Source organism: Drosophila yakuba, chromosome 2L (genome assembly GCF_016746365.2).
Source record: "Drosophila yakuba strain Tai18E2 chromosome 2L, Prin_Dyak_Tai18E2_2.1, whole genome shotgun sequence".
Lineage (NCBI taxonomy): Eukaryota > Metazoa > Arthropoda > Insecta > Diptera > Drosophilidae > Drosophila > Drosophila yakuba.
In genome coordinates this window covers 1,516,839-1,586,578 of record NC_052527.2, presented here as the reverse complement: position 1 = coordinate 1,586,578, position 69,740 = coordinate 1,516,839, and the positions used below count along the sequence as shown (strand labels likewise).

At 42.7% G+C, this 69,740-nt stretch overlaps 9 protein-coding genes and 1 long non-coding RNA gene across 12 annotated transcripts; 5 read left to right on the top strand and 5 right to left on the bottom strand.

Moving 5' to 3' along the window:
- Positions 1–10,735: 10,735 nt before the first annotated feature.
- LOC26535259 lies at positions 10,736–11,588 on the top strand. 2 transcript variants are annotated; one of them, XR_001454302.2, is made up of 3 exons: positions 10,736–10,847; positions 10,906–11,006; positions 11,142–11,588. It is a non-coding gene; the product is annotated as an uncharacterized LOC26535259 (long non-coding RNA). The 2 variants fall into 2 exon arrangements; XR_005560432.2 differs by lacking the exon at positions 10,906–11,006 and having other exon boundaries at positions 10,736–10,842.
- An 18,924-nt stretch (positions 11,589–30,512) lies between these two features.
- Positions 30,513–31,979, bottom strand: LOC6526432 (odorant receptor 22a). Its single transcript, XM_002087515.3, has 4 exons — positions 31,848–31,979; positions 31,149–31,787; positions 30,728–31,085; positions 30,513–30,676 (listed from the first exon to the last, which is right to left on the bottom strand). Exons 1-4 carry the CDS (start codon positions 31,973–31,975, stop codon positions 30,608–30,610), a joined length of 1,194 nt encoding a protein of 397 aa, XP_002087551.1. The 5' UTR covers positions 31,976–31,979; the 3' UTR covers positions 30,513–30,607.
- A 2,649-nt stretch (positions 31,980–34,628) lies between these two features.
- LOC6526431 lies at positions 34,629–35,167 on the top strand. Its single transcript, XM_002087514.4, has one exon. The coding sequence runs from the start codon at positions 34,648–34,650 to the stop codon at positions 34,975–34,977; it is 330 nt and encodes a 109-aa protein (XP_002087550.1). The 5' UTR covers positions 34,629–34,647; the 3' UTR covers positions 34,978–35,167.
- LOC6526430 (thioredoxin domain-containing protein 5 homolog) lies at positions 35,077–35,873 on the top strand. Its single transcript, XM_002087513.4, has one exon. The coding sequence runs from the start codon at positions 35,265–35,267 to the stop codon at positions 35,841–35,843; it is 579 nt and encodes a 192-aa protein (XP_002087549.1). The 5' UTR covers positions 35,077–35,264; the 3' UTR covers positions 35,844–35,873.
- Positions 35,874–49,808: 13,935 nt separating this feature from the next.
- Positions 49,809–51,863, top strand: LOC6526429 (secretion-regulating guanine nucleotide exchange factor). The gene is made up of 4 exons (XM_002087512.4): positions 49,809–50,095; positions 50,513–50,764; positions 50,820–51,595; positions 51,657–51,863. Exons 1-4 carry the CDS (start codon positions 50,078–50,080, stop codon positions 51,745–51,747), a joined length of 1,137 nt encoding a protein of 378 aa, XP_002087548.1. The 5' UTR covers positions 49,809–50,077; the 3' UTR covers positions 51,748–51,863.
- Positions 51,864–52,191: 328 nt separating this feature from the next.
- Positions 52,192–54,229, top strand: LOC6526428 (putative mediator of RNA polymerase II transcription subunit 26). Of its 2 annotated transcripts, XM_039370609.2 has the most exons (4): positions 52,193–52,355; positions 52,416–52,511; positions 52,578–53,044; positions 53,184–54,229. In XM_039370609.2, the coding sequence occupies exons 2-4, from the start codon at positions 52,433–52,435 to the stop codon at positions 54,051–54,053; spliced, it is 1,416 nt and encodes a 471-aa protein (XP_039226543.1). In that variant the 5' UTR covers positions 52,193–52,355; positions 52,416–52,432; the 3' UTR covers positions 54,054–54,229. The 2 variants fall into 2 exon arrangements, with proteins under 2 accessions (XP_015053330.1, XP_039226543.1); XM_015197844.3 differs by having other exon boundaries at positions 52,192–52,511; positions 52,578–52,921.
- LOC6526427 (cyprosin) lies at positions 54,106–55,571 on the bottom strand. The gene has a single exon (XM_002087510.4). The coding sequence runs from the start codon at positions 55,468–55,470 to the stop codon at positions 54,289–54,291; it is 1,182 nt and encodes a 393-aa protein (XP_002087546.1). The 5' UTR covers positions 55,471–55,571; the 3' UTR covers positions 54,106–54,288.
- Positions 55,572–55,655: 84 nt separating this feature from the next.
- LOC6526426 (aspartic proteinase A2) lies at positions 55,656–57,052 on the bottom strand. Its single transcript, XM_002087509.3, has one exon. The coding sequence runs from the start codon at positions 57,023–57,025 to the stop codon at positions 55,793–55,795; it is 1,233 nt and encodes a 410-aa protein (XP_002087545.1). The 5' UTR covers positions 57,026–57,052; the 3' UTR covers positions 55,656–55,792.
- Positions 57,053–57,306: 254 nt separating this feature from the next.
- Positions 57,307–58,688, bottom strand: LOC6526425 (lysosomal aspartic protease). The gene has a single exon (XM_002087508.4). It carries the CDS (start codon positions 58,606–58,608, stop codon positions 57,394–57,396), a length of 1,215 nt encoding a protein of 404 aa, XP_002087544.1. The 5' UTR covers positions 58,609–58,688; the 3' UTR covers positions 57,307–57,393.
- Positions 58,689–59,015: 327 nt separating this feature from the next.
- On the bottom strand, positions 59,016–60,470 carry LOC6526424 (aspartic proteinase A1). The gene has a single exon (XM_002087507.3). The coding sequence runs from the start codon at positions 60,456–60,458 to the stop codon at positions 59,193–59,195; it is 1,266 nt and encodes a 421-aa protein (XP_002087543.1). The 5' UTR covers positions 60,459–60,470; the 3' UTR covers positions 59,016–59,192.
- Between the last annotated feature and the right edge of the window lie 9,270 nt (positions 60,471–69,740).

Below are 69,740 nucleotides of genomic sequence, written 5' to 3'. Positions count from 1 at the left end.
TTATTGTCTTTTTGGCCTTTGCTCGCTTTTCGGGCTCATCTTTGCTTTCCGCTCCCTCGCAGGTGACGTGGCCTATTAGCGGCGATAAAAGTCGGAGGCGCTCGACAACAAAAGGATATCCGCCTGAAGGAGCAGCGGCAGCAGGAAATGCCAACAGCACGTGTGTTGCCGTCTCAGTTGCTCGCAGTCGCTGCTTCTCTTTCGGAGAAATTATGGCTGAAAAATTAGCGCATTAAATATGTATGTAAACGACTGGGGCGATATCTTAATATGGTGAACGTGACGCAGACAGAAACACTCACTCCCAAAGACCTAAATAATTTCCCTAATCTGCCAACATTAAGCTGATTTCATATTTACATTTCATATTTAATTGCGCAAATTGTTTACTCGAAAATTTAAAGCCTGAAAGTCCGGCTTTCAGGCTACCATTAAAATTATCATCATACTTGCTATAATCAGGGAAATTTTCATATGTTAATTAGCCGGTGGATTATTTATTTAGCATCTAATCTAAAGCACAGGAGACAGGTTGATTTGATTTAGGTGCAAATGCTCGTATTTATTTAGTCGGCATTTTGTCGTTTTAAAGGTGAATAATTTGGATAATTGATAATCGGGTTTCAGCGTTGATTTAAATAATAAATATTTACAACAAGGTTGTTGGTTGGATAATTTGTTATTTGTTGGAAATGCCATACGAAATTCACAGCAATCCCCAGAAGACCCAAACGATATGCTATGATTTTTTAATTCTCATTAATTTGCAAGGTAAATGTGCCATTCTATTTTTCTCTCCTACGCTTTTGCGCTTAGTCCATTAGAATTAATTTGTTGACATGCTTCTGACTCATACTTTTAATTGTGACTTTTAATTTCGAATTGCACAGCCCAGCACAGCACAGAAAATAAAGTTGAAACGTAAGTTCTGCATTTCTTTTCTTGGTTACATTTTCACTTGCCCCTTTGGTTTGTTAGGATACCATTCTTGCCTCCTTTTCGTTTACGCTTTGGATCTAACAATTTTAGTTTGTTTTCCTTCGCTTTTTTCTATTCGGCTCTTTTCTGTTCATTGTCTATCTTAGCTCGATTTCATGTATCTTGTCCTGCAGTTTTTTGTTCTTCTCTACATTTTTGACTTATGGATGTCGTCAGTGGCATTTTCCACTTTTCACTCCTTTTTTCACCGTCCATCCATTTTAATTGGCATTTAACAAGTCTTACTTTCGTCCTTTGTTTCTAAAATCCTTCTACACTGTTCGGCTCTTGAGAAACTCTTGAGAACTATCTTTCCTTTGCAATTAACATTTTTCTGCTCATCTGGAATAAAATTCGAGCGCCACACCTATTAATGACAACTCATTAGGCCCTGCTATCCATAATCCCATCCCTTTATTTGCAAAAGGGCAATCCAACCATCAAATAAAAGTCGAAAGAAAGAACATTCAGAAACCAAGGCTCATTCCAGGTCTTTGGACACGTACCATCGCATAATTACAACTTAATCGCTTGACAAACAAAGCAGACGCCACGCCCCCGCCCACGCCTCCGCCCACGCCCCCATAAACAGCAATAACAACAATAGAGGAAAGTGGGGGGAAGGGGAAGATAATGCCTGTCCTAAGTTTTAAATGGCGACCCAAAGTGACTTTAAAGACTCCTCGGCTATTCAGCTATGGACATGGCGTATCCCCTTCATTGTCACGCCTTAAATAGTTAATGGGGAGTAATGCCAGCCAGAGGGGAGATTTAGAAGTTCCTGGTTTTCTGTCCTTTTGTTTTCGCCCGAGTTTCTTCCTTACCATTAAGCTTACAGTGGGAAAACAGGTTTTCAACGCGTTTGCAGTTCAGTAATGAAGTGAAACTTTATTTGTAAATTTCCATCGTGCAACGGTTTATGTATTATATATTATTATTGCTTACTTATAGGAAATACAAATGTATCCACCCCTTTTGCGAAAGAGGTTGACGTTTCTTGCAAAAACTATTTCAGTATTAGGGGACCGACCGCAACTCCCGCAAAATGAATATTTCATGACAATTAAATTGTTAACTCCGTCGAGCATAGGACCCAAATACCGTCGTGCACTTAACATGTTTTGAATTCCACCCAGCCACGCCCCCTTTCCCGCACACTCACACCGGTGACGCCCACAATAAGCTTACACTTACACCTGCTGAAGTCCTACATCCGAGTTCCCCACACCCCCTGCAACTGCCACCTGCCGCATGCAACACTCGGCCGAATAATGTTGCGGTCGATTTCATTATCCTGGACCATGTCCACAGCTACACTGTGAGAAATGCAACGAGTCTAATAAATGCTTTTTAATAAAGATCCTCTTTAATAAAGATCCACTAAAATTATCACAAAATAGCTTTGTCAAATGCTCGCTTTAAAGGGTAAACTTCCATTATATTTCACAAAAGTGTTTATATTTTTTAAATCCCATTTATTTGTTTTTTTATTTTTGTGACAGTGTGCTTGCTGTAACGAGCTTATTGGAATTACGCAAGATTGGCGGGGCTTGAAAGCAAAGCATACAAATATCCACGCGGCCTTAGATTGAGTTTTGGTCTGGCGACTGCATTGTAGGATTAGTGCCGAAAACAGGAGGATTGCCACTGAGATGCAAGGACGTGCATGCATCACTTCATTAGGCATATCGATGTCATGCGCCTCACAGCGAACTGAGTGGCATGCATCAAGGTCCTGCCGCTGTGTTGCAGGACGCACCAACGGATACTTGCATTTACAGGCATCATTTGTCAGCGGCCGCAAAGGAAAGACTCTGGAAATGAAAAACAGCCAGAGTCCTTCGGGAGCTTACCATTGAAAAGGACTCATTCGTTGTATGTGGTTATGTGGTTATGGGTAACAAACAAAAGCGAGCGATGATGATTATGATTGATGCAGAAAACCAAAACCATGGAATTCGCCGCATTCAAAGCACCCTCAACATTATAAATCTATTTGCCTTAACCAGCTTTATTTAATGTATTTTTCCCGGCTGTTTACTCCACTTTGTATTGTCACAGTTGAGAGCATAAAAATGTGAAACCATATTTGAACAGAGAACTTTTTAGCGCCATTTTCGCAGTAATTCTGATTTACCTCGCATTTTCCCCGGCCACACAGCAATTTGACATTTGCGTAGATGACGTCGGAAATTTTCCGTTGAAATGCAAATATAATTAAACAAACCGCAAAAATATTCACACAGTAGTTGGCCATTAAAATTACACATTTTGCCAATTATATTTAGAAAGTGGAAGGTAAATGGCTTAAAAAAAGTGCCACAAATCCTGTCCAATTATTTATTTAAATGCATATTTATTTAATGTGCAAGCACACGTGCCTGTTTGTGTTTGTGTTTATGTTTGCGTGTATATATAAATTATTTGAAGTGACTTATTTATTAATTTTTGCAAATGACACTGGACGATTTGATTTCAATTTTCTGCTTGTCAGCTGCAAGAAAATAAAACAGTGCGTTTCAAAACAATCTCACCTAAAGGTCCGAATTTTCTAGACTTTGTTTGCTTGTCATAGGAAATATAGATTTTAATCTTATAATAATTTTGACTGTCCTTTCAGATTTGTTCAATAAACTAGTCATTTTTGCCTTACTTCGCTGATATGCAGTGTACCACTCACATAAAATTTAATCGAGTTAAATGTTGGACACGCGATTTAAGTGACTTCGTTTTGCCTCATGTCAATTGAAATGAAAGCGAAACGCCTGTCGCAGGTAATGTATTTTATTTGTTGATAAATTATTGGTCCGCTTCTTTTTGTTCTCCGCTTTTCCTCGTCACATTTAATGCGAATATTATGAATAAACGGCAAGCCAACATGGCGTATACATAATTGAGCAATTGCGATGCAACATAAATGCATTATGCAAAGCAACTGTCCAGCTAAGTGGAGTGCGAGCCAATTTGAATTTCAAACTAAATTGTAATTTAATTAAGTAATATTTTTCAATCAATGCTAAGTGAAGAGAGAGAGCTGTAAATTAAATTGGCAAAAAGCGAGGCCAATTGTAGCCAACACAAAGTTACTTAAGTAAATGTTGAAGCAGACCAAATAGTCAGACAATATCTGACTGCTAAGTTGACTACACCTGAAATGAACTACATATCCTTACAGGTAGCCATAATTCAAACTGGCTAATGGCCGGCATACAATTTGCCAAACAAAAAACAATGTTTGGGTCATGAATAGTGGGGGGGTTCCCCATAAATGAAGGGGCCAAGAGCTTGAAACCCTTTGGCACACATGCCAAACAAAAGGTTGAACTAGAAATATAGGCTATTGTGAAGAAAGTTAGGAGTGGCAAACAAAAGGCATGAAAAGGAAAGCCTCATCCAAGCAACCATATGTGGGTGAAAAAATATTACAGTAAGTATGCAATTGGAAAGAAAAAAATGTAAAAATGAACATGTAGGTATATAAGTTAACCATAAAACATATCTAAATTGAAGCAATTGTAGCTACAAAAAATGAGCATCTTTAAACGTATAAATGAAGTTCTTGTTAGCTGAACTGTGCTGTATTTTCTAACACATTGTATCTCGGCGAACAATGAGCAACCGAATTTATCAAACGTTTTGTGGCTGCCATTGTTCTGCGAGTATTTAAACCGACGCCCCGCAATAAAAATCCGGCATACTCATGCCGGATTCCATTTGGCTCTATCTTTATAGCCCCCAAATGCAGCCCATCACTGTGCGTATCTATAATTGTCAACGAATGTTGCCCAATTCCGGAATTTGCATAGATTTTTACCGCAGTCATTATGGTATGATGAGCGGAATGATGATTGCTGTGGGCTGTTGTGTCTGTGTGCTGAGCTCCTCGATGATGATTTCCATGTGTCATGGAAGCTGACAGGCCCGGCTCAGATCCGCTTTTCGCTGAGCATCTGCTAATCGATTATGCAAAAGCAAAATGGAATTGAGTAAAACGCTGGCAAAGCACAAAGTACTAGAGGAATAAAAATAAAATCAAGGCAAAGTTTGAACAGCAGCATGTGGCGACTCATCGATGTATATTCGATATTCGACAAAGAAACCGTGTCGCCACTCATCTTCCCTCTCCGATGGTTTGGGGGAAAACCCCAAAGTCAATTAAAGGATTTCAAACCCATTCCCCCAGTCCCCCACTGCTCCAAACTTTATTGTCACACATCGGAAAATTTCTCCGAAGGGATTGAGTCCGGGCACCCAAAAGCAATTGGGTGAAACAATGGAAGGGCTAGACCACAAAACTGTATTGTAACCTGAAAAATTAAACCCCAATGGAGAGGGGGAATTGCGAGAAGTTGGCATTTCATGTTCCCTGGATATTGAGAGGGTCTCTAAAATCGGATTTCTATTTTATGAGCAGATTAAATAGTAGTTGAAAAGGAATATCTGACGAGAATGGTAATCTCTGTGCTCAACCTTATGCCTTTAAAGTGAAAGAAAGTTAGAAAAAACGCTCCACTTGCGACATAAATCTATAGCATTTTTATCCCATACAGAAAAGCTATATCCCTTTTACAGTGGACACTCGAAAAGCACAACGAAAGGCTGGCACACCAATGTGAAAAAGGGGAAGTGCAGGGAATAAAATCGAAGATGGACACAAGTGCTCGCATGGTTGGTAAAATGTTTTTCGTGTCTGTGGCTCGGGGGGAAATCGTTTGAATGACTGCGTATGAATGACTGACTGACGGAGTGAATGAAAGAATGAACAAATGAATGACTGCGATAGAGTGACTAACTGACAATCAGAGCTCTTTAAATTTTCGGTTGGTCAGGGAGGCTATTGTTGTGGCGTGAAATGTTTACCAGGTTTCAAGTCGTAAATTGATTTGATTTGATTTTGGTCATTTCGGCACTTTTGTTTGCTTGCAAAACTTTTGCTCTCGGCAAGTGGCAAAAATTTCAATCGAAACGACCAATTTGTATGTGTATTTACCAGTCATCCCCCTGTTCCCCCCGATGTGTGGGCGTGATTGATGGTGGGCGTGGCCGGAGTGGAGTCCTTGCCAGCCGATAATTCACGCTCAATTGAGCTCTGTTTGAACTGCTGATGTGTGCAATGCGTCTTGGATTTCCGTCCCTTTGTTTACGTCGATTTCCTTGCGGTTGCTCCTGGCCGACAATTTGTTTTGCCAGCTCTTGTTTTTGCTTCGATTTGCTTCCCTCACTGGACTCGGCCTCGAACTCGGACACTTTGACATTCGACATGTTAGTGGAAGTTTTAAGCACCGGAGCTGCAAAAAAGGCGAAATAGTTGTCAATTAAGCAAAAAGAGGACACCCCCGCCCCGAATTGTGCCCGATCCGAATAATGAATGATGTGGTTGCTGTGGCCAAAGTTCAGGGCTTACGACCGATGATAGATGGGCGATATAAATATATTTGGCGTTGGTATCGGAACTGGGAACTCGGAGCTGGGAACTGGGAACTGGGAACTGGGTGAAGAAGCCTGTCCTGAAGGACTCGTGAATGTTGTTTGTGGCTGCCGGTCATTCAAGGACTGTGAGCAAACTAATCACTGTGAGTGGATGCTTCAAAGTCTAGCTGTGATAAGGATTAAGTTTACATTTGGCATTTTCAAATTGACTTGAGTACATTAGAAGATTGTAAAGAAAAACAGTAATGATAGCTTACACACTGCAGCTGTAGGTTAATCTATAAAAGTATCATTTGAATTTATTATAAGCGTTGTAGTTGATTCTTCTTTAGAAGTCTGGTTAATGCGTTGTAAGGTTCGTTGTTTCTAGCGCATTCTCCTTATAAGAATATACAATCCCCAATTACCATATCCTGCTGTATAAGTCCCAGTCCATCGGTGTTTGTTCCGCTTTATCTACCCCAAACAGATGGTGGTGGCAGCCATAACTTGTATGTTAATAACCCCAATTATGCGCAGCAATATACCTTTCGGTGCCCATGAATTTTTATCTCCGACTTCCCTGGCTCACCTATCAAGTGTTTGTTTTGGTCTCGCCTTCAACTCCGACTCGTTATGGCCACTTTCGGATGGTGCGTTGCATTATCACGTTCTAGTTTTATGTGCTATTAAGTGCAATATGAGCTTGCGGCCCTCTAAAGTGTGCTATAATCTTGGCCACCAACACCCCAGCCCCCTCAATACCCCTCTTCACAAAGTAATGGCCAGTACTTTGGGGCTGCATTGTGCAGTGGATTTAGCGCCATAAACTGGCTTTTGCTCTCGGTTCGCTTTAAGCCAGACACACATGGTCAGCAAAGCAGTTAATGCCGAAGAATAACCACCATTTTTCAACAGCTGCAAGCATTACAACACTCTGAAAGCAAAATGTAATAATTTTATTACTCCTTGAAACTCTTTGCTATATTTGCTCGAAAGCCCATTTCCTCTGCAGTGTATTTTTGCTTGATGAAAAACCGGATGCACCGGGCTAAAAACCAATTTCATTTGTCAGTTTGTTGACTTTGAAGTTTCATTGTCTAACAATCTACAACAAATTCGATTTGCATAATAAATGACATTGCCATTGTTCGGTAAACTGAATAATTAATTTAATAATGTATTTAATTTGATTTTTAGCTGTGCGGAGTACATATTTAACAATGGCTCGTCGTTTGTGTGATACAAAATAGAAAATGAAATGGAGAAAAGCAATTTTTATAAAGGCAGATAAATGTCAGTATAGACAATAATTGGAAGTTTATTGCATTTGCTATCGTTAGTGGATTATTATAAATTATAGAAATTAAGTTCATTAAGCTTCCCATACATTTACTTTAAAGGCGTTAGGTTTTATAGGATTAAGTTCTTTGTGAACTTATCCCACAACTGGACTGGCTCTCAAACTTTTAATACCAGTTCCGTTTTGGCCCGTGGCTAGGATATGTATATTTATTTACTATATGTTGTTTCAGCCGAGTTTGTGGCACCTTTCAATTCATTAGCAACTTTATATGGCACAACTTGGACTGGCCAACAAAATTTACGCACTCTTGCCAAACTAGAGACACCAGGAGCAAGAAAAACAAGGAAGCGAAATATGTGCTGCATCGAATAAAATAAACTAAACTTAACTTGACTCTTGGATGGTGGAAGGGGGAAAAGGGGGGATGGGGGGACACATGGCAAAATGGAGTCGAAAGTAAAAAGCGAGTCAATGTATGCTTCTGTTTTTCTTACTAATATAAAACTTGGCATTAAACGCCAGCGAGACGGGGAAAGTAGTCTGAACTTGAGAAGTCGAAAACTCCCAAAGAGGACTTATGCGAAATGTAGAAGGGCGGGAGGAGGGGGCGGGTACTGCAGGGGCATCCTTGCTTGTTTTGAGCGCAAACTTTGGCGCTGTATCTCCCCTTTTGCCGCCCCACAGCCCCACTTCCCCCTGACCTCTCGCCCGATAAAGTTTAACTAGCGCCCTACACAAACACAATACACGCCCGCGCATAAAGTGGTAAGAAGCTGATGGAATGCACGCCACGAGTGCGAGGATGCCAATTTGGCTAGCAAGTATTTAATACTACACATTACTATAACATATATAAAATATTTTGTAAAATTAAAAAAAACATCTATAGTGTTATAAAAACTATAGAAATAGTTAAGTCAGCTTTTATTACTTACATTTTTATTTAATGATTTAAATACCTCTTAAGGGTAGCTGACAGCACTTTCGACTTGCGGCAGCACCATAAATTGGTAGTGAGAAGCGGTTGCATGGAAACGGTATGTGAAAAGTTTGTTCTTGGCTGTTGTGTGTGTGTTTACTTGGAAGCCGTTAAGTTTCATTTCCGTTTCATTTCATTTCGTTTTATTACTTTGGTCAGTTTGATGATTTTTCCCCTTCCTTCAGCTGCTTGGCTACTTCCACCCCTTTTTATCCTTGTTAGTTTTGAGTTCGAATTCGGGATTTTCTTTCGTTTTCTGCTTCCAGCTGCACTCGAGTTAATTGAAAGCTTAACCTTTACATGCACTTACACTGCTGTTGGGGGCAGGCTGCCACGCCCCCTTGTAATGCCCATGTCAGCGCAATCAGTGCCACGCCCCCCGACAATGATTCGAGTCATTCAGTCTATCCCAGTCTTCATTCTTCTGTCTTCAGACTTCACTCTTCACTCTTCTGTCGCCCTCGTCATCGTCATCGTTTTCAGTTTCGTTTTTGCCGCCTTCTAATTGCCGCTGACTTCTTCATCTTCTTGGCCCTGTTCTCTTACTTTTTTGGGTCTCATTACTTAAGCACGCGCAGTAAGCGATTGCCACGCCCCCTTAACCTCCCGCCCCTCCAAAGGTCAGATAAGAAGCTTTTTGGAGGCCCATTCTGGTGCACTAAGAACCCAGCTGGGTGTTTTCAAAAATCAAAGCTAATACCACATATTTCTATAGCACTTATTTTTTATTGAAACAATTTTCAAGTTTCATAAAAAACTTCCTTTTCTAGTTTACGCGGTCAAAGTCGCTTTGCATTTTTTCCGGTGTGCAACTACATAAGCCGCATTGACTACTTTGTCTGGCTTTTTGTTTTCTTAGCCAGGCGTCATCATTACCGTCAAGAGCCAGCCAGCAAACGTCTTGGCCCAGACCGCAATTTGCCTGCTAACTGCCAACTGACAGCCGGCAGTTTAAGCCAGAGACGGAATGTCGCCCACAAGGGGGAAAACGTTCCGAAAATAAAAGTTGCTGAGTTTCTTTATGCAACTCGGTGGGAGAGTGATTTCCAGATGGATGTGGTGCATTGGTTTACTGGGGAAAACGATAGAATATTTCTCTGAGTCAAAAAACCTCGAAAAATATTTCCAATATTTTGCTACAATTTACAAATCACTTTCCCAAACTAAACACTAGTTTGTGTTGAACATTTTATTGCACAAACATTTGAATCTAACTCTAGCTTATACTTTTCCGCTTGTTTTATGACAAAAACGATTTACTTAAAGTAATTTAATTTTTAGCTGGATTGCCCAAAGCTGAAGTCTGGCTAAAGTTTATTTCGTGTCAGAGATCGCAGCAATTAGTGCGAGCTATTAGCTGTCAAAGTCATAAAACTCGAAATGGTCTCTGGGGCAACTTCAGTTTTGACAAATCGCAGAGCAGGCCTACCATGGAACTCGGCATGAATTTCTAAACTTCCAGAACCAGAGAACCAGAGAACCAGAGAGGTCGGCTCTTTGGTATGCAAAATTCTTCAAGGCTAGAGCTTTAATTAATTCGCACGCCAACAAAGAGGAGCAGCCGTCGTTTCTGCGCGGCAATTGTATAATTAGTGTTGGCCCATCTCCCTCTTCATCTCCATCTCCATCTTCATCTCCATCTTCATCAGTATCTATCTGCATCTATATCTCAATGTGGAACCCACACTTTCGGGGCACTCCTCCACTCGCGAAGGTGTTCAATTACACAAATGAATGCAGAGGGTACGTCGAAAGCAAAACAAATGTATATAGTATAATGTATATATTTTCCACGCACAGCCTCAGTAAACTTAAGTGTGCCATGGCAAAAGGGGCGTGGCTGACCAAAGAGCCCACTAAATTATTTCATTGATGAGTCTGCGTTGGGTGAGCACTTGAATTCCCTTTTTGGCAGCTCGTTGTCTTCCTCCGGACAAATCTTCCGATGGGTTGGGCAGCTGACTCGACTTCAGTTGCCATCTGCTCAACGATGATGCCTACATAAATAAATAAATAAATATTTCCTCAGTGAAATCTATTTGAAATGCAAAGCCCGCACTGGATAATATGTCAACTTGGGAAGCGGAAATTTCACAAATTAAATACGATAATATTTGATTTAAATGCTTTAAACGTACTCAAAATTGCAAGTTAATAGCAAGTAGGAAAAGTAAAGTAATACATTTTTGAGTGGGTTTTCAATTAAATTTGTAATTAACTTTTTTGTTTATAGATTCTTTCAATTGAGTTCCCATAAAGTTTCAACTTGAATTAAAATTTCAAATGATAAACCTTAATCAGATATGTGTGCAGCAATTATATTTAATCATTCTGGTGATTCTCCCTTTAATATCTGCATAATTTAGCTCACACGCATCTCGATTGCGAAATCAGGCATTCAACAGAAATTGCAGCATAAACGAATAAAAATGGTAATATTTCCTTTGTCTTTTTCTTTTTTTTTTGCAGCCACCACCTTCAAAAAGTACAAACTGGGAAAAAGAGATGTTGGTGTGATTGTTATTGCCGTTGGTATGGCAACTTATGGCAACTTATCACAGCTTCTTGCAACACAAGGCGCAATTTGCAACGGCCAACCCAGCGGGCCATATACTCGTAAACTCAAATTTGGACTCCGCATAAGACTTTATAGAATTGGCATTAAACATAGTATTTAAAATATATTCACCCAAAGCAATCATACTTATAAAAATACGTATGCCTTTGCGGTTCCTTTTAAGTACTATAAATTTTACTACTTTTCATAAAAATGTTTTTACAATAGTGCGAATAGGGTACTCAAACATTCGGTACTCCGCAGCCGCGTGCGATGCAAATGATAATAATAGAGGTAAAAAGTAAATAAAAAAGCAGTACAAATAAATTACAAGCGCCGCGCGCCACTTGTACATCTCACCTTTATACTTTTATGATTTAATATGGGAAAATGCTTGTAAAATGGCCAAAAAAAAAAAGGCAGGTGGGCAAAATGAAAACAGATGCAGAGACACCCAAAATGGGGGGCACATTTTTGTGGCGGCGGCAGGGCGGATTTGGCAACACGTGAACAATATAATCGCAAAATTGTTTTTTCACCTCTCTTTTTCGGTGTTGACTTTGCCACTTACCTGTGTTCCGAGCCTGGGTTTCTGCTTTTTGCCGGTGTGTGCTGCTGTGTGTGTGTGGGGCATCATGATGGGGCAACAAGTGTTGCTGTTGCAGCAACTTGTTTATTGCTTTTATGATTTTTAGCCGACAGACGTAATAGACAGCTCTACTGATGGCCAAACAGGAAACTTCTGGACTCGTGGGTGTGTGAAAGTAGCATTACTAATTCATTGCTGGCTAAACACTGTAATGTATACAAATTTTTCGGGAAATTTATTGGAAACTAAACAACCAAATTTGGTGTGACCTACAGAGTGGATAAAACTTTTTCAAATATAATTCCCCAAATGAAGAACAAACCCTTTTCCGTTTTCCCTTGAAAAGACTAGCACTGAAATCAGCAGGAAAGCCGTTTGGGTTTTCAGTTCCCAATCCCACAAAAGCAATTTTCCCTGCCCGCCAAAGCATTTGAAAGACAAAGTGGGGAAAATAAAAGACCTGCCCAAAAGTTCGCGTCACTTTCAGCCTTTAAACGCCGCCACTTGCCGGCAGACAAAACTAAGACCCACAGAGAAAACCCGAAAAAAAACTAATCAAGCCCCGCGGCTTTTGGCCGCAACTCCCCCATTAAGTTGGCCAAATTCGGGGCCCACATAAAAATTTTCGGGGCGGGTCACGTGCCTCGGCTGACAGGCGTTTTGCGAAATCTCATCAATCAAAATCTTAGTGTGATAATAACGAGCGGGAGAAATCACAAAGCATTTCTTTCCACTGGAGGAGTTCCACTAACCCACAATTCGGCTGAGGAGGATAATGGCGAATGGCGAACTAGATGGGGATTTCCCTGGATGCTGATAATGACGGAGTGGTGGAGACTCTCGCTGACGTAATGACTCGGTTTCGGTTGAGGGCTTTTTTGGCCCTTTATCCTTCTCTTAGACGGAAACGAAGACGTCGCGCATTTTCTCGGGGCCTCCGGCTAGCCGCAGACAACAAATCGAAACTTCCGCCTCATGTCGGCCCGTTTTTGGCCCTAATTTGAAAGTTAAGCGTTATAAACACGTTCATTTAACGCCAGCACCCGGCTCATCCCCCGCGGCCATATATCTGGGCTCCAAAGCTAATGTTGCGCGATTTCGAAACACAAATTGCTGTCATTAAAATCATTTCAATGCGAATAAAAGTTGCGGAAAAACCCAGCAACGAACCCAGCAAATAAGAAGGAAAATCAAATGGAAATTTTTGCGAGCGACCACAAAGAAGTAACGTAAATTGGAAGTGGCAGCCAGAGACTTTTGTCCAGTAAATTGAAATTGTAATGAAATGGAAAGCAGTGGAAATCTGGGTCGTGCAATTAGACTCGTGCTTCTTAGTCAAGTGAATTTAAATTATAATAATGAGAGGTTCATAAATATCTCATGAAAGCGAAATTTGCATTGGGACTCGAACATATTTTTTTTTGAATTTATTGCCGGTTCTTTTGCTGTCTTCATTTATTAATGGCCAGCTTTTGGTTGCCCTGTGATTAAAGTTGTTAAAGTTACTAATAGGCGCGTCATGTACATCGACCAACTATTCTTTTAAACGATTTGAGTCGTGGCATTTGCTCGAGTTGATCCTGAAAGTCCTTGCAGCCCACACAACTTCCACGAAGCTGATTGTGTTGACCGGTGGTACGCCTCAATTTAAATTGCATTTGTTGGCAACTTCAGCTGCAGCCGGCAGCGTGTCATAAATGTCGGCAGACACACGAAATGAACTGGGACACGTCCTCATCCCTGGAATCCTTAAGCCCGATCCTAATCCGCCCTTCACTCCTGCCCAGCGACTTTGCCCGGAAAATTGGAAACGCCAGACGCACACAAACACAAACACAAACGTCGAGCAAGTGGAAAACCCACAGACACACTTGACATCATAGTTGCGTTTGACAAGAAAACTGATTTGTCATTGCCGTAATGAGCTCGGGGCCTTGGCTCTTTCGCATCTCTGATATATATAGTATCTGTATCTCTATCTGTGTCTGCAACTGTATCTGTAGCTGCTGCCCTTACCTCGGTGAGAAAGCAAAAGTAAAGCGCAGAATGCAATGAGCATTTGGCATTAAAACAAGTGTGGGAGTTACATTCCGCAGAACTGGGGAAAAAAGTGTGGGCACCGTCGGATCGGTGGAGCAGAATCGAGAGTTCTCGGTGGCAGTGCTAGAAGTAGAAAAAAACTGGAACTGAAATTAAATGGAAATAAATAAAAAAGGAAAACAAACAAACTATAATTACCATTAGGATTTAGTTTGAAATTTATATCCCAGTACCACAAATCAAATTTTAGCATAAAAGTGCTAAAGTTTGCCTACCAAATTCTGCATTATTTTAAAAGTTTAGATACATGTTCAGTACTTTAATTGCATTTTACCAGTGTAATTTAACCTGTGTGGTTCATGTAGCGCCTCCAACCCTCAAGTCAGTTGCAGTTTTCTCATTACTTGCCCAAATCCAAGTAAAACTTCCCGCAGAGAGTTTCCAGCATAAATGGAACTTTTAGAAACATGTGAGCACTTGTGGCCAATTCAGTCAAAGGTTACATTAGAATAAAAGCATTTTGAAAGAAAAGTTTATCTCAGCTGCTGATTATTGCACATATCTGTTTAATACTTTGGTCAAACCTGGCTATTTAGTATTTTAATGGGCGGCATTCATGTTTTATAATCATAATTCATCCACGCAAGCACATTGTTAAATAAGCTTTTATTTGTCCTGCCAAACCACTAACAAAATGCATTTAGCTACGACAACCGGTTGTTAAATTAAATTATAAACTTTATCAATTCAAAGTGTGTAATCAAATCTAGCTTAAACGATACAAGTTATGTCTTTTATTGCTGCAGCCATACAGTTTATTAGTTTGCAAAGGAATTCAGCAAATGTTTAGCAGAAATTGGATTTTCGTTATCGTATTATAACGCGATCTGGAGTGGAATTGTTATTGAATTCCCCATCGGCACTTGCTTCTCACCTGGGGTGGTGACATGATTACCTGTTAGTGTAACTAACTTTGCTTTGCCCCCAACCCACACCCCCCAACCCCCTCTCAGCCAGCCAGCAGATGATGGCAACTGGAATCGAGTTGGTCGGATGATGTTGAGCCAGCAGCTATGTGTACCTATACTCGTATATATGCCAACCACATACTGGCAAGGTCAACAGGGTCGCAGTGCATTTAAGCGTTTTGTGTGTGTGTGTGGGTGGGTGCTTGTGGCAGCTAACTAACTAACTAACTAACTAAAAGTGAAGAGGGGGGCGCAGGAGGAGAGCGACTGGCTTACACAAATAGAACGGGCGGTCTAGTAAATTCAGCTCATGAGCGGCAGAACACGCGCGGTAAAAGCGCAACCCACTCGCAATTACCAAGTGGTAAATGCTGAGTGGTAAGTGCTCGGCAACTTTTCCCTGCACGCATTAAAATTAACATTAAAAGTGCAGCTAGAACTCAAAACCCATCTCGATTCTCTTGCAAGCGAGAATTGACACAGTTCTCTCGTACGTATCAAGTTGAGCCCATTTCAACCGAAAGCAAACTCCTGCAGAACTCGAAACACGTTTCGCATATTGCAATGTGGTCGGGTGACAATAATTCCCAGCCCCATCATCCGGTTCTGATCGGTCGGTTCCAATCCCAATCCCGTTCCCGTTCCCATTCGCAATGCTCCTCCATCGCAGCCAGTTGATGGCTCGAGCGGGCATTCTGGCATCTCGATTCTGGTCTGGTTTCTGGTCAACTGGTCATCTGGCCGGGCCGGGCCCATTCACTGGCATCGTCTGGCCATGTCAGCAATTAGATTACACCGACTGTGTTTGCGACTGTCTGGGCGTGCTGATGGCTGGTGAGCTGGTGTGCGATTGTGCGTGATTTGTGGGCCCAGGGATGGCATGAAAACTCCTCAAATGTACAACAATTTTGGGTTCTTGATTCATGTAAATCCAAAAGATTAAACCAAAATAACATTGTTACTCTTCGGAATAAGAGTATGCAATTTTCAATTATTTTTGAGTAGTTGACAGCTTGTTTTTTCTTATTGTGCAAGTAAGTCTTTGACATTTTCACATCTTAGAATCCTACATTGCAGCCCTGTTCAATTTGGTCCACACTCTAATGCCATTTGCTCGCTGACCGGGTCTTGTTTAGTTTACTGCAACGGTGCTGTATTGCGCTGTTATTTTTGCTTTGGACCACGCCGCGTGGCAACTGTCGCAGTTGCAGAGCTGCAGGCTGCATCTGTCGCATCTGCCACCGTTACACATACGCCGCGTTGCACGCACGTCGCTCATACGCCCCCTCGACCAGATAGCAAACATGCAGCGCCCACTAGCCACTCTTGTTTGCGCACACGGCAACGTGTTGAATGCAAATGAATTTCTTCGGTGGCGGCTGTCATTGTTGCCTGTTGTTGGCTATCGCTTTCAGTGCTTTTGGCCGTGATTTATGTGGCCAGACGACTGCGATTGTCGCCGCCTTCTGGTTTCGCATGATTTCAGCGAATTTTATGCATTGAACCCAGTTCCGTACTGAGATTGAAATGTTGTTTACCCGCAATGTGTTCGTAAACAACTGCCAATTAAGCTCCGGCCATGGTGAAATAGGTCCACAAAGAGGCTTTAATTTAATAAATTATGATTAATAATTTTTTGTTGGCCATGCGTTAGGTAAACAATTATGATTTAATCCCAACGGATGCCACTGTTGTGTGCACAATTAAAATAGTTATTTTCCTTGAACTTATAGATTTAATACCTATTGAAAATTGTTATTTGCCAGAAAGTTGTATGCAATAATATCCTCTGAATAAAGATAACAAAATGGCTTTACCATAAGTTTTTCTAAATTGATGGATAATTAAGAAGTTTAATCTTCCAACTTTTATATTTATATATTTTGCTCTTGTTTAATGCCTGCCAAGAGCCAATTAAACCCGGAATAAATACCCCATAAAATAAACTGAAATTTGCTCACAAACTACGCATAAGAGTTCAGAAACCAATAGAAAATTGAATCCATAAATGCTTATCGGCCAAAAATTTGTGGTTTTCTTCTCATCTTTTCCACTACACTATTTCAGCCAAAGTCGAGTATCTTTCATAAACCATAAGTTTGTGATTAGCAAACGCAAATTAAATGGTTTGTAATTAGGAATGGCATTTAGCTGTGGGCCATTTTGAGCAATGCCATTCGGTTGTCATTTCGAGTGCTACGCAAATAATCATAAATATTTAACCAATTACTCCGCACACTTTTTAAACTTAATTAAAAATTTAAATGCGCAAAACTGACTTAGAGCAAGCCACACATGGACCGGCCAGCAATCATTGGCAAAATGCTGAGAGGGTGGCCAAACAAACTGGCAAAAACGAAGTAGTGGGTGTAAAGCGACGGGAGAATTTAAATAAAGCGTATAAAACACAAGAAGCGTGCACTTTATGACTCCCCCCAGGACCTCATCCTCCTGTGCGTCCTCCCAACCTGAATACGGAATGCGGTGTACGCGTATATACGAGTATACGGCCATCAAAATGCGCTCCGGAGCGAGCGAGCGCTCACAGCGCCAATTACACGGGGCCCGGCCATAAAAATAAAGCGCAAATAAATACACTTAAAGTGAGAGGGAAGCGCCGACCCCGACCCGCCATGCCACGCCCCCTTTTTGCCCACGAAGCGGACAAAGTTCGGTGGCAAAAGCCGAAAATGAGGGACCGCTGCTGGGTCAGGACACGCACAGTGGTGCATTGATGCGCAGATTGGCAACCACATTATTGCCAGTGCAAAAAACAAGGGATATGAAAATAGTGAGATACCCTGTAAAACTGTTTGAAATCAAATAAAATATTTAAATAATTAAATAAATTAAATATAAGTAATAATAGCAGCTTGGAGTGATGCTGATACCTATTTTATATTCATCGCAGCACTCCAGAGATTTTAAGCAGTAAATTGGCAGCGACACCCACTGTACCCTGGCTGCTTTGCCGTTCTGCAGCTCGACGCTGGCATAAATCAAGCTATTTAAATGGACATTTCGCGCAATGAAAAGCGAGGTCCGAGTCACTTTGCGCTGCCTGTTGGTTGTTGCTTGTTGTATGTTGAATGTTGTTTGTTGGCTGGATGCTTGGATGGTTGGATGCTTGGATGGTTGGATGGTTGGATGGCTGGACGGTTGGTGCGTGGAGTAATTACAATTACACCTGCACCACAGAGGGCGTAAAAGATGAGGCTGAAGTGAAGTTGGAGTGTGGGGGATGTGGGAGAAATGCGGAGCAGGAGTCGGCGCGTGCCATTGCAGTAAATTATAATTACGCCGAGTCAAAAGTTGACTTTTATTAAATTTTATTTATAATGCTTAAAATATCATTAGCCAACTGGAGCCGGGTTAATTGCAACCGAGTTAATGGAAGGTCATGGCAAAAGCCTATCGTTGTCCTTACAAAAAAGCAAGCCATTTGCTCAGAAAACTATCAGCAGAAACAAAAAGATCTGTAAGCCATTAAATGTTTCCCCAGTCATTACAATGATTTGTAATAAATGCGGGCCCAAAAAAATCGGAAGCATAAGCCAAAATCAAACAGTGACTGACGTTTATCACGAAGCTGGCCATTGGGGCACGATTTGTCAAGATCCCAGTCGAAAAACACAGCGAAATTGTCTTTTTATGTGGCTACGTGGCAAAAACACGATTCAATTCTGTAAGCCCGATGCGAATTTGAGTTAACCATGCCGCACTTCCACACACAGAAATCAAAGTGCCCATAAATAATCAATCAGCGAAGAGTCAACCGAAGTATTCACATTTTCGAGGCTTGATGATAATGGTGATGGTAATGTTTGGGAGTCGTTTTTCAGCTGAGGCAGATTAGCGGAATCTGGCGGCATCTGCTTGGGCGGTTTATTTTTAGTTTCCACTTCTTAAGCAACATCAAGTCAGCACAGTGATTTAAATATATGTAATCGGTGCAACTGCAAAAGAATACACTTAGACATAAAATATTATTTATATTCCTTAGGCATAGTAAAACAAGTAGAAATTAAATGCATATAATCAGTTTTTATATAAATATCAAGTCCGAATATTTCCTATGGGGGCACTGTTTCAGAGAAAACTATGCCAAAAGTCAATGTGTCGAATAGCTGACCCAGTCGAAAACTGGAAGCAGATGTAAAACTTGTTGTTTGCATTGCCTATGATGTGCAAACAAGTTTTTTCTTGGACAGGCAAAAACATAAATAAATATGAAAATACAATTAAATAGGGAATACAAATTTAATGAATATTTGGCAATGCCCGTAAAAATAGAGACCATTAATTGAAAGTGTGCTGTGGTGTAACAAGCAAAAAATATGGCTTTAATATAAAATATAAATGCATTATAGCAATTAAACTTTCCGTTGCTGTCTGGGTAATAAATTAGGCCACAAAAGTACAAATAACTGCTATGAACTTGTATACTAACTTAAAGTCAGTTAAAATTTCTCCATATTTGCCGCACAATTTTCCCGCGAATATAAGCAACTGTCGAACTTCAGTCTCTGTTAACAATAACAATAAAACTGGCACAAATACAATACAAATAAGAAAAAAAGCAAATCCCCTTTGGGGGAATAAAATTGTCGTAGGATTCAGTGCTCGAATGTTGTGACTTCCAGTGATTTTCAGCTGCGACTCCAGCCCGAGCTAAATGTTTCGGAAACGGCAGTGCAAGTTCCGGACACCCGGATGCATTTTGTGTGCGCAACACACACTGAACGCGAGCATTACACATACGCCGTGTGGTACGCAGCTGGCTGCGCTGCCAGCTCGCGCTCATCTCATCAGCAGCCAATGCCTTCGACTGCAATTTGGCTCCATGGCTAAGACAGGCGGTGGTAGAGAGGAGGGCTGCCGATGGAGGAAGGTGCAGTGGGATTCTGGGAAGTGAGTGAGATTCAGTGCACAGTTCACTGCACTTCATATTGCCCCAAGCTGCGTGTTTCTGCAGTGCTCTGCTGTATTAATACCCTTTAAGCATGCTTACTGAGTCCATATTTAGTGGTGGTATGTTTCGTTCCCACTCCTTTGTTGAATAAATACACTCGACTAAGGTTACAGACGATTACTTATTATTATTAGAGAAAATTATTTGAAAAAATGTACGTGAATCAATGATTTATAATGTACGAAAGGCTATTGATATGTTTTAAACAGATAATCAGATGAAAGATGTTCTATATTATAGAGGGTATTATTAAGTCTGTATTGATTGTTCCTTTGAAGTAAATTTTTCAATTTTTTCAATCACAACTGTTTCTATAATGTAACGACGACAATGTTTTTGCCACGCTTATTGAAATAGAACGCAAAGAAATCAAACCTTAATATTATTTGATTTTCTTCTAACTAACTCTAAAGACTTTGCATTTACTGTTCAATTTTCAAAATTTAATTAAGCTGATATACAAATAGCCATTTTTGAATTGAACAAATTGTGAAGAGCAACTAAAGCAAATTGTGAAGAAAGAACTATTAAACGTTTATTATTCAAGTACACACCATATTTGATTTTATTGAAATTGCTCTTCTGCTATAGAAAACTATAGAACTAACAGCATCATATAAATACGTTGTTCAAGTCAACACGTTTCTATAGTTTCTTTCCATTTACCCCTCATTCAAAAACTTATTCTCTCGTGCCACGAAATTGGCTTTTATTACGCATACGCAACGTTGACTGCACTTGAAAACTTCTTTAGCTTTTCGTGCCTGGGAATATTTATGCGATTCCAGAGCACAGGAAAAGAAGAGAGCGAAGTAGTGGGGCTAGAAAAAGAAAACTGTCAAGATGCAAGACACAAATAAATAAATGCCAAAATATATTTTGCAGCAAGTTGTCAGCAGAAAACCTAAGCAGGAAGGAAATTATGAAACCCAGTCGAAACGCCAACAAAAACAAAAAACTTAAGAGACAGCAGCAAAAACTTTTATAAAATGTGAGCTCCACTGCCTTCCTTTCATGGTCCCCGTTTTTCTTCTACTTTTTTCGGTGGCCATGAGTGTGCAAATTCCTTTTGGCTTTTGTCTAGCTCAACTCGCATTTTATAATGTGCATATTTTATAACATGTTTATGTGTTTCCCCAGAAACCCAAAACCACTAACACAAAAAGTGTGTGGCAACGACAACTGCACAAAAAACATGCAACAAGTCAGGTCGTGAATCTTACTTTGTATTAGGTAAAAAAAGATCCGAAACCGAAAATTTGAAAAATGTCATAGCAATGAAAACGTCAAGTGTAAAACAATTATTACTTATGTTGGACACAGGCTAATCTACGAAGTTATCAGCCGTTTTATTGTGGTTATATAAGTATTTATTATACCACAGATAAACAACTTAAAATATTTTGTTTTTAGAGGATTAGCCATTGTATTATATTATGTTTTTTGTGTGTTCTATTCCAAATGCTTTTCTTGCCACAAAAGTCAACAATAAGTGCTGGAATAAGTCATTCTGCTGGCACAAAAATTGCAGCATAAAAAACAGAAACAATGAAAAAACAGCAATCTGCAATCCGAGTGGCAAAAGGGCTTTACCACTCGCCGGAGTGTCTGAAGGAATTTGCATATTTTATTAGCATGACGGGTAACAAATTTAGACGGTCCTTGGCTTGCATTTTCTTTCCACTTCCTGTCTAAGTCATTTGCGGGCGGAAGAGGGATTTTATTAACTAATCTGTCGCTTCCTCTGGACGAATCGCATTGCCATTGCGATTGACGTCACCAGGTCTGCAATTTGCCGATGTAAATGTAGTTGTAGATGTGGATGTGGATCCTTTTTGCTCCCAAGTCCTTGCTACTTGCTGCTTGCCGCACGCAAAGTGCAATTTCCGGCGGAAATGTGAGAAGGATTCCGTAATCTAATTTTAATGATTTGGCCTTCCATTCGTCGCTTTGCGAGGGCAAGTGGCTGGATTGGATTGGATTTTTCCTCCTCCCCCCGCGCCACGTGTTGAAAATTTAAGAATTAACCCAATTTCAAAATCGTTTTTGTTGCCGACGCCCTGGAAAATATTCAATTATCCGAATTTTCAATGTCTGGATGTGACAAAATGCCACACAACACAGTTTGCCAAAGTTTTCCTCGCACTCGCCCCACCCACATCCATCTCCGCCTCTATTTTCCATCTTCTATATTTAGCCTGCCGTGATGCTAATGACGTCAGTGGCCTGTTTTCCTCCAACTTTCGCCTCTCAAAGCAAATTAGCCAAAAGAGGCAGGGGCGTTGGTAGGTGCTCCCAAAGGGCGGGGGCGTGGCAAAGTGCCATTCAAGCTGGCATCAGTGTTAAAAGTTAAAAATTAAGCGAGCAACGCAAGAAGTTCGAGGGGCAGAAAAGAATGTTTGTAGCAGTCAAAGAAAATGAAAGCTGATTAATGATAAGGGGCGCTGAAGGCGGCTCGATGGGCGTGGCAAGTGCGGGTGCGTGTGTGCTGGAGACTAATTAAACTAATTAAATGTGTGAAACTCACGGCATTATTTGCCAAATGCTCACCAGATGCGGGCAAATGAGATTTGGTCTCCATTTCACGATTTTCGCTTTTGTTTTCAAACTGCAAAAAGGTAAACTCATACACAAAACTGTTTTCATTAGGGTAAAAAATAAAGTTTGAAATTGAAAGGATTTCACCTTACAAATTAATCCCATATACCTGCTATTTTTTACTTCAAAGACATTTTTGTAAATCCATTATTCCATTTAGTGTAGCTAACTTATGCATCCTTTCACCATTTTTCCCCATTCAAATCACAAATAACACAGTGCAGTCTACCGCACTAAATCGAAGTGACACAGTTTCAATTGAATTCCATTCCTCGTCTGAATTTCCTTTGTTGGCTGCCACCATTTCAGCTTCCTGATCACTTATGCCATCGATAAATTTCGATTGTATTGTAGCAAATGCTGCATGTAAATTACCAATGAATTTTAGCCAACATTTTAGCCGTGATGGATCAAATGTTGTGCACTGGCCTAAAACAGCGCAACTAAACTTTAATCCGTTGGGACTAATTAACAATAATACGGTTTTGACCGTGGCGGCTGGCTGCAAACACGGAAACATCCTGGAATTTTAGCATTTTAATCGAACAGCCACAAAATGCTTGTCTTTTGAAATTGCTGCTGCCGCTGGCACTAATGAGTTTTACCATGTTCGCGTATTGTTTGCATTTGGGCCAACCAGCTACCCCATTGCATTGCAAATTTTATCGCTGAAAATTCGAAAAATGATTTTTCTCTAATTACAAAATATCATGGAGCAGCCGCAGACGAGACCAAAAAGCGCAATTGATGTTGATTAGGGCCAGAAAACTGGGCAACAGCCGCGTGTTGTTCTTTGCTCTCACACGTGTCCTGATCCTGGCTTTCCCCATCCTTGTGCCACCAGGTTGCAGCCCCAGTTGCCACACATTCAATTGTTGGCCACCGTTTGGCTGCAGCTCTCACTCCACTGATTTCGCTCTTTTTTGCTCGACCTTTTCGCCCATAATGTGCATGATTTGATTTATTCGCGTTGGCTACAAAATGAAAATGTTTCCTCTTGCGTTGAAGTTATACCAAAGAGCATGCATAAATACACTTACTTTTCTTCTTTCTTTATAAATTATTTATCTAATTAAGCTGAATATTAAACGGAAAAATGTATAAGGGGTAACAGAAGAACACAGTTTAGATATCAACTAAATACAATTTCTTTAATGATTTATTACTATAAATATATATATATATAATACACAAATCATACAATCACTATACGCACCGAAGAAAGTTCGGTGGAAAATCAGAAAATAGCCAAAAAGAGTTTACAAAACTTCCATTTCGATTTGCTGCTTTGTGACGCCATTCACTCGATCAAATTCGCAAAGTGCAATGGGGAGAGCCAATTGAATAGGCGATGTGGCAGTGGCAGCCACTTCCCACTTTTGCCCATATATTGGAGTACATCTGGGCCAGCATTTCATCTATTTACAGAGTCTATCAGTGTTTTTCAATCACCGCTTCACCTGGTCCTGGGCCAAGTCCTTCTGGTCCTTTCTCCACTACGCTCACAAAATGCAACAAAAACAGAAATACGAAATAGCCAAACAAATAAAGAAGAACGAACGATTTTTGTAATAAAGGAATTGAACGGAGGGCGCGCAATTTTTCTAATGGAGCTAGGCAAGATGAGTCCTTCGATTGGAAAATGCTCCAAGGATATGAGGTGTCAACTGATGAGCTTTCCTCGGTCTCCATCTCTTTCTCGCCTGGGCAGTTGTCTCTTTCACCTCGCACTGTTCATCTCACTGTTTGCTTCTTGCTGTCAATGTGGCAAGGTGAATGCTTGGCGGAAATGGATACTCTGTATCTGTATCTTGAAAGCGGCATTTGTAGCAGTCCATTTGCGAGATTTCCTTGAAACCAAATCATTGAGTCTTTGCTAAAACTTGCAGCACCAATATCAATTTGTTTGTTCGCCAAGGAAACTGCATTTTATTATTACTATTTAATGCATTCAGGCAAGGTATATGCATTAAGGTATTAGTATTTATCTTGCTTAAATATTCTCTTTATAATCTCATTAACTGGCATATCCCGCGAAGGTAATTTCGACTCAATTGCCCACATTATTTCGCCGTTTATCTTGACCACCAAAGGAGGCGACCCTTGAGGCAAATTGCAGGCACCTGTCCTTATGACACGCCCATTCGGTTGATCGTGAATCCTTGTTTTTATAATCGGCATTAGGCATTTGAATGGCCGAGTAAAGAACCCAACAAAGAGCCCCAAAGTATGCGCACATTTGTAGCAATAAGCGGGACAATAAAACATTATGTTGCCGATAAGAAGCTGTGAACGGTACAAAGCGGAACAAAGCGGAACGGAACGGAAGTTGGAGCTGGGGGGATTGGAGATTGGGGCTCCCCGTCTGCGGTTTCCCCGCCGTTCCGCCCTGTCATCGAGCTGCTTAGCGCCCTAATGCGATTATTAAGTGCCAAGTGCGCTGGTGTCGTGTAAAATTCATTATATTAGCCCCGATGCCACTTGCCACTTGCCTCTTGCCACACCCCCAATTTCCGGGCACCCCCATCACCCGGCGAGTTCATTGGTCCTGTTCCCATTTGGCCAGCTCCCCCGGTTCCCGCTACCCATTTCCACTCGCTCATGCATTGCGCGTACTCAATATCCTGTCCTTTGGCTTTGCCACTGCCACTGCCAGCCTGAAACGAAACGCGGCCGGTGACTGTGGCGCAATAAATTAGGGTCGCAAATAAATCATCCATTTTAATGTGACAGTTCCGACAAACGAAGCCCCCTTCGAAGAGCAGTCCTGGCTGCTGTTGGGTTCTCAATTGGTCTGCTGGTCCTACGCTTTTAGCGCTGTAGTTTAGAGATGGGCTCGTGAATCGGTAAGGAGCTCCGTACTAGTGCCACAAGAATTTAAAATCTCAAATACGAGGGTTTTTGAAGGCAAAGCCTTACTAACTAGTTTCATTTGGGTTATTGCTGATTTCAATATACATGCGTGCTTTTGATTATAACTAATGGATAACCGTATAAGACAGTGCACTATTTTTCAGCCTAAATCTACTCACGAGCTCCACTACTCCATTGGGCTCCAGATCTCCAGACCTTATCCCGCCCCCCCTTCGCGCAGTCGATGCCCCCATTTGTGAGCCATATTTTGCGGGTTCATTTTCAGGCGTGCCATCAGCGTTTCCTTCGGCTGGGCTTCCATTGTTTGCACACTGTTTGACTGGCATTTAGCCGCCAGCTCCTCCGCTCTTGTTGCCACTAAGTACTTGCCTAACTGCGGCACTTAATATTTTTGAATTGCTGCGCGTATGCGAGATGTTTGTGTGTTTCTCTCTCCCTGGCGGAGAATGGCAATGAGGCTGGGTGGTGGGACTCAGGAAATGTGCTACCATTATCTGACACACCGAGGGGCACTGGAGAAAGCGCGATTTGCTGGACTAAATGTGGTCAACAGTGCGTATGATTAATAGGCGCTGATTAGGTTTTAGGTAATGCAAGAAATGACCAGTGAAAGGCATAACAGACTTTACAAATGAGTGGGAAAAGCCCCACTCTAACCCCTAAATTAAACATAAATTTATCGCACAACATTTCCGGTACGAGCGCAGCGTAATTTTCGGCTTGGGAAAAGGGGAAATTGCGCACATGTCGCCATACAAAATCCATCCAAATTCGGAGCCCGAAAGACACACACGAACATTGGGTAATGAACATTTATGAGGCAATTTCCTTGGCTGGCGAACGCACACAAAGCAGCGAAAGGGAGGACACAGCAGGAAGGACTCGGGGACAAGTGACAAACCCACTGGAGGACAGAAGGACCTCCCACTGTCATCTTGGCGAACAACTTTTTCTGCTCCACTTATGCCCAAACTAATTAAGTGCAGGAAAAAGTTGCCATTGCCATCCCGTTTACAACTGCCGAGTTGCACTGTCTCGTTCGCAGCTGGGATACTTCCCTTTGTCTGCCCCGATACTGCCAAATGCAGCGAGGACGAAGGATACTCGACTCCTCCTGCCAGGGATGCGAAAAATGAGGCAGTCCACCATGGGCTAGGAAACGCAAATAGCGAAAACAGCGACAGAATTAATTTGTTAAAAAAAGGATATAGTGAAACTTATTTATCAGAAACAAAGTATGATTAATAATTTTTGTTAATATTTATATTGCATTTCTACTGCCACAAGTAAGCATTTCCTTCTTGAATTATCTCTTCCTGCCTAAAAAATAAATTGAAATCACTTTGCATTTCCTTTGAGATACATCTGTTTTGCATCACCGGAAATGCACAGCACGTTTGACAACTTGTAAGAATTTTAGCCACTGCGCGTTGGACAAAAGCCGGATGAGAAGCGGTGGAATCGCGGCATTAAGGACATTCTTCTTACTCTTAGAGCCGTCGTACTGTGCTTTTTAGCTCTTATGCATTTCCTATGGCGGCCAAATATTTAGCAGCCGCTCCACTTTTGCGCTGATAGCCCATTCGAGCGTCATAATAACGAAGATAAATGTTGCAAAAGTTTGCTCACAACACGCCCCAGGACGAGAAGACAAGGGGACGAGGGGAGTAGGGAAAGGACCCATCTCCTATTTCGCCTGCAGCTGCGATTTCTCGGCTGCATTGTGTGCAGTTGCATACTTTTCGGCTGGTGTCTCTGGTGAATATTTTGCAAAGACAAAGGCACTGTGCGTAGAACAAAAGTTGGAGCGATTCATCCAGCAGGAACTTTGCGGATGTGGTGTATTGCAGTTTTGCAGTATTGCAGGGCACCGCACCAGTGGGAATGCTTTGGCTAAAAGGAACAAGTTGACGTCAGTTGAATGCGTAGCACTCGGGGGGCCAAACACAAGGGGATATCTTCTAAATGAGCCAAAAATATCACTGGCATTTGAACATGTTAAGTAAATGGGAATTGCACTAAGAGAAACAATGCAAAAATATATTTGTAAGCGATACCAAATCCAATTGCATGCTCTATATGTGATTTTTAATATTTTTCATGAGGAAAAATGCCAATCACGTTGATCTATGAAACCAGCGAATTCAATCGAAAGCATTATTTCGAAATCGAAAACTGATTAGCTGAGCACAATTTTGACATGCTAGCTTTATACAAACTTTGTATAGCAATTTGGAAGTTTAATGAGAAACTGGTGGGGCAACTAGAAGGGCAAACGGCAACTGCAACGGCAACGGCGATGACAACAACAACAGAACCGACGACAGTTTACACTGATGCTCGTTAGTTCTACGCCAAAAACTTTGCCTTTGGCCCTCGCTGCCACGCTGCCACGCCCCTCGAAGTCCTCGTCTCGATTCTGGCTAACTGCAATTCACAAATTTCAGAATGGCCATGGGAAATCGGGTGAAGGAAAAGGGCAGCAGCCTTGTTGGACTTGTTGTCCTGCCATGTCCATGTCGTTCCCGCTCTCGTTCTCGTTCACTTGATTTATGTCCGATGCGTCTGGCAAATGTTTTGGGACATCCCGATCCCCAGCTCCATTCGCATTCCCATACCCATTCCCGACCCGATCCACGCCCACAATTCCCGTGGCTGCAGTCTTTGGACTTGGCTTTAATTAAAAAACTAAAATAGATGAGTGGCCGGGTAATTTGTCTAGATTGAAGCTCTCAAAAGCAATTTGATTACCACTCGTAACAAGCTATAAATTATGGCACAAAAATAAATTAGAGGTCCTTGCGGAAAGAACGAAAAAGGAGCGCTTGTCGCTCTTGTTTATTTATGTAATTAATGGCGACATTCTAAAGAAGTGTAAGGGAAATAGTAAAGTAATCGAGTTTTGAAAGGAAATCGTACGTACCCAAAATATTCGTTAGTTAGCTTTAGCTATGATTTTGGCTTACAAATATCCTTATCCTATTTATAGGCTAACACAACTTACCAGTCCAAGAAATAAACCCACTTCATGGCGCAATTTCTTGTGGCTAGAGATTTTACTCACCGATTGAGGGGCATAAAGTAGCTCTATAAAAATGGCTCACAGATGCTTTCAATAAGACCAAAAGGGAGACATTGCATGCTGAACATGCCACACATGGCACACATTCACTCAGACATTGCGAACAAAAGAAAACCGAAAGGTTAAAGGCAGCAACTGGAGCTGACTTAAGAAAATAGCTCATACGCAGCGTGTGCCGCACGCCCCGAATGCCACAAATGCCGCCTGAATAAAGGAGAAGGACTTCCTCGGCGGTGAGAAGGTGCAAAGTCAGTGGAGAAGAGGACACCACAGTCATGACTTCCTTTGGCAGCTGCCATGACTTGGCCACTTTCTGGCTGTGCACTTGCTTATTTTCCAATTTGTGCGTTTAGCGTTGTTTATCGGCTTACCAGCAATAACACAAAAATAGTACACAAAGTATGCATACTTTATGGGAAAATATGTCTACGAGCCATGTGATGTATTTCAACAATTAATAATTAAAATTGGGGACTAAAATATGTTGAGCTGGTGCAAGTCACTTGGGAAAACTCACTGATGTCAACTGAAATTTCACATTTATTAAGCCTGAGTAACTATAAATATTTGCACTGAAGTATGTATAAATGCGATACAAATTAAGGAGAAATTGTGCAATATACATTACCATATAAACATATTAAATTCCTTTTACTTCGCGATGGCTCAAATGTGTTTTCTTGCATACTGCATAGTAAAGCATACGTTACCTGCTCGATTCATAATGTTATTCCGATGAAAGAATTTATTGAATATTTTATGCGAATTCCACGAAACACATTTAAGGACCGCAGATCAAAGGAACCAACGGAGCCACGCGGAATCCTTAAGCAGCAGACCGCGTTGCGACCCCGAGGCCACTAAACACTTGATTTGAATATGCGCACCTGATGTCGAGGCTACCTGGCCTCCGCTGATTGAGTTTACCTGGTTTTCGTGGGTCGGGAACTGGGCCCGAACTTCCTTCAATCGAATTGGCCGGGTTTAGGGAGAAGATGACGATGATGTCGATGCGGTTTTTCGGCTTCGCACTGCTGGCCTAAATCCATCATCGGGCTCCTCAAATGCAAGCGCTGTTCGTTCGCAGGGAGTGCGATGTTGTACATTGTACATACATACATACATATATGGGGCTCCTCTTGCAGCTGACTGAAACCACAAATTGCAATTAGCGTCAGCATTTCAACCCATTGACCTCGACTCTGCTGGAGCTGCTGGGCCACCATTGATTGATGATGAGCGCTAATTTGTGAACTTTTTTCCAGCAGATCGACCTTGGTCGGTGTAGTCGAAATATAGCAACTAAATCTGCATAGTGCAAGAGGTCCAGTGCTGAATGTCATTAGTCAAATGATAGATGAGAATCAAAGGGAAAGTTTTTTAAACTCTTATAGTTATATTATAGTAAGAAAGTAGTATTTAACTTTTTTTAATAAGATTATTCTTTGAAATTGTGGGCAAAGATCTCAATGATCTGTTGAAGTGAAAGTGGTTAAAAGGGGCTGAATGTCCTGTACTGTCTGTGTGTGTTAGTGCGTCTCTTGATTTAAGAGCTGCAATAAAACTGCAGCTTGCAAGTTTCTCTCGCTGTTGACCCATCTGCCCTCTCTCTCTGGCCTGCCCTTGCTGTCCCTCTTTCGCAGCATTGTATTAATTTCCTTAGTTAAGTTTTTTATTCGCGCTGTACAATTTTTTTCGCGCTTGTCCTTCGCGTTATATGGTCTTTTTTGCTGCTTTTATATGTTTTGTGTGTTCTGCTTCGTTGCCTTGGTTATAACGCAAATCCTTTGTTGTGCCCTCCCCCCAAGCCACGCCTCCTTTCGGCCCAGCCCGCATCCGCATCCTTTTCGAACAATAGCTGTGAAATAATCACTTGCCTGTTTGCACTTTATTAAGTGGACAGTGGCGGGAAAGAGAAAGCGCGCCCCCGGCGCCTTCTCGTGCGAAAGAGACAACTGCAGTAGATTTACTGACCCAACTTCAAGTCGTTTTACTGTAGAGCTTGTCTGGTTTTCTTTTCCGCCATAGAATTTTCTTTCGCTTTACGAAAGTAAGTTCATAAAATGGAAAATTGCAGTGCAGGCATCACTCCTAAAATTAGCACACTAAAATTTCGCAAGATGCCCCTCCGGGGGCGCCACAAATTATTACACATTTGACTATTAATAAAACGCTGTTAGTACTGAATATTTATTAAAGCTAAACAATATTTTCTCGAGTGTATGTTAATAGTAGCAGAGCATGCATTTCTCATCCTATTGAAACCTTTCGGCCAAGTTAAATTGTTTTATTATGGTAACCACAGAAAATGCCAGCTTCACCATCTAAAAAAGAAAAGTAATTTAAAATAGGTTATACTTAAAATTAATACCCACAGCTAGGTTTGTTTGCATGCAAATGGGAAAAACTCCACCCGCCGTCAGAGTAATGGGTTGCTGAAGATTGTGAAGAAAGTAAACCAAGGTGGATTTGTAGCGACGGTCAGCAGAAGTCCAGTCCGATTGAAAAAGGCAATCGGCCATTTCCTGGCAGTCATCGATGATCATATTGCACAAATAGCAAAAGGGAAAGGTCTCCATGGACACGTCGAACATAAAGAGGCAAGTGGCGACACCAGTCCAAAACGTCGAGAAGAACATCAGGTTTATCATTGAGAGACCCAGTACAGTACCAATCAAGAGGAACTGCACAAAAATGGTTCCCGAAAAGACAGGTCGCAGAGCGTCAACATAGCTGAGAAATAAAAAAAAACGCTTTCGAAAACAAATAGAAATTGTGCCACTTGGAACACCTTACTCCAAAATCAATCGATGATCCCGAATGCACTCGGTGAGCTCCTCCAAGTACTCATCTTCGGTCTTCCCTGGCTTTGATCTGAGATTGCGAAGTCGCTTTTTCAGGAGGTTGATGTGGCATCGAGCCATGAGCATGGAGATCAGGGGACACACATCCGTGCAGAGATCCATGTAGATGGCCTCCGTCATCAGAAAGCATTCGGCGATGCTGGAGATGTAAAATTGCTTTTCGGAGTCGATGAAGGGAAAGTACATGCGCCAGGCATGTCGTCGCTCCAGCAGGAAATACGGAAAGTTCATGACCACGAAGGTGGAGTAAAAAATGTGATACAAAATATCAAAAAAGTTTGACATGGCGACATAGCGATGAACAGTGGCCCTCTCCTCATCGCGAATGCATCTCTTGTCCAGCTTATCCAGCAACACCTTAGCCTCCTGTCTCTTCCTGAAGCCCATCATGGTAAAGGCGCACTTAAAGCTGCTTCCGTACATGTTGACTCCAATCTCGAAGGAACTGAGGAACTCACCTGGCGAAAAGGTCTTGAACCGCTGAAGGTACTCAATACTTATTGAGATCGGCAGAAGGATGAGCATTACGATGCTCACGAACACAAACCACAGTTTGTAAAGTAGATTCCACCTTCACACGAAATCATGTTTGTTTCAATATTTACATATGTGCATAGCGGGTTTTCATTACCTTTTGTTCTCTGACTCTGTCCAGCCAAAGGACCACATCACCCGATCCAAGTAGATGAAGGCATCTCGGGACTTAACCCGCTCGCTCAATGGCTTTTCACTGATGTGGGGAAATAACTTGCTCAACATCTCGTCCGCGGCTGCTCTTTGAATATTTGCTTGTGCTGGAAAACAATGTCTTTTATAGGCCACCAAACTGTTGTAAAATGTCTCACATGACTCGACGTTTTCAAGAACTTAAGCTTCGTGTATGCCAAAAGTTTTCAAGGAAAATCGGCATACATTTTCATATGGCATTTTTCCAGCAAACAGAAGTCGATTAAATCGACCGCAGGTTACCTTTCTCCTGAATGCAATTATGCGCGTTCAACGAGCAGGAACTTAACATGCCATTAACCGAGTAAAACACTACCAAAACTACATTAATTCACATGTATGGCTTCATTCGACGATACTGAACCCAATCCCCCTTTCCCGCCCAATATCATTGCCTTTCGTCTGGCATTGCGGTGACCATTGGCGGTGTTAATCAATGCCACCGCGATGGCATGCAACCGAAAAATGATTGCCGCCAAACACATTATCTGTATTATTAATGAGCTGCATGCCGCAGACTGCACTCCTGGAAAATAAGTGGGTTGTATTTCAAAAATATTTTATATATAATTTCCAAAATATTTAATATATATTTTGTAGATAAGTTGCTTGTCTTTAAAATACACAATTAATTAAATAGAAAATATAGTTATAGGAGGATTAAAATATATTAATAATTTACTTTTAATTCGAAATACAAAGCCATATTTTAAAAACTTTAACGATGATTGAAATGAAATAATTTTAAACCCTTTTTTTGAGCTTTTATAATATCAAGTTTGGAGATGATATAAGGTTTTTCTGCGTGTACCGAGTGTCCTGTAAATTGGCATCATTGTTGATTGAGTTGAACGAGAGACCCGCTGCGGGTTCCCCCAATCAAACATCGCTCTTTAGAGCTCTTTGAACAGCACATTGCATTCTCATTATAGCCTTGCTTTTCGGGTGTTTAATTAATTGAAAGCATTTTTGCCAGCGTTTGCGGCCGCTTTCCCTTTTGCCAATTTCACGGAGAGTGTGAAGCGTCGACCGTAATAATATTGACTCATTGGCGTTGAGGACGGACCTCCACATCCAGACATACAAATGCACACAAAAGGACCTCCGTGAACATGCAAATTAAATGCATTCGCCGGAGACAAACCGTCCACGTGCCCTAGAATCTTTTGTCGGTTCTGGTAATTAATCGGAATATTTTACATTTTTTTCTGGCTGATGATAGAGAGACGGAATTTAAAATTCAATCAGCGTCTGTAGTCCAATTTATTTTAAAGTTAAAAAGATTGGTATTTTCATTTTAATGATTTAATATTCCTGGACAAATTGTATATATTTCTTTTTAGATAATACATTTTCTTCCTAATGGGTATATTTTTGCATGAACAAGTTCTATTAGTTCTACATATCTATATCCTTATAAAGCTAAACCAAGTTAAGGCCACACAGTTTACAAACTCATCTTTAAATCAACGATTCCTGGAAAACATACCATATGCAAAAACCTGCTGTATTATGAGTATACAAACTAATTTCCATTGTTGGTCAGTTGGTTTAGTTTGAATATGACAAACCACAAAATATGGTACGAAAATCCCCGAAATATATAAATTATTATTATTATTTTTGGTTTTAATGTGCTTCTCCTCGGTGGCAGCATTTAGATAATTAATATATTTTGACTAATTAAAAGCTGACATTGCCTGTTATATGTTAGGTTACAAACATAAACATAACAATCATATAGCATAAATTTAGTGACAGCTATCTGATGACAAATGGATTGGCCCGCATGCAAATAAATTGGGATTTGACTTTTGCACAAAATAAAAGCTTTTAAAAGTTAGCAATAATATCATAATTTGTTAAATGTTCAGCGGAAGTCCAGCAAATAAATATGACTAACTAACATTGCAATCAAAGTGATAAACTTGCTTTCATTTATTTCGTATAACCATTTAAATTTAAGCTCAACTAATTAAATGAATCCAAGTAAATTCTATGCTACATATTCCTGTGATCCTTTGGCCGCACCACATGGACATGCAGATTTCAGAAGTCCTATCCTTTGAGTGAATGCAATTTATTTTAATTGCGGTAGAAGGCAGCGGACACTGCTAAACCGAAAAAACGGAGAAAAATTATCGTAAAATAATGAATGAATGCAAAAACACTCACTTCTTTTTTACTTCCTGGTTTGCTCTCTTTTTTAGGACTCGCACTCATTAGAATTTCTTTAGAATCGGTCTGAAGGTTTGTTAAATTTACTGATTATGTAAACTGAAATAGAACTCAGCCCATTTGTGCTCTTAAATGATAGTTTTTTCGTATGCATTCTAGAAACAATGGTTTTCCTTGTGACACCTTTAGCGAAGTTAGACTGTACGCAGACGTCGCATAATTTTTGCGGGTTGAAGAAAATCCAGTTTAATCGCGTGCTCGAAGGAAAACATCTCCTGCAGCTGTCCTGGCAGGTAGCTAAATCCTGCGTTCTAGCGCCAGCTGCCACTTCCTCTGGGATTTCCCCAGAAAATCTTCCAGTGGCAGAGTGTCGGAGTTTTCCCAGTAAGCAGCAGGTAGCCGATGGTGTGGCATAAAAACCAGGACACCCTGAACTCAGGCAGCACTGCACTCTGGACACTCAAAGCGAACAGATCTCACCGCAGCACTCAGATACCCAGTAAATCAGTGGGCATATATATTCAATAATGGCCGAGCTACTTTTTCCACAACTGGAGCGTCCTTTGCCTACGCTGCCATCGCTGCACTACACGCTGTTTGCCTACAGGGAGGAGTTGCGACGCCGAGATGCCCCGTTCATGAAGATGTCCACCATCAAACTGCACCTCACGGACAACCTCATCCTGCAGACGATCAAAAACATCCGGCAGTACGACACCATCGAGATTATGAATCTCAACCAGGAGATCAACTTCAAGCGGCGCCTCACCAAGCAAATGAGGAAGGTGCGCAAGCTGGAGAAGCTCGGCTTGCAGATCGATCCGCGGAAACTCAACGAGAATGGCCAATGGCACTGAGGTCTGATTTAGTGGAACTCCAGAACCTAAGCTTCTTACTCAAACTCTATCGTATTCATACACACACCCAACTATTCTTACATACTCTGAGCATGTGAAGTTAGATCGTAAGCAAAGTCTCTTCAAGTTTCTAAAACTCTATAAGCCATACTAACCATACTAAGTCTATCAGTTTTGAAAATAAATAAAAGTGAAAATTAAAACTAATTGTGTTTGTGGATTAGCAGTCACATTCTGAATAGAACAAATTTGTTAGTCGCAACAAACTGTGTAAAAATTGCCAAAATATGTCTACATTTTGGCGTGTTCATTTGCTATTTTCACTCCTGATCTGGAGCGCTCACTCAGATGATTCTTCAGCTGAACGGCCTGGCAATGTAACCGCAATTACAAATTGGAGTATAAAGGCGAGATCCGTGGATCAGTGCACTCCTGGCAAGGTCCTTGTGCTGACAGTGCACAATTTCTTCGAAACCACTGAGGATGGGACGTTCTTCGTGAAGTTCTATGAGCCAAACTGCATGGGCTGCCACGATTTCGAAACTATCTGGACTGACATGGCCAAATCGTTCAAGTCCAGAGGCAATATTTGTTTTGCTGAGCTCAACTGCAAAATGGCCAAAACCATATGCAACGATTATGAACTGCGATATGAACCCAACCTAATATGGCTTGAAAATGGAGAGGAAGTTCGGCAGTACGACGGAGACCTTACTTCCGCGGGCATTAAAATATTCATTAACGAAATGATTAAGCTGAATGAAACCAACAGATCCGCGGCCGAAAGGCCACATTTTTACACCGAGCCAATTATCCTTTTTGGATGGCTCCTCTTAGTCGGGGGTGTAACTTCGTGTTTCAAATAAATAGCTCTCCAAATTTTTATCGTATTAAAAGCAGTCAGTGTAGTGGGCTAAAATGAAAAATAAATTTAAATAGCTGTTCCGTTGTTTTCATTTATATACGAACACGCCCCTCCTAATTATTTGAAGGAACTTTTGTCAGCCAAACGCACATTTCATGCGGGCAGCACACATGTGGGTGGTTAAAACTGAAAACCCAAATACAAGAACGCATTTGCCGGATGCTGTGGCGGCCATAAAAAGTTTCCCAACTGCAGCTACGAGCCACATGAAAAATGCCTGGGAAAGCGTAAATTGTATTCTCAGCAGTAAGTTGCACTTATACCCTGTAGTCCGCATGTGCGGAATGCTGGTTTCAGAAGCTCAGTCCCCGTTTTTGGGGTAATGAGGTATTTAAAAGCCATTACTCTTGGTTATCTTCAGCAAACTTCATGTCCGATTCAATATATTTACAATCATTCGGAAGATAGTTTGTATATAAAAGATCTGCTCTTTAGTAAGGGGTATCGAATAGGCGGGACGTTGTAAAAGAAGAATAGTGTAAGCATGCAAATTTGTGTGTGTTGTGTGGGCGTGTTTCAGTAATTTAGTGCGCCATTTAAAATGTCGGTCCTTCGGGTGTGGTTTGTTGTCTTTACAGGGAAGAGATCCCAAGATAGAGAATGTTAACTTGCAAAAACATTGCATACTTGCAGGGGCTTTTGCGCCTTTTGGGCTTAAAAAATATCTAAAGAACTCAAATATGGGTAAACGACTCAACACTGCGTGTTTTTGTAAGCCAAATCTGAACTGAACTGAACTAAAAAGAAAAAAAAAACTGAAGAATGCCGCTGTGTATTTTGATACTCTTGAGAGGGATTTTTCTTAGAAATTGCATTTCAAGTACGAAGGACTAACAACAAATAAGTAACAAGACAAAAAGACACAAAACGCCGAGGAATGCACTAAAAATGGAAACGGAAGACAGGCAAAGAAAATATTAATCCGAAGCAGCACACCACCAAACAGGGGAAAAACTTCTCGCCGTCCGCAAAAGTTTTCCTCTTCGAGGAGGGAGGAAAGTTTTTATTTTTTTGGCTCGAAACTTTCGGTTGCCACTCGAGCAAAATAGCTCAATGGCTGGAATGCAACTCTGTGCGAGTGTCAAAGTGCAGACGATGCTGACAGTCACTCACAGAAGTACACACCCACACGTGAGGCCTGCATTCTGCACTGAGGCACTGTGGTTGCACAGTGTTAAGTACTGGGAAAAGTTTTGCATTCGACTTGTTATTTACTTGCGAGAAAGCAGAACAATCAAGACTGTTTTCCGTTGGCTTGGTGGTGAGAAAAATTCTACTTTGCTTCTGTTGCACAGCCATATTTGATGGGCTGGCTTGTAGAACCCAAATTGTTAAGTGAATCGGTACATGAGTTAAGAACAAATGATAGTTCCAAGGCCGGGACTTTCAGATATTTAAATTTCAAATCCACCTGACTAAAGGCTTTTCCCCCGTTCTCCATCAAACATCAAACACACATCAAATTCCAGCCACATACCTTCCTTCTACCACGCTGGCATGGACATTTATTCCCAAGCCACTGTGGCAACCATACACAAAATCGCAAAATATTTTGTCCTGCAGACAAAGGAATCCCGAGGAAAGGAGACGATGAAGCGACAAGAAAAGGCCAAGCCCGAAAAGAGCAAAAATGCCAGTCGATCCAGAGCGTACTCCACCACCCAATTCACCCACTTGGCCGCTGAAAACCCAGCTAAAATATGCACAAAAGAAATGGAATGAAGTGTAGCGAAACTAGTCGTGACACAATTTCTTATGCAAATTGCACAAGTCATAGCGAAAATATCGAATATCCCGGCCAAATGAAAATGGTCAATTCATAAAATTCCTACGCCAATAACATTATCGGCTCGTAAGAGTGGGCACCCAAAAAAATGCTGGAAAATAAAAAATGGTTACACTCGTCTAACATTACAGTGCGGGAAAATGTCGCACACACACACACTTAAAATAGAGACATGAACCATTTGGCCAACAGATAAATGGGGCACTCGCACCGGGGATGTGGTTCAAACCCAACTCGTAATATGTGTTGGCCAAAACGAGCATAAAACGAAGCCCGATACAATCCAAACCCAATTGAATCAATTGAATTGAATCGCCAACCAAAGGTTTGGGTTTATCGATGTGCGGGAATCGGAAAAAAGAGGGGGAAATGTTTTCCTACTTTGTAGTAGCACCTAGCAATCGAAAAATGTCGGGTATATAGCAACACACATTAGAAGATTTTACTATTTTATTTTATTTATGTTTTAAATTTTAAAGTTTGTGAGTTCAGAGAAGTTCTTTAACTCTACTGTTTTATTACTCCTACCAGAATAAATTTGCAACATATAAATTTAAAGATATAGGGCATATTCCCATCGACCCACTTTTACTGACCAACATATTTGTGTTTTTTTCAGGAGCAACCCTTTTGGCGAAAACCCCAAACGTGGCCACCAACAAGAGGAAAATAAAAGTAAATTGATGTGCTCAACTGTTGGAGAAGAAAGCAGCAACGTGTGTCACATGGAGTAGTTTCCCCAATTTTAGTGGCCTCTGTTGCTTCAGCAATTTGCCCAATGATGCAATGCGGTAGCTGGGAACTTATGATTCCATATTGAATGTCTGTAAAACTGAGGCTCACTTAAAGTTTAACTTACTTCCTGCTGACTTGCGAACTATCCGAATCACATCGTAACTTTTGGCTTTAGTGAGTTGGCTGTACATCCGCGAAACCCTACTGAAATTTTATCATAGAGACAAGCGAACCGAACATCTGCAAAACTTTTGCAATCGAAAGCAAAGTGAAAGAACTGGCAAAGAAACTCTAGTGCACCGAGTTGAGATTACTTAAAGATGTGACTTCTCATCAGTATTTAAACGCCTGTGAGCTCGATGAACACTTCCCCAGATCCAGATCTCCCAAAACGGTTGTCAAATTCGCATCACTTATTGATTTGTTAATATTGTACACTTAATGCGTATGTCAGTCAAATTTTTCCCCGCTGCAAAGTACTTAACATATCTATAGCGCCATCAAAGTAACTTCCTTTTGCTGAGCAAAGAAGTACACGAAAATGATTAGCAAACAAGAAAAATCACTCAGGAAGTCGGCGATATGGTATCTTTGCCTCACTCTACCGCACATTTGATATTTTATTTTCGTAGGCAAGTTGGTGCGCCAGTAAATTATATGTCATATTAAATGGAATGTTATAAGCATTCTGTTTAGCATGAAGACATTTTCCATTTCGGCGCAAGTCACTTGATTTGGCTTTCACATACTCCAGAGATATTCGCCACAAATAGCTTTTCAGGCAAGTGTTGCGGCTGAAAGTCTGTTAATTAATGAGGAATGTTTCACTTACGAAATGGTTCAACTTTAAAATACTTGCATCCCATATCAGTATCAGCATCCAGTTTGCAACATTCTGGGTGAAACTAAAAAAGTGCAGGGGCACGGGAAATGGGTTCAAATCATGACGTATACGTACAACAAGTTGCCTCAACTTTTCATTACAAAAGCCAGTGCGGCAGCCGCAGTCTGTTCACATTACTGTGCCACGAAAAATGTGAAGGCGCCTGGGAAATGGTTATGGGAATGTGAATGACTAGGGAAAGGAGAAGCGGCAGGAGCAGAAGGAGCAGGTCCTGAAAGGAACAGAACTCCTGGCTGATGGCCCGGAACGATGCTTTGATGGCCACATGCAGCTGCAAAATAGGAATTGCTGCAGCCAAACAGTTGAAAACTAATGAACTACTCGTTCTGGTTTGCTGCTCTAACAAAAATAAATAGCAAAAAACTTGAAACAGTAAAATAAATATGAAAAAAGACCTGCAAAACGTTGACAAAATGGCAAAAAGTTCAGCTATTCAGCTTCCTCGGTGTCCCTACGTCCTGCGCCATAAGTATTCCATGTAAATATGAGAAATATGAATTTAAATGCTCGAGCGAAGGAGATAAAGCAGTGGCAAAATGGGCTCCCAACTTTCCTGTGCCCTTTTCAATGGCATAAAACATTCGGCATTAAGTGGCACAAGTGAAGGTAAGTCATGTGAAATCATGTTGTTTACGGCCATGAATGTAAATTTTGTTTAATGAAACTAAAGCTGGTCTTGAATGTTGTGCGCACATAAAACAAGTTCAATATTAAAGCATGGACAGTTGAAGTAAGGCGAGGAACATGTGTATTTCAATTGAGTTTGCTGCTCAATTTGGTGTACCATTTATAGTACTACCTCCTTTTCCACCAGAAGATTATACATTTTTATGTCCTTCCTCTCGTGTGTCCTTGAAGTGCTTTTTAACTGGTCGTTTAACAGACTGAGCTGCTTGATTATTATATATTTTATTATTATTTTTTGTAATAAACAAGCATTCAGTGAGCTCTCCACAGATTTGGCTTTCTATAGTTGAGTGCACTTGGGGGGCAGAGTCTGTGGCCCTCCTCATCTCATCTCTCGAGTTTATTCACTATTCACTTCAGAAGGTATTCGGTTCATCCCATTCAAAACAAAGCAAAGTTAAAAAAAGTAAATAAACTAAAAAGGAGACCGTTCTCGTTCATTCATGCTCATTATCCTGTAGATTATTCGGTACTTTACAGCGCTCAATGCGATAATAACGATGTTGTGTTGCGAGCCAAGGACACTGATACACTGGGAAAATCTAAAGAAAGGGAGTACTTTTAAAAATGCATTTATTTCTTATCTTTTAAAAGTATGAGCAAATGAATAATTTAATAATTCCACATTTAGTTAGATTTTTAAATGTTCTATTTGGCTACTTAATTTTGTTTATCCAAGAAGTTTCTAGGTGTATTTTTCTAGTTTTGAGGCTGCTCGATTTCGAAGCACGGGCCAAGTTAATGCAGTTTTGGCCTCGTCCTTGGCCCAACCGCTCCAAGCTGTCCTGTCCTTTTGCTCCTTGATGACGATGACGACGATGATTATGCACTTGATATTTGCCGTATGAATGCGAATTGGGGGTTGGCCGTTGGCGGGTGGTGAGAACGCAGAAATCTCTTTGCCATTTAAAGCAGATTAAGGCTTTGGACCCTTTGGTCCATATATATTTCGGACTCTTTGCGGGATTTGGAGCAGCTGGGACCGGGTCCTGGCGGTGGACATTCAAGGGTCCTGGCTTTTGTTGTCGCTAGCTCCCGACTTTCACTGCACATTGTGTTTCGGGGCTGTCGTTTCGGCTTTTGTGGATTACTTGGCATTTACTCGGTGGCAAGTTCCTTCACTTCACTCACTCACTCACCACATCCACCACCTACCTTTTCCACCCACTTTCAGACTCGGTTAATTTCTGCCGATTTAAATGTTAAATATCTTGTGGGGATTTATTTAGAGCACTGAACCAAAGTAAGAGAGCTCGAGACAAAAATATATATTTGAATTTAATATCGTTGATCAATTTATAACTTTATTTTAAAGGATGTGTACGAAGCTAAAGGTGCATTATATGATTCAGTAACTATGAGATATAAAATGAGGTATCTTTGAACTTTATATTTTACCATGCATAGATTTTTTTCGGTGCATTGAATCCCGCTACTTTTTGGCACCATGGATGTATGAGTATGCGTACTCGCTGCTCGCTGGACACCTAAGCTCGTCAGGCATCCTCGACCCACCTGAATCCCCTTTACCTTAAGCCCATGCCCTGGCGTTGGGTCCGCGACCACGCCCCCCACCGCCTCCCTAATGGACCTGCTGGCTGTCAAGCTGTTGTCATCATCGCCGCTAATCCCGCACTTGAGTGGCAAATGCCGAGCCTTCGTATGCAGGGCGGCCCTGGGCGAAAATGATGATGATGTCCGGCTTAGGTAATGGCAATTTAATAAGCCCTAAATGCTCCTGTCGCCTCGGGCGCTGCGTTTTGCACTCAGCCATCGGCGATTAGGGATATTCCATGTCAGCGGAGATGGCGACGGAGTTGGAGAGTCACCAGCGTGGATGAAGTTTTTGGGCTGAGCCGAGGGATTGCTCCTACTTTTCGGAGGTCACTTTGAAAATCTGACACTTCGGGGCTATTGGCTAGAAGGCAGTTTGGCTTCAAATTAGTATTAGCACTTATGATCCTTTAAAAATCCTTAAAAATTAAATCATTTAAACTCTGTTTTACATACATAGTACATATCAGTTACTTTCCCATTCAGCTGCCAGTTAACTTGTTGGCAAAACCTTTTTTGGCTGTTCGCTTTTGTCATTGGCCTCACCTGTTTCACAGGTATTTCCGAACATATTTCACCTGGAGCATCTGTGCCCCGAAAAACTTGACCGGCAGTGTCGGTCTTAGGACAATTACAACACGCAGGACGCGTTTTGCATGCAGCAATAATACAGGAGTCTCGCCCCGGACAAAAAAGACCCATTCAGAGGGTCGACAAGCGGAAAATTGACAAACGTTCTGGGCCCAAAATGCATTCAACATATACGAGTACATACAAACGTACCAGCTGGCAAACAAAGCCAAGTCCTTTCGGGAGGATTCTGGACACCACGAGGCCAGGGTGACAACAAGAGCAAAGAAACTGGGACAGCAGCCATGATTGTTGCCCTACGCTGCTTGAGCCTGTTGACGATTGTTAGTGAGACATTGACTAAGTGTCCGGACGGAGGACAAGGTGCTGTGGGGAGAAAGTGGAGTGGGTAGGAGCAGGAAGCAGTAGGGACGAGCAGGAGGATCACGGAGGAGCGACAGGGGTTCTGGCATCCAGATTGGACGGACAGCTTAATGACATTCAAAGTGTCGAGTGGACTACGACTGGCCAACAGAAGCGAGCATCGCACAGATTGCATCACTGAGAGAAAATACTGCCTTACTTTTCTCAAAATATAAATAAATAAATATATTTTGGATATGATTTAGTTACTAGTGGAACTAGAGTATCGTGGGAATATAGTATAGAATTGACTTAAACTTAACTTTGGCCCAGTTTCTTTCAGTGCGCGCATGGTGTGTCCCACAGCCTTCCGATTTCCCTCGTTGAACTCCTTCAGGCGGTGTCAGAGTGCATTCTTGTTGACTTACTGACACTTTGGACCTGGCAGAGGAGGGAACAAGCGACTGGACTGGCTGTTCGGGAAATTAGTGCCACAAAAGGGTTGTCCAGAGGTCAGAGGTCGGAAAGGCAGGAAGTGCTCATTATTCAGCTCATTTGCATGCATTTCGTTGCAGGACACACATTTGTCCACTCCGGGTGCTCTTTACTCATGCTTTTCCCATTTGCCACTTTCCTTTCGTCATTTTTTTCTTACTTATATCTCTCATTGTTGCTGGATGTATCTTCTGGCTGAGATGCATTCAGAGTTGAAGCTGCGAAATACCCTATTTTCTAGATGAAAACGAAAATTAAAATTTCATTGTGATAGGTCTCCAAATGCTACTTCTATTATTTTGCAATGCCGAATCTAAGGATACCCCCCGACCATGTGTGAATTTCAATTATTTCCAGCATTATCCTTATGTCAGCATTCATTCCACACCTTGCAGTCCGAATCTGTGTTTTATAATCCCCCTAACAAATACCTGATACCCGAGTAATACAGAGTAAAACACACGCAGCAAACAGGCAGAGACTTAGCAGCTTGATCTCTGGCCAGTGCATTCAGCTTCCAGGACAATGCCAGAAACAGGAGGACATCTGGCAAGTTCTGGTCCTCCTGACCCGCTCCTCCGCCTTTTGTGTCCTGGCCCGTGTAATCGCATTTGGTCGGCTTCTCGGACCCAAAAGTCGGATACGGAGACGGAGACGAATGCCATTTGTGAGGAGGAACTGGTTTTAAATAGATTTCGCCTGGCCAAAAAACAATGCAGATTCAGATGGAGATGAGCTCCGAGAACGGTTGTGAAATTAAGTGCCTGTGGCCGGGGTTTCTGGCTTCTGTCTTCAGGTGTAGGATTTTTCAGAGAGCGCACATAATTTTTAGCTTTCAGTGTCACTCACTGGCATTGTAATTAAATTGTCAATTGGAAGTCACGCTTCGTTGCTCGCAAATGGAATATATGTAAATAAAAGTTAATTGGTTGCAGTGCAAGTAAAATAAAATATCGACAACGTTTGAAGATTTACGTTTATGTTTTCAGGAAGAATCCATAATTTATTTCGTTGAACTAAATAAATGTATGCGAAAGACATTAGCAATAATGTGGTCCATATCGATTGAAGTAGCCTTAATAAATCCGAAATGCTCATTAAGTTTCTTGCCAACTTGCCAATGGAAACGATTTGAATTGCCAATTGAAATCTCCACTCAATCGAAGGACCCAAGTCCTTCTAATGAGCACAATCCGAGGTCCTGGGCGGGAAGCCCAGAAACCCAGGCCGAACCTAATTGCATTTAAATTGCCACTCGTGTTATGTTAACAAATAATTAGAGTTGCCCACTGGCCACCGAGGGCGCACTGAGCTGGCCCAAAGGGGCGTGGCCGCACCGACTGGTGGCAATTTAGCCCAAGACAAGGACGCACTGCACACACTCACGTCCTGCAGATAGAGGTCCTGTCAGCCGGACAGACGGCGGCCCAGCCTCATTTGCATAAACTGCGATGCGCCACTTGAAACCAACTGCGGATTGAGGCATAGCCATGGCTAGGGAAACAGCAGCGGATTAAAGTGCCTAATATACTCGGGATTGCAGCTCACCAGGACTGAAGTCAACGGCCGCGAAAATCCATTTAAGTGATTAAATAGCAATTATAAAGCTAAAAGGATTATCCTGGTTCTAGGTATGTGGCAATACAATGTTCGCCATTTAAACTGCATAGCTTCAATTTTTTTTTATTAAGTAAATACATGAACACAAAAATCTGAAATTCCAAATGTTAACTCTGCTCCTTGCCCACCTGCACCCATAAAAAATTCATTCAAATTCAATAAATGGCGGCAATTTGCCATGCGAGTCAAAGTTGCTGTAATGCACACAAATTAATTATTAGCAGCAAACAAAAACAATAGTAATCACATCAAGCTCAACAGGAAGAAATCGAATATGAAGCGGAAGTGACTGGTGCATGTGGAGTGGAATGTGTTAAAATCTCCGAAGATTAAATTGGTTTCGCAACGACAGACAAGTTCGATCATAATGATTAACGGAGTAATGACGATGGTGCTGCTGGAGGAACGGGGTAATCCCCAGAAGGTGCAGGTCATCAATATCCTGTCAAGCGCAACAAGGAAAATTTTCACAGGCTCTTGGCAGTGCACTGTGGGCTCCAAAATGGGTCAATTGATTGTGACATAATAGTTCAAGTAGGTCGAAGTGGTAATCTAATCTGTACGAAAACCATCTATAATTGTAATTAAAAATTTCCAGTTTGAAAATACACTTGAGTATCGAAAGCAACCACTGTGCGGCGATAGTTCAATGAAGTATTTCCCCGATCCCGATCCCGATGCCGTGAGAAGGCGAGAGGCATGCAACGAAGCATGCGAGAATTTGGCTAATACGGAATGCAGGCTAAGAAATTCAAAGTGCATAGATTAAAGCGCAATGAAATCGGGCAAGGGCAATGTGAGAGCGCCTCGGCGGAAACTGGAGGGATACCACCCTCCTGGGACCCCGGAAAACCCCATCCTGCACCTTTGCGAGGGGGAAAGCAAACTTAATGCAATCAAGCTTAATGCAGCGCAACGGCTGCCAGACGACGTCTCGCAAGGGAGGGACGGTGGCGGAAAGTCGAAGAAAGTCGGGGAAACTGAGGCAAAGTGAATCCTTTGGGCATACCTGCGGTGAATTTTTAAGCAATTTACATAATAATTATCGAGCCAGCGCCGCCGCGTTGAGGAAAGCGCAGGAAAACCCAGCCAAATAGGGCTTCCGCCGCAATTATCGAACAAAACTTTGGGCCCAACTGCAAACTGGGCTTTGTATGCGGCTCTTGCCTAGCCATAAATTGAAATTAAATATTCAATAACTAGAGAGTTGAACTGGCTGCTTGCAGAAATCTAATTATTTTAGACACATCTCAAGCTAAAACCTAAACTTTATATAACACTATTGTGTTTTAATGATTCGTTATTCCTAATTTATTTCCATTTGCTTGAAGGTGTCGCTCCGAAATCAATTTCAAGCCATTTGAAATATTGCCAAGAACTCAGTTCATAGAATTCGGCAGTAGCGCAAAGCAGCAGAACTTTAAGTCAATCAGGAAAAACAATTTTAGAAAATTGTTCGCAACAAATCCGAGCGCCGCGAAGGATTTTGAAAAATATTTGACATTTACATTGTGCGCAACGCGCGAAAAAGGACACTGAAGCTGGGGGAAAACCCATCGAAGGAAAAGCGGGAGGACGTTGAGCGCTTGTTTAACTTAAATTGCTTTGCTCTGGCGTTGGCGATGGTTGGAGAGATGGCGAAACAAAAGCCAACAACTGCAACTTTGCTCAATGCGCTTCCGTTTCCGCTACCCAGAATTCCTCCTCCTGCGTCCTGCGTCCTACGCCCTCCCCCATTTTCCTGGCCAGTTTTTCCCCCACTTTCGCGTTTCGCGAAAACTCCTTGGCACAGCCAAAGTTTGGCATTGTTGTCTTTGGCTGTTGCTTGTGGCAATCACTTTCATTCGTTTTCCCCCAGAAAAACCGCCAAACACTTCCGCTCCTCCGCGCACCTCGCCCAATCATCAACCTTTGGGCCATGTCTTTGTGGCGAAGTTTAAGTATAAAATTTAGTTTCTTTTGGCTTGGAAAATGCATTTTCTAGCGTCAGCTTGATTTACCCCGTGGAATTGCATACGTTTTTTGATTGAGCAATTAGGGCAGCACAACACCAAAATTCTCGGTTGCTTCGTTGGATGGTTTAATGGGGGCAGGGGGTTGGGGTTTGGGGTCCTGCGGTCTGATTGCTTTTCAAAGTGTCAGCCACACCAGAAACTATTCCATTTTCATAATTTGACAGCCGTTGCGGGACAGATATGGCTTTCTATTTCGGCGACGGCAGCTTTGGACTTGCCAGTGGTTGTGGACGAACGCGGAACCACAGCCGTGATTAGTTCTGTCCAGCTGGTATTCGAAATCGGATTCGATCGGAAAATATGAAATTGCAAAACATAGTTTCTCGTGGCCATCGAATTTGGGTTGGCAGCCACAATTTGAACACCACTGCGAATATTTTTTAAAGAGTTTGCTGGTATTTCTGCCACAGCGGTGTGCTATTTGGGATTTCAAACTATTAACAGGACTTATCTGAATTAATCCTTTGAGGAGATATACAATTTGTACTTAATGTAATATCAATGTACAATAATACCTTCATTTAAATTGTACATATAAGCTTAGCAATCCAGTGAAAAGTAATTACAAAAAACTCTCTGCAACCGATGACATTTAAAGCCAAACGCTTAATTGCAACTGCCAATCGCCAGTTTCCCTCGATCTTTCCCTGATTTTCCCCTGCAGCCACAACAATTTTGCCACTTTGGCTTATCACACGTTGGCGTTGTCCTTGTGCTCCTGCCAATGTCCGAGCCGCAGGGGGAAAGAAAATAAAGCGTAAGCGAAAAACAAACAAAATGCAACTTGCAATGAAAATGAAACCACAAAAGGGGCGGGGCAATGGGCGGGTAAAGGGAAAATGTAAGCCATTATCGCGTTAACTGTTAATTCAAAGGGCCAAAAGAAGACACCATGGTAACTCGAAAGGTATTGTTTCTTAACTATCGATTTTTATAAAATTAAATTATTTAATTTAATTTAATTATTTAATTAAAGTAGTTCAAATACTAGCGACTTTTAAGTTTAATTAAGTGATAAGAATTTTCGAAGTATACCCAACTAAATTCAATTTTAGTACTGTCGCGATTTTCGAGAGTCCACTGTAGCTGCAAAGTTGTTAAGGACAAGTTGGAATAATAGAAGACGGGAAGGCAACACGTGCCGGAGTGGGGCTAATAACAAAGCGCCAGTGCCAACACAACACATTTGCACATCAAATTAGATTTAATTTCGAAAACAGCAAAAAATGTCTCTTTTTAGCGACGGCAGCCAAGAAAGAGCAACAAAAATGGCATTAGGAAAAAGAGAACTCAGCACACGAAACCAAGTCAACACGCAGGAGCAACAAAAACCGAGAAAAATGTGACAACCAACAGACAAAAAGTCGTAAAGATGCCAAAAACATACAGGAAATGGAGTCACGTGTCCTTTACGTTTAAATTACTCCGCAGGGAACACTCACAATCCCATATGCACGCACACACATGCACGCGCGAATGCAAGTGAGGCCTTATGGGAAGTCCTTCGAAATACACTTATCCGTGCAAGGATCCCTTGCGAGCCTCTAGAATGACTAAAGGATAATATTGATGGTTTCACTGCATTCGAATTTGGCGGGTATTTTGCATAACAGTACTGCATACTTTCAGGCTGTAAACATTTTGCAGCACTGTCACTGTTGATTTACAGCTACGCTACAGCACTGTTACGTTACTTTTCCGCCAAAATGTTGTTAATTTAAATTTTGTAATAATTTTGTGAATACCACATACAATTAAATTAATAGAATTGATATAAATTTTATAAGTATCGTGGTTGCTTAGCTATCGTGATTTAATTTATTCACTTAGCTCATTTTATGTACGCCCAAATTAATAAACATCTACCTAATAGTTCCTTTTTCATTTGGTTTTATTGCTCATAGCTTTATGGGGATTTCCCGTCGTATATTTCTTTGTTGACCACAGCACACCGGAAAGCCATCGTATAAGCCGTCATATTCGCGCCAAGAAACGGATAACAATTCATACTGGACTCGCAAAAAAGTAAACTTTGCCAAGGCGACTTTTGAATATCCTGCAAATTAAATTTCTAGTCCATTTGCAACTATCTGCCTCTGGATTTTCCTATTCTAATTCGACGGCGGACATGTTAATTCTCTGTGGTTTAATTGACTGCCATTGCAATTCAAAGGGATTGCCATTTCCATCGCCTTTGGGCACCTGCGATTGCATGTGGAGCAGCAGTGTTTTCTTCCATGACTTTTCTTCGTTTGCGGGTATCAAGTGAAAATCATCAGTTTTCATTTCTAGCGTTTAGGGGCGCCCACCCTTTGGCGTTCGGCGTGTGTGCCAGGCAATTTTTGAATTGCAAATGCGGACCACAGTGCATTCTTCACGTGAGCGGGGTTGGATTTGCAGGCGGATGGAGGAGGAGAAGGTCCTGGCCACATCGCATGCCAGGCGAACGTTGCAGCTTTGTAATGTCCTGCTGTTAGCGCCAGTTGCCCATTTGTGTAGCTCTGATTTTCTGATTTTCTAGCGCCGTGATTTCGGTGCAATTAAAACCAGCGCACCTGTGAGTGGGTGATTTCGAATGGGTTCTGAGGCGATTATGAATAATTGGTATCAATATAATGCAGGAGCTTAGGACAAAGCATAACTAATTTGATTAAAGTCATCGTATTCCTTTAATACATTATTATATTACTAACCCACTGGAATGCAAATAATCCTAGGCAATCTACACTTCGTTGCTCTTGAATTTCATTAACTTTCTACCGCCAACTCGCATTGTGGCTAACTGTGCGGCTTACTTGGCCAGCTCGACAATTAAAACTTAATTAAAATTGCATGCTCTTTAACCTTCGCCCTGAACTTTTATTGCTTTTAATTAGAATGTATTTATATGCGCTTGACACGATTTTCACGCCCATCCGGCGGGATTATATAATCGTTATGGCCATAACCAAATGAGACATTAGATGAAAGCAAAGTGTTATTACTTGGGGCCTAGGAGGTCAGATGGGTTCTGATTAAAGCATTAGTAAATATTGCTGAAAGGCATTTAGAACCAAGATTAAGTCGTCCGCAATATTTAAATGTTATATTGGCGGGAAATTAAATGTGTCTGTTATCAGACAGAGTCATGTAAACCAAACAGCTGTGCGCGAACATCCGGCAACGCTGGCTCATTTGCATTGTTTACATTTTAGCATGCGACGCCGAAACTAATAGAACGCGAAATATAAAAGTAATTCCAAAGCACAGCCAAGCCTCAGTTTTTCATGAGCTGCCCAAGGCAGAGGAGCGCTTTCGGAGCCAACTGGAGGCCATCGAGGAGTCGAAACCATCGGATCAGCAGGCGCATTCCTGGCGTGACTGCGGTGCATTAAATCAGCCGGAAAAACGCGGCGACGAACAGCAACCGGAAGTCGGCGCGAAACGAGCAACTGGTGGTCACTGGAATGGAGGTCTACGCCTGGGTAGGAGCCGCAGTACAAACCACCATAAGAAGCCGACCAGCCGAATACCCTTGCAGAGAGCGAAGTGCACCGAGGTCGTGATAAATGTTATCTCTGTGCCACCTGTAGATCCACGAACTAGAATCTTACTTCAAGGTTCAAAAACATTGTTCTACACATTTTGTCATACTGTTTAAGCAAGCTTTGAACTGCTTCCATGTCTGAGACTCAAAAATCTGTAATCTCTAGCTCAACATCTTTATATCTCATAAATATTTACATGATAGATTGATTGAAGTAGACCACAAACTGCATTACTCTCTGCAAGGGTATGCCATGAAAAAAACAGAGACATCGCCACGGTGCATTTGCATTGCAAATTAATGAGTGATTTCCTTGGCTTGGGCTCTCGCCCCTTTTTTCTTCGCCATGTCTTAGGGTGCCAATTCTCACGGCCAGCTCGGCCTTGGCTTTGAGTCCGAATTGTGCATGACACCGCAACGGGTGGCCAAGTGCTCCTTCGCCCCCGCCCAAGTGCGCTTCATTCGCGGAGGTGGTGGCCACGTACTCGTCCTCGACACCAGCGGGCGGATTCATGCCTGCGGATGGAACAATCGTGGCCAACTGGGACTGGACTCCACGGAGGAGTGCCACAGCGAGTTCAAGATGATTCCTTCGGAATACTTCGGGGTGAGTAACCACAGAGAACACTGCCCATTATCTCTATCTAACAACACAATTGCAGGAAGTTCCTGTGGAAACCATCAGCTGTGGCTGGGACATTTCGGGAGCCATCACGCTGACCAAACGCCTGTTTGTCTGGGGCTCCAATGCCTTCCAGCAGCTGGGAATTTGCCAGCGCGGCTTTACTGCTGTGAGAAGACCCATGCCTGTGAAGCTTCCACGCGAGGAGGCCGCCCAGAGGATCAGCTTCGGCCTGCGTCACTGTGCCGTCCTCACGCAGGACAACAAGATCTACGTTTTCGGACGACTTAGGATCATGGACCCTCCGCCCATGGAGCTGGATATCACGGCCACCTGCCTGCACCGCTGCAATACGGTGAAGATCCAAGTCCACAATCCCAACGAACTGCGGATAGTTTCCATTTCGAGCGGCCAGAACCACATGCTGCTCAAGTGCGCGGATCTAAGCGAATCGGGTGGCGGCAGCACCAAGAGAATCCTGACTTTGGGTGACAACAAGTTCGGCCAGTCCAACGCCTTTCAGTTCGAAGAGGATGTGCGTCAGCTGGCCGTGGGCTGGACCCACAATGCAGCTGTGCTCAAAAACAACGAGATCCTCGTGTGGGGTCGCAATTGCTATGGTCAGCTGGGAATGGGCTCGTTCAGCGAGCAGCAGGCCATACCCACGCCACTTCGGCTGAAGCTTCCCGAGGATCAGGCTCCTGCCAGAATTCACATGGGCGCCGAACACGGTCTACTGAGGACTACGGCAGGACTGGTGTACACCTGGGGATGGAACGAGCATGGCAACTGCGGCAACAACAGCACCGACAATGTGTAGGCACCTTAGGTAACATACAAATATACAAATCACGTTCACATTTATTTACTTTTCCAGGTGCACACCAACTCTTTTACAACTGCCACCAGTGAAATTGTGCGGCGCAGGAGCAGGATTTTGTTACGCGATCACAGAGCCAGTTAACTGATTTTAAGGCGCTAAGGCCAAGTGATGTCTTTCTGTTTAGCTTAGGACCCATAGTGACATGTTCGTGTACGGCTTTGTTAACACTTTTTGAATAAAGATACTACTGTTGTTGATCAAGTGATATATTTATTCGAACTTTGAAAGCGCTTCTACGTGAAGCACTTGTTTCAATTTGACTTGAGTGCATGCTACATATTTAATATCTGAGAAAACGGTCACATAGTTTTGGATTATTTGAAAATATATTAATATAATATATACATATACTTAACTACCACATCTAAGAGATTTCTTTCCAACATTTAGAACATCCCAATTGGAATCTTTTAAGGAAGTTGCAGTGTTGCAAAGACAGGCCAGTGCTGCCCATCGTCCTTGTGTCAGATTCTTCTTCGCCGAGCGAGCACGTTTCCTTTCTTCTTGCTCCACTTGGCCAGAAGCTGGAATTCGTTGAGGTGCGGAGTAAATAAATTAATTGTTTACTGCGTAATCCAAGCCAGAATTTATAAACAAACTGGGGTGCGAATTGACTGGGCTTTTGCTCGAGTGCCAAGGCTTTCCTATTGTTTTTCCTATCATTCAGTGAGCTGCGGGACGCAGTTGGCGAAGGTTGAGCAATTTCATTTAAGTCAGTCATATTGCTCGTTACTCCAAATTCAAAGTTTACAGTTTCTACAAGTCGCACGATGACCGAGAATACCAACAATAGGAGCCAAGTGATATTCGATGACCTGGACGAGAATGAGACTTCGGCTGCCACTCAAGGTAAAACTTTCATGTCAACTTTAGAGTCAGATTGATGCTCATCATGCTGCCATTCTACCCCATTAGCCAACATATCCAGTCAGCTGGCCAAGAAAATCTGGGCCGTAACGCCCAACGACATTTGCCTGGGACTCGTGGAGGCGCCTGAGCAAGCTGTGCCCAATTTTCCTAGCGGATGCGGATCGGGAACGGGCTGTGAAATGGGATCGGTCAGCAAGCCGGCGGCCAGCGACAATGCCAGCATTTACGTAACCGAGGTGGAGCGCGTTCTCTACGGAGATACCACCGGTTACCCGGAGAACGGCAGCCAGAACTACTTCAAGGCCGCGGAGAACTACTCCATCTTCGGGGAGGGCTTCCTCGACTTCCCCAAGGACACGGCCAGCTGCCTTGCGGGCCTGAAACCGACGGTGAGTCAAGCTTGGAGTTCCCACCCGGGATACGAACGATCCGCCAGGTCGGTGCCTCTATATGAACGAAGACAAGCTTCTCCGGAACATGAAGGCGCTGCCTCGGGGTCCAACTTGCCGGGGGTAAGCTATGACCAAACAGGCGCGACTCTATTAAGTAGTTCACGGGGTTTTTGTATAGTATAGTATAGCACTGGGTAAACTTATCCCACATCTTGTAAATATTCTGTGCCTATTGCTAAACATTTACTTCATGTTTTAGAGCGGCTTTCAGCAACAACAGAGACAGACCCCTCAGCAGCAGCAGCAACATCAGCATCAGCAGCAGCAGCAGCAGCAGCAGCAACATCAGCAGCAGCATCAGCAGCAACATCAGCAGCAGCAACATCAACATCAGCAGCAGCAACATCAGCATCAGCAGCATCCACATCAGCAACAGCAACAACAGCAGCAGCAACATCGCCAACTTGGCAACGAAAACCACAATCGCAACTCGGTGAACAACTTCAATGAGATACCATTTCCGCAGTTTTACCATCAGATGCAACACCAAGCGCCGCCACAACCGCAGCTGAATGCACCGCACGGCCAGCAACATCTGCACGTGCCACAGAAGCCCATGCATCAGCAGCAGCAGCAGCAGCAGCAGCAGGGTGTCCCACCGCCACCCCCGCAACAACAGCAGCAACAGCAGCAGCAGCAGCAGTACCAGCAGCAACTACATCGTCCCAGTGTCGGGGATCTGGCTGCACTGTCCCACGCCAATCCCAAGGAATTTGCTCTGCTCTACCAGCAGTTGATGGCTCGCAACTTGCGGCCAACTCCGCAGCACAACCAGCAACAGCAACACGCGCAACAGCAACACGCGCAACAGGCTGCCCCGCAGCAGCATCAGGCTCCTAATAGCGCTGCTGCTGCAGCAGCCATGATCTACAAGAACCTGGAGTTTCAGCAGCAAGTGCAGCTGCGACAGTTGCAACAATTGCATCAGCAGCAGCAGCAACAACAGCAACAGCAGCAGCAACAACAACAGCAGCAACAGCCCCGCTTGCCACGCGGCATTTTTGGGGGCAACGGTGGTCAGCAAACGCCACAAAATGGAAAGGAACCGCCAGTAGGAACCCACAAGTAACAACCCACCAAAAAGGTGAGGGGTCAGACTTCTCGATCGGATTTAACGCCCATTAACAATTTAACACATTTATTTGTCCAACTTTTACAATTTATTTGCAATTTTTTCTGTAATTGCCACTTATACAAATGGTAGTAATTTCTGTTGACCAAATTAAAGTCCGACCTTTGAATGTAGATACAGTACCCCCACTCCATTTATATATACTTTTTTAAATAAAACTCATTTACACCCACTAAACAGCCGGTGCTATGCCCATTCTTCTTCTAGCCCAATCGAACTCCACATAGTTCTCCCGCATGAAGACATCGCCGATTATCCAGTGGTCCAGGCCCAGCAGGTCCATTAAACCCACGAAGCATAAGTTTGCGTACATAATCACGTAGGTCTGTGGCTTCACGTAGAACTCCTTGCCGGCGATGCCAAACACGAGGATCGGAAGTTGGGGAATGGAGGCACAGTCAACGGTGTAAAGTTTATAGGTGTCATTGTATACAGCGCCTATGTCATTGCACAGGTGGAGGACCTCCAATACAGGACCAACGTTCAGGGAGGTGCCCGTGTCCATGATGGCCTTGCATCCCGACTTGCAGTGCCTCGAGCCCTTGCCATGGACCTTTATGAAGTCCATCTTAAAGGTCCAGTACTTGGCCTCGGTCACATTCGTGTAGGTCAAGGGACCGTAGTACAGACTCGAGTTCGATCCACCGAGAATCATGGAGCCACCGTCGCTGGACCCACTTTTCAGATGAAACGAGAATATCGGCTGCTCCACCAACTGTTGGTCAATCATTTGCTGGAATGGAGGCACCGATTTGGTCATGGAGAGCTGCTGGAAGGCAAAGCCAGCGATTCCATCGAAAACGGAGCAGGAGTCGGAAATGTTGACCAATCCAATGCCTTGGTTCTGGATCTTCAGATCACCGAAGGAAACATTATCCGAGGCCACCATTCCCTTGACGGATCCCGATCCGTAGGTGATGCTAAATGGAGTTCCACTTGACCGAAAGGACTTGGACTTGGACTCGCGGAAAAACTTGTTGCCGCACTGTTTGATGCAGAATCTGCAATGGGAACTGGGCACCCAGAAGTCCGAGGATCCCGTGTCGAATTGCATGGTGAATGGCTGATCTCCGAGCGATACGACACCGAAAAAGTTGGTATCGTAGGAATTGATTAGGGGCTCGACAAGCACGGCTCCTTTGCCTGGCTCACTGGTCACGTTCACAGCATTCACCGTACGGAGTGGAGTATATCCGTACTTCCTTCGCAGGGCGTTTCGGAACTGCAGATGCAGATGGGGGTGGGGAATCTTGTGGTGGCGATGGGATCGTCTTTGCAGTCGAAATCGGTGGATCTTCTTGCCGTCCACCAAGACGATCAGGCAGAACAGTAGGATAATCACACGTATATTCATGATGGCTCACTGGTTGGGTTCCTAGTCAGTCCGCCCGATTTATAGTTGCTCCATAGCGAAATTATCAGGTTCAAACTTATTGCGATTCACACGTAATGTGGGTCAAAACACGAGACTTGCACTGGAATATGTGATTTATGGGGGAAACTCAATGAAACGCAAATGAAATAAATAATGGGCGTAGCTTTAGTTTTTCCAAGGGGGATACTTTATTTATGTGGTTAGTAGCAGTACAAAGAATACACTTGTTAAGAACATATTTGAATAGATTTGTAGATTGAAATAGATTTGTAGATTGAAATAGATTTGTAGATTGAATGACCTAGTGAACTGCAGGTGCCAGTGCAATGAGTTTGTGGACGGGATCGTAGGCTGTGTAGTAGGTGCCCAGGAAGATCTCGCCCAGAATCAGCAAGGAGTTGCCATCCATTTCGGTGAATCCCGAGACACAAGTGCCTCCATATCGGAGCACATAATCGCTGGATTTCAAGGGGAATTGCCGACGGGCAATGGTAAAAACTATGTCCGGAAGCTCGCTGATCGTGGAGCAATCCACTAGGAAGACGCCGTTCGAAGCCGTCGGGTTGCGAACTCCCAATATTTGGTTGATGATACGTAGGACTGGCTTAGGCACAACAATTAGCGAAGTGCCCACATCCAATATGGCCTCGCAGTTCGCACAAAACTGAAAGCCACTCACCGAGGCACTTGTCATGGTAAATTGCCAGTATCCTGCGACCGACACGGGTACATAGGTCAAACAGCCACTATACAGACCCGAGTCGGTTCCTCCCAGGATCAGCTCCCCACCGTGAATGGCATCTGTGCCATTTCGATTCAGGTAGATGGAAAACACAGCTCGTTTTACAAGGCCTTGGGCCACCAAGTTGTCGAAGGGTGGGGTTATACCACCAATGGCTATGCTGGAGAACCCCAATCCCATAATTCCATCGAACCCGGACTTCAGAAAGGCGGTCGCTGGTGCATCGGTGATTTCGGCGAAGACCTGATTTTTAATAGAGTATCCGGCGAAGTTCACCGTGTCCTGCGACTGAAAACCAGACAGTGCTATGGGTCCATCCTCTGAATTGGAGCCATATTCGATATTGAATGGGGCATTGATAGCCTTGTAGGTTGTGGAAGCACTTGAGTTGTACTTGATGCGATTGGCACAGGGTGCCACCGAGTCTGGACACTTGGATGAAAGCACCCAGAGATTCGCCGAACCCGTGTCGATCAGCACCTTCATAGCCTGAGGCGGATTTCCGAACTCTAATGTGGTGTAGTACTCCGTGTTGTACATATTGGACAGTGTGGCGACTTTTGATCCTGCGTCCTTTGTATCCTGTTTCGTGGTAGCTTTTGAATCGCCAGCCTTCAACTTGTGTTTGATGGACAGGGTCTTCAGTTCGTTCATAATGTTCTCCTCAATTGGCTCAGGATTCTTGTGCAATCCAATCTTAACGCGCTTCCTGGCCTCCACTTCCAAGGCCAAGACAGCCAAGACTGTTAGCCAGAGCAGCAGTAACTTGAAGTGGTTCCACCTGACCCCCATGGTCCGCGATTCTGATTTGTTAATTGAGGCCTATTGGGTCACGTATTTATAGCTCTGCTTCGTTCTCTGATATAGCCAGCAAGTCTGCAGCTGAGCTTCATTTTCACACCATTTAGCCAAGAATTTCACACGCGATAGTGCGGAGCATGTTCCATTCCATTTCAACATATTCTGGGGTGTTGACAATCATGTATTATGCGTAGAATTAATATACAGTGGGAGTAAAAGCCTTTCCAGCTGGCAAAATAATTAGCTAATAATTAATTAAAGACCCATAGAAGTTAATCAATAGTATGCCATTTATTTTTTTGTATTTTTATAAGCATTGTAAACCTAGAAAGTAAGTCGTTTGTTCGTTCGTTGAAGACCTAAGCCAGAGTGGCGAAGCCCACGCGGTTCTGGCCGAAATCGAACTCGGAGTAGTACTGGCCCAGGAAGACGTCGCCCAGGATCCAGAAGCCAGTGCCGATGTCGGTGAAGGTGGACATGCAGGTGGTGTAGTTGCCCTCGGTGTAGGTTTGGATGTAAACCGAGGGGGGCAGGTAGAAGTCGGTGCCACCGATGTTGATGGTCAGCACGGGCAGGGAGGAAACGGTGGAGCAGGGCACGTAGTAGTCGCCCTGAATGAGAATGCCTCCAATCAGGTTGTTCAGCTGGATGTAGGCTGCCGAAGGAGCGGCGATCAGGGAGGTTCCAGTATCGGCGATCGCCTGGCATCCGCTCGAGATGACGGTGCCGTTCCAGGTGATGTTGTTCACGGCGAACTGCCAGTAGCCCTGCTCGGTGACGGGTGTGTAGGTCATCTCACCAGCGATGAGCTCCTGGTCAGTGCCGCCCAGGGTCAACTGGCCACCCTCCACGGCGGAGCCATTCCGGGCCAGGTAGAAACCAAAGACGGGCTCGTCGATGAGGCCCTCCTCGTAGAGATTGTAGAACGGCGGCACCACGTTGTCCTCGGCGATCTGCTGGTAGCCCATGCCCAGGATGCCATCGAAAGCCACGTCGGTGAAGCTGGCTCCCGGCTGGGAAACCGCCTCGCCGAAGGTCTGGTTGGCGATGGCCAGGCCGTTGATGGTCACCGTGTCGATGGCCAGATAGCCGGCGACACTGCCAGTTCCGTACTGGATGGAGAAGTTCTGGCCGCTGGACACGAAGGTGGAGGAGGCACTGGAGTTGTACTGGTTGTGCTGCTGGCAGGCCACATCCGTGGCCAGGCACTGGGCAGAAGGCACCCACAGGTTGGCCGAGCCCGTGTCGAAGACCACCTTGAAGTACTGCTCCGGAGTGCCGATGCCGATCAGGCCGTAGTAGTACATGTTCATCGAGTTGCCCAGCTCCTCGGATGTGTAGTCATCCGAGTTCTGGCTGGGATAATCGTATCCGTAGTCGGGCTGCACGTAAATCGGAACTCCATCGTCGTAGATGATCACATCCTGCTGGTTGTACTTCTGCTTCAGGGCCTGGATAGCCTGCTTGCGATGCTGGCGGGTGTTCTTGTGATCCTGGTTCTTGTGGATCTTGATGCGGTGGATCTCAGCGCTGACCAGCGCCAGGATGGTCAACAGGACCAGCCACTTCAGCATTGTGATTTGATAGGTACTCTGAGCTCTGCTAACTAAAGATATTCAGCTGCCCTTTTTATCGTCTGGGGCTAGACTGAAGAAAAAAACAACAGACACCGCCTTATATATGGTCGGTGATAAGTGCAGAACTGTCCCACAGAAAGATATCAAAGTTGATCGATGGTCCTTATCCATCTTGGCCTTTGTTTACACGGCTTGGTGTCGTGCAGAGCTGGAGAAACAGAAAGCAATCAAATTCAGCCTTTGGGATTTTAGATAAACTTCGCTATAAATCGTCAAATTTTCGATGAAATTGCCGGGGAAGTAATTGTACATTTTGCACCCAATAGATAACAAACTCAGGTTTGTTGTAAACAAATCAAGTGTGCGCATATCTTGTTTATCACCCTTAACAGACACAGACAATCTACGATTTCGAGGTTCCCAACACCAATTTATTTATTATGACAATGGAAATAAATAACTATACCAATACCTGATATATCAGGTATCAACAATCGCCAAACCTGACTACTATCTACTACAAAATAAAGAATCTTATTACAATTAGTTGCTCGAATTGTAGATGGAAGATGCATATTTGCTTAGACTTTGGGAGCCATGCCTACTAATTTGAGGCCGAAATCGAACAATGTGAAGATGGCTCCAAAGAACACATCCCCAAACACCCATATATTGTTCAAGTCGTCGCCATCGTCATTGATTGGGGTGCCACTGCCATTGCATGCGGAGAGACTAGAAAACCCGGATACGCAGGTTCCACTGTAGTTGAGAACGTAGTCGGAAGGAGTGAGAGTGAAGTCCTTCCATCCAATATTCAGGACGACGTTCGGCAGACGAGACACCTTGCTGCAGTCGATGATGTAGACTCCGTCTTTTTTATCGGCTTCTTTAATGCCCAACTTTCGATTTATGATTTTCAGAGCAGGACACGGAACAATAATCAAGGATGTGCCCATATCGAAGATGGCCTGGCAGTTGGAACACAGCTTCTTGGAGCCAATCGCAACTTGGCCCACCGTGATCTGCCAAAAACCCACTTTGGAAAGGGGCACATAAGTCAGGCAACCGCTGTACAGAGTGGGATCCGCACCTCCGAGCAGCAATACACCACCATTACTCGCATCCGAGGCGTTCCGGTTGACGTAGAGGGAGAAGATGGGCTCGTCGATGAGGCCTTGCTCCAAGATATTGTCCAGGGGGGTCTTCACTCCATCCAGAGCGATTTGAGAGAGTCCGAGTCCAAGGATGCCATCGAAATTCGAGCGTTTGCACAGGTTCACAGGAGCTGAGTTTATTTCGGCAAAGGTCTGATTCCTAACGGCCAGATCTCCCAAAGTGAAGGTGTCCGTGGAGAGGAATCCCTTCAGGACGTCCTGCGATGCGAACTGTATCTCAAAGGGAGATCCATTGGCCTGATAGGTTTGCGACTCACTGGAGCTGTAACCATTGTGCTGCGTACAGGACTCGCTCACAAACTCCGAGGTGTAGACCAGCAGATTCGCCGAGGCGGTGTCCACCAGGAGGGTGACCTTCTGCGCTTCGGGCGTCCCGAAACTGGCAGTCACGTAGTACTCCGTGTTGTGGGAATTGAACAAGTTATCCTTGGCCACGGATGCTAGAGATGCGGTTAGCGAGGATATCGCCACATCGGTGGTGGGACTCAGTTTTTCCTTGAGTCGCAGCTTCTGGTTGTGGAAACTCTTCAGGATTTTGGTGTGGTTCGCTTCCCTGTGCAGCTTCAGATGCACGGACTTGCGCCATCTTCGCCTGGACTCCACAGCACTTTGGGCCAGGCACCAAATCAGCACTAAGGTCAGTGCCAGTGCGAGTTTCTGCGAAGACTGCATCGTTCGGCGGCTTCACGTTGGCCCTAAATCGGAAAGAGGTCACGTATATATAGAGCACCTGGGTCAAATTCCATTACAATCAGGTTAGCTTCAGGTATTTTCGGCTTTAAGCTCGAGCTATAAAGCCAACTAATAGAATACGTTTGCCACGTGGCCGGATGTTGGATTCTTTTTACGTGATTTAACAATTTTATTGGTTTACCATATTTGTTGAGTAAATGCTTTAAATAAGGTTTTTAAATATGTTTCATCCGGTTTTAAGCTGTTAGAAGCGCCACCTAGGCGGAAGGCAAGCCAAGCTGTGTAGATGTTTGTGTGTAGAAAGTGTGCGTAAAATGTATTCTACATGACAGTTTTCTGGTTCCGAAACTTGCCGATGTTTGGCGCTTTAAAACATTTGTAGTGATTTCCCGCTCAACATTTAAATTTAAAAAGAAAATTTAATTATTTATTAAAAGGCGAGACAACTTTTAAGTCTTCCATTTCATAAATGTATAATTAATATAAATTAAAACATTGAATTAACCTTTCAAATACACTTGTACTAACTCAAAAGTTTAACTCACGACTTGCCGCAATACCATTAATTAAACCACTCTAAAATTCCATTGATAAAATCACTGGTTAAAACAAAAAGTTTTCAACTGAATGGCCAAGAAATTGCCACATCCTTTCGCTGACTTTCGAGTTGACCCAAGCCCCTGGAAAACTGACAGTCAAATCCTTTGCCCTCCGCCAATAATGAATGCTAACGAAAGTGATTGCAAAAGTTTCTCGAGTCGCCCCACCGCCCAACCACGCCTCATTTACCCACCGAAATAAGCCAAGTTTTATTTGCTAATTGCAGGCAAAGTGTAGCCAAAGCACAGCCCGCAACTCGGGAAAAACTTCGATTCCATTTGAGTTCCTTCGACTATTTCTATCACTGTTTATTGTAAAAACAGCCTCTGGTGGTTACAAAGATTCCTAAAATATTTCAAAAACTAAGTAAGGGTTCATTCCATTAAGTACTCTTTCATTGATTGAATACTATTCCTTGTTTAAAAAAAATAGTTAATTAATATCAAAAAAAAATCCAAGTAATAAGAAAGGATGTTTTCTTTCACATTTAATTTTAAAATCTAGCAGCAAAAGTAATTTCCCAAAATACGAAAAAAAAGCCTTCCTTGCGGGTGTTTTGGGTGGTGAAAGTTGACTGCCAACGTTTTTCCGCAAATTTCTTTGCAAGTTTTTCCGCCATCCTAACATGAGTAAGTTGCCGGGTGTGAGGAGCCATGTTGTAATTGAATTTGCGTCAAGTTCCATTAAGTGGCGTAAACTTTTGGCCTCTGGAATTGAACTTGGCTCACCGCATGTGCATTTTTCATATGTTTATCGCACAGTTGCGATATATTTTCCGCTTGCCGTTTTTCCCTCTGTTCGATTCCCTTCGATGCCGTTTGACGACAAGTTTCGGATGGGGAAGGCCAAAAAGTGAAAAGAAAGGAAAATATAGGAACGAAAAGAAAAGAAAAGCCAAGATAAGTCTGGGCTGTCAGTCACAGTCACAGGGTCGCATATGTGCGGTTATCAATGAAGCATTAAATTGTTTCTGGCATTTTACAATGGCATCTCATCTGCCGAGCCCCGAAACCCCGAAACCCCTACTTTTCATTTAGGACCCTTGTAAATCACATGAAAATCAAGACCAGTCCTTCGCCTCCTCCATCACTACTATAATCAACTATACGCTGCTGATTTCGTATGCAGGACCACAAAGTTCACTCTGAGTGGAGTCCATTTTGCAGGTTTAATTTAGCATGTCGAATTTATGCATTTTATTTCGCCAAATGCATTAAATTGTTAATGTCTGCCGTTTTGTTCGGTTCAAGGGAATGGGTCACGGGTTTTTCTATCCCAAACACGGTATTTTGGGGTCACAGCTGCTGCCTTGCTGCGTGATTCGACATCAAATATTAAGAATGTCTGCGTCAGCTGGTGACATCTTTTTTACGCCACACTTGCCACTTGCTTTCTCGCTTTTTATATTTTATCACTTAACACCCTCTTGCCGCAATCTCAGATGTGTGCCACAACAACTTTCCAAGTAACATAAAATTTGCCTCGAAATATGGGGCAAGAATCGATCAAGTGTTTGCTAGGAAAAGTATCCGTGAAGTGCAGTTGTCAATACGAAAAATATTATATTTGTATCGTCATGAATCATTCTGTATTGTTTACTTTTAAGCATGGCGAACATGTTTTCCCATTCAATAGTCACATGTTCGTAAAGCCCCAAAAAAATGTTTGAATTTTATCTGTTAATCGTTATTATCTGCAAAGCCCACTCCAAAACAAAATCTATCAAAAAGCCAATTGTCAGCTCGGATTCCATGCCATTTCATTCTATTCTCAGTCCAATTAAGCGATTCGCCCAAAGGCGGAATATGTTCATGCAAAACAATTTATCAACTTGTCAACATATTAAATGAAGCTGGGTTAAAGACTTGCCTGGTGATTTGCCCACCCCCAAAACCACCTAACCCCATTCGATCCAGTCCATCTACCCCATCCAGCCCATCCAGGCCATCCATCCCCTTCAATCCGTCAATTCAATGACGAGACTCCAATAATATGCCAACTGCCAATATTGCGTATACGTAGTGTTGTGCGTTGAGCGTCCATTGTTCCCGAACCGAAATGTTTTGGTAGCTGGGATTTGTTTAGCAGTAAGCGGAAATAGTTGTAGGCCAATACGATGGGGAGATGGGGTGATGGGGTACAGAGTATGGAGTATGGTCTATGGATTTTAGGGGGCATGTTGTATATGTTGCTGAAGTTTATATGCAGGATAAACTGTTCAGCCAACTGACGTACACAGCATGTCCAGATTTCAGCAGACAGGAAGGGGAGAGGGGCCCGGTCTGCCATAAAAGCAAATAACTGTCGTGTGTGTGCACTTGGGTATGTGTTTTAGTTAACTGAACTATGTAGTGGCTGTTGCTATGTAGTGTCTGTGCTTCGACACACGCAGCAGAGCTCGCATGCATATATAGACATAACATATATATCTCCTAATATGTTTGTCCATCAATTGTCCTGTCCAAACTGCTCCCGAACTGAGCTGAAAGCCAGTGCAAACATGCTGGAATCCAGATCCTTGCCTGCTCTGCGGTCTGGGTCAAGTCAACATTTCCGTTCCGAGTCAGTTAATAAATATTTTTATGCCACGTCAACGAGCAGAGTAAATACGGCGTAAAAAAGACGTCGTCACAATTTATACTATATGTACTTACACATTTCAAAGCGATCTTTGTACGAGCTGAGCAGCTGTTGCATTTCTCCCAACTTGTGTTTATTTACTTGTTTGTGGCCAAGACGACGGCCTCGTCTTTAGAGCCAAGCTATATTTAGTGTTTTCATTATTGGAGGCCCATGCAGTGGCCAATATGGTGGATAAACAAGGCCAGCGTTGAATGGAAATACCAATTAATTGGTCGCCTCTCTGGAATCGAAATCGAAATTTAGACAAAGGAGATTGTGCTTTACTATGCGATAAGGAAAATGAGAGGGAAAACAGCATATAAGTCTATTTGCCTTTAAGAGTCACCTGCGAGCTGTAAAAACTGGAAAAGTATTCGTAATTTAAGACCACTTTGCTTAAGGACTTTGTAGCTCTCGAGTATTTAGGTCAATTTAAGGTCCAGCGGGAAAAGTTTTTAAATTGGCTACATTTGCATGGCCTATAACACAAAACACGCCCTCTCAATAAACTGGAGAGCCGCAAGTCAAAGCAGCCGAATCGAAAACTCTCTGGAGTGAAATAACTCAGGCCACGATGACCCCCAACTTCTCGGTTATCCCCAAAATGGAAATGCCACCGGAAAATCTCCGAACACATGTTTGGCAAAGGTGGGAGTGGCACGCCTCCGTACAAGGATTTTCCGAGGCTAAAAGTGGGGGGGAAGCCGTCTATTAAGGTTTGACATTAGCATGAAAAACGCATTTTTCTTCTAGCGCAAACAATGAAGAAAAGTTTGGGATGGAAAATGGCTGGGAAAAGGGAAAATGCTTTAAATAACTTTTCGGCAAAGTTGCCATTCTTATAAAGGTGACAAAGGCATTTCGATTCCCAGATTTCGATATCGTTACGCCTCTGATTGAATCAAATTGTAAGAATTTATTCCCTGCAACGCACCACCCTACCACCCAATAAAGTTTATTGTGTTTCTCTTTTGGCATATTTATGCAATTGAATTGTTTACATTGAAATAACGATTCCGAAGGGTTCAAAAGTTTGTGGAGTTCCTGCATGTGCTATTGGCAGCTTAAAAGCTTTTTCGAACCATCAATTTTGCAGAGTTTGCTGACATCCAAAAGTCAGGCGACATTGATGAATTCGAGTTCAATGGAGGCGATATTTTGGTTGGCAAATTGCGACATATAGGAGGCAAAGTACCTAAAGCAACTCCATTTAGACAAGCAGGTAAATGGATGATACGGGGAATACTTATCATGCAGAATCTTGAGTTTTGAAAAGCAGCTAAATAAATGGATTCCCCTTGTCAATTCCCAAATATTAATTTGTAATGTTTCCCTGGATTAAAGGAACGCGTCTGCCGCCTTCTGATAAGCGGCAATCAAAGCTTAACCCACAGACTTGGCCAAACTCATGCGAAATCCTTATCAAATCCCAGCCAAGAACAAAGGCCACAGTGATGCAAAAAGTTTGTCTCGTCTCGGGCTGATAGAAACTTTTAGCCAGCAACAGCCAGCAACTCGCTTTTGGCCCATTGACAAAAGTTGACATATGCAAAAATAGGGAAAACGAGAGCCAAAAAATATATATATAGAAATTATCAGCACATTTATCTCAGGGGACTGAGGGGAAGACGGAAGACTGAGAAGTGGGAAAATGAAGCTGGAATGAAAAGTTTTGATTTATTTTTAAGCGCAAAGTTTTTGCCTGTCACAAAGATTTTGACAAGGGTGTGTGCCACGGAGACTCGCAGAAGAAACTGACTGAAATCGATGCAGAAAATGCTAAATCAAATCGCACAAACGGACGAGACTTCCACTTTTCCCAAGAGAAACAATGATCCAAACGAAGCCAATTGGTGAAGGAGTGACAGGGGACTTGTCGGCCAACTTTTACTTTTCCTTCTGGCCAGATTAAACCAGCTTAAGGCCTATTAACGACCTCAAGTGACAAAGTCGGCTTCTGTTTTTAATTGCAGACAGCTGCAGTGCTAGGTGCAATCAAGCTGAAAATGAGCTGGATATTCCAGCGCTTTGTCCTTAAGTCCAAGCCGAGTTAACAGCTTAAAGGTTCGCGACTTCACAAATTATTTATTCCGAGTACCCTATTTAGTTCATTGTTACCTGTCTGCTAACTCAAAGCAAGTCTTTATGTGTTAAAATTGAAATCTTTGGCTGCCGCCCTCCTCTTTTGGGACAATCTCTTTACCTTTTGACAGGCAAATTTAAGCGCAATTTAATTTGCCATTTGTTAATGACAAAGCTGGCTGAAAACCAACAAAAACAGCAGTCACTGATGGGGGGCAAAAAGGGAAAAGTCCAAACTAAAAGCATTTCGCACACTTGCTAACTAAAAGTGCTGAAAGGGGGGAAATTCAGGGGCAGAGTGTCTGCAGTGTCACTTGAAGTGTTGCAGTCGCCGCGCTGACAACGAAAATAAAAATTTGCCATTTTTTGCAGGAGGCCAAAAGACTCGGGGAGCCCGCAAAGACCGTCGGACAATAAACACATGTTTCAGTTTGTAAAACGCGGGGCCGTAAAGTTGGCGAGACCCTCCCAGAATCTCCACAGTTCAGCTGGTTGTCTGTTTGTTATTGTTGTGTATTTTTGTGTATTTTTCGTTTTTGTGATTGTGTGCGAGCACATGCCCTTTTTATTTTATGGTTCGAGAGTGTGTGCGAAGTTTAGCACGCATTTCCCTCGCAGATCCTTTTTGCAGAGAGGAGATTACATTTGACAATGGGGAACATGTGGTACTCATAGGGCATTTGTGGAGAAGATAATGGCTAGGTAAGCCGTGTGAAATTGAACTGTGTCAGTGTCACAACAGAAATCGATTTCACAATGGCGCAAATGTTTTTGGATGTTTGGATTTAGGTGCTAAGGTAGGATTAATGCGGAGCGCATGTAGAGAGCGAGCTGGCCGAACGAAGGGAAATCCACATGGCGGGTATTTTTAGTGCGCACTGTAAGTAGTTTCGTCTGTGCCGCGATGTGTCTGCAATTCGCGCAGTGTCTGTGGGCCATAAACTCCGCTGGCTAATTATGGCCACTAATGAGCTTGAAATGGCACTTACCAGAAACAGTGTGTATTTAGATATTTGAATGCGCCATAAAGGCAAAACAAACAAAGGGGCGAAAACTGTCTTACAAATACCTCTTGCCATTCCCAACATGCAATATTTATGGGCGGCAGCAAGTGTGAAAATGTAAAACACTAATTCAAACTAAAGTGGCCAAATCCAAAGCCCAACAGTTGCCGTTCAGCAAAATTAGCGAGAAGTGTATGAAGGCCGGAGGAAATTAAAGGAAGTGGGGAGAGCTGAGCACAGTACTTGCCCTTTAAGTTGATCCAGTTACATAAATATATATAAAACTTATGTATATGATTGTTATCAGTGTGAATTTCTTACTTAGTGATCACTGTACCCAAAGACTCAACATCCACCCAATATCATTGAGTTGTTCTTGGCTCCTCTGTTTTTCCTGGTTATTAAAATATAGCAAACAGGAGATCGAGTTCGGGGTCCTCAACTGCGAGTCCGCCCCTGTCTGCATTGTAAATTTTAATTATTTCCTACAAATGATGATTAAATTGGCCGCAGGCAGCCAGCAGCCCGATATTAAATCAATAAATACAAAAATGCCGGCATGTGGGAATCCCCGCTGCCCGCAGACCCTTGATATACAATGCACATTCCCCTCTGTTGGCCACGTTTAAATGGCAATATGTAAGGATGGCAGAGACAGTGATGACAGTTTACCGGTTTACAGTTCATTATATTGCATAAATTGACTTTATATCGGGCCGCACTAGGCACAATATTAACAAACAGCTACAGTAACAACAACGAGGTCGAAAATGAAATGCCAGCAATTTACTGCCAACTGAAAATGAAATGTGCAAAAAAGGCAAACACAAGGCAACGGCTCGAAATGGACAAGAAGCCAACAGATAAGGCAGATTGAAAAATAACTATTGGAAAAAGACAGTGCTAGTAGATGTTGAGAAATGTAAATTATTTAACGCGGATTGGCTTACTTATGCAACTGATTTAATTGGTGGCTGCTTTGGCTACTAAGTAAATAGTAAAACATATTAATTGGTTGGGCCTAAAAAAAATACATGTTTGGATTCATCAAAGCACTTAGATAAAAACCTACTTTTTCCAGCTGTAAAAAAATAAATCACAAATAGGATATGAAACAGCAGCAAATATGAGATTATCCCTCTATGCATATCCATCTCCATCTCCCACTTTTCAAAGCCAATAAAAAGTAACCCCAAAAAGCTCCCAACCCGAAGAATGAACAATTGGATGTACTTAGCATAGAATAACAATTTAACAAGCATTACTCGACCAGCACGTAAATGGCTACTTGAAGGACTTTCCTTCGCCCAGACTTTCCTGCCCTTCGGCGTGAAAATCTGAGCTGCAGTCATTGAGGCTTTTGTTCAGGTGACGAAATGCGACTGAAAACTACGTGAGTTGCCTGCCAAAAGCCACAAAATGAAGGCGAAAATCCGAGACGGAAAAGTTAAAAAAAAATCATGGGGAATATCGGAAAACGAATACCCGAAAATCCCAAGTAACCCGGGGGGTGGTTGGGGGGTGGCACATTAAGGGAAAATCCCCAAGCGGGAATCTTGGGCCCGAAAGCCAGACAACAATGCCCAGGATGAAGGTAAATGCAATCAATACGCGCAGACGGCACATAGCAGGTATTACGTATTATGTATTATGTATTATGTATAATGCATGATGTGCCATCCCACAGCCCCGAAAAGCGAGTGAGTGCCGTGAAAAATCAACGCCGGGCGTAATCTATTAAATTATCCTAATTTCATCACGCACCAAATCCCTTTAGCCATGAGCCTTCGTCCTGCGTCCTTTTGGTCCTGCTCTTCCGCCAACAGGACGCATCGTCTGGCTTGTCTGGAAAACAATAAAAATTTGCATAATATCGGTATAATATTTTAGCATTATGTGTGCCCCACGAAAGGTGCAGAGGTGTCGAGTATTATGGCAAGATTTTTCTTTTCCACTTTTTTGTATTTTTTTGAATTTTTTTTTGGAGAATGTGTGCGGGGCAACACATGTTAGCTACATTTTTTCCAGACACTTTGGGTTAAGTAACTGCACTAAGCGAATTTATCTTCGCCATTCTGTCGGTCTATTTTCTCGTCCCTGTTCTTTGCAGCTCGTTTGAAAAATCCACACTAATTACTTGTCTAATTACTGGGATTTTTTCCCGCCAGCCCAAGTAGATGCAATTTGTTTCGCCAAAATCTCATTTTAAAAATAGCCAAGTCAGAGGAAAAGGGCTAAAAAACGAGATGCTCAGATGCCAAGCTGAAATGTTAATGTAGATGAATACTTGCGGAAAGCTTGAGGAAAAAAAGTTGAGTTGGATTAATGAAATGTGAATGAAATGAGTGTTTTAAATAGGAAATATACAGAAATAAATTTAAGAACTCCGCAGTAATTTAGTAATTTGATTTAAGGCTATAAAAGTATACCACAAATAATTCCCTATCTCATTTAAGCACTATCTCAGCCAACTAAAAAGAAATTTCTAATCAATAGTCCCCCAGAACTCTTCCAAACCAAATTAAGATTAGGCAATCTAGAAGATTTCTGATTGTTTGTCTCGCATAAATCTACAAAAATAAGCAGAGAAAATATTTGGCTTGGCGAAGGACTTGGCTCACACTCAAATGGCAGGCCATAATTTATCATAACTAACTCCGGAGGCGATGCTCATTTGTCAAGTCCAGCCAAGTACAATGAACTCCGAATTGCGAATTGCGAAATGGCCGCCAAAAAACGCATATTTTAGATCACAAAATATTCTTAGGCAAATCGAAGGAGGAAGTCGGGGCTCGAGCATATGTGACCCTGTTTGCGGTTGAGCTTTGATGGGGCAATTTTCCTGGATGCGGCAGATTCAAGCGTAAAATGAAAGGAAATTGAAATGCGGACAAATTGAATCGAGCACTGCCCGAGGACCAAGAAATAAACCCAGGCAATGGGAGTGGGAATC

Coding starts and splice junctions, on each gene's coding strand:
- LOC6526432 (XM_002087515.3), bottom strand. CDS start 31,975: ATGTTGAGCAAGTTATTTCCCCACATCAGTGAAAAGCCATTGAGCGAG. Junction 31,788..31,847: donor ACAGAGTCAGAGAACAAAAG/GTAATGAAAACC, acceptor TTTCGTGTGAAG/GTGGAATCTACTTTACAAAC. Junction 30,677..30,727: donor GCATGCAAACAAACCTAGCT/GTGGGTATTAAT, acceptor TTTCTTTTTTAG/ATGGTGAAGCTGGCATTTTC.
- LOC6526431 (XM_002087514.4), top strand. CDS start 34,648: ATGGCCGAGCTACTTTTTCCACAACTGGAGCGTCCTTTGCCTACGCTG.
- LOC6526430 (XM_002087513.4), top strand. CDS start 35,265: ATGTCTACATTTTGGCGTGTTCATTTGCTATTTTCACTCCTGATCTGG.
- LOC6526429 (XM_002087512.4), top strand. Junction 50,765..50,819: donor TTCCTTCGGAATACTTCGGG/GTGAGTAACCAC, acceptor ACACAATTGCAG/GAAGTTCCTGTGGAAACCAT. Junction 51,596..51,656: donor AACAACAGCACCGACAATGT/GTAGGCACCTTA, acceptor TTACTTTTCCAG/GTGCACACCAACTCTTTTAC.
- LOC6526428 (XM_039370609.2), top strand. CDS start 52,433: ATGACCGAGAATACCAACAATAGGAGCCAAGTGATATTCGATGACCTG. Junction 52,512..52,577: donor GACTTCGGCTGCCACTCAAG/GTAAAACTTTCA, acceptor CTACCCCATTAG/CCAACATATCCAGTCAGCTG. Junction 53,045..53,183: donor CGGGGTCCAACTTGCCGGGG/GTAAGCTATGAC, acceptor TTCATGTTTTAG/AGCGGCTTTCAGCAACAACA.
- LOC6526427 (XM_002087510.4), bottom strand. CDS start 55,470: ATGAATATACGTGTGATTATCCTACTGTTCTGCCTGATCGTCTTGGTG.
- LOC6526426 (XM_002087509.3), bottom strand. CDS start 57,025: ATGGGGGTCAGGTGGAACCACTTCAAGTTACTGCTGCTCTGGCTAACA.
- LOC6526425 (XM_002087508.4), bottom strand. CDS start 58,608: ATGCTGAAGTGGCTGGTCCTGTTGACCATCCTGGCGCTGGTCAGCGCT.
- LOC6526424 (XM_002087507.3), bottom strand. CDS start 60,458: ATGCAGTCTTCGCAGAAACTCGCACTGGCACTGACCTTAGTGCTGATT.